The sequence below is a fragment of the Lethenteron reissneri genome, chromosome 45, assembly GCF_015708825.2.
Source record: "Lethenteron reissneri isolate LAM-NWPU_2019-01 chromosome 45, ASM1570882v1, whole genome shotgun sequence".
NCBI classification, from domain to species: domain Eukaryota; kingdom Metazoa; phylum Chordata; class Hyperoartia; order Petromyzontiformes; family Petromyzontidae; genus Lethenteron; species Lethenteron reissneri.
Genome location: NC_083823.1, coordinates 9304168 through 9365115, shown reverse-complemented (window position 1 = coordinate 9365115; position 60948 = coordinate 9304168). Strand labels below are relative to the sequence as shown.

General features: G+C 46.1%; 3 protein-coding genes and 1 pseudogene across 7 annotated transcripts; all 4 read left to right on the top strand.

Annotated features, from left to right (window-relative positions):
* The first annotated feature begins 5812 nt into the window (after window positions 1-5812).
* Window positions 5813-6466, top strand: LOC133353989 (protein S100-A1-like). Its single transcript, XM_061570549.1, has 2 exons — window positions 5813-5974; window positions 6272-6466. Exons 1-2 carry the CDS (start codon window positions 5816-5818, stop codon window positions 6464-6466), a joined length of 354 nt encoding a protein of 117 aa, XP_061426533.1. The 5' UTR covers window positions 5813-5815.
* Window positions 6467-24963: 18497 nt separating this feature from the next.
* On the top strand, window positions 24964-25617 carry LOC133353990 (protein S100-A1-like). The gene is made up of 2 exons (XM_061570550.1): window positions 24964-25125; window positions 25423-25617. Exons 1-2 carry the CDS (start codon window positions 24967-24969, stop codon window positions 25615-25617), a joined length of 354 nt encoding a protein of 117 aa, XP_061426534.1. The 5' UTR covers window positions 24964-24966.
* A 15136-nt stretch (window positions 25618-40753) lies between these two features.
* Window positions 40754-44476, top strand: LOC133353903 (protein S100-A1-like). 5 transcript variants are annotated; one of them, XM_061570403.1, is made up of 4 exons: window positions 40754-40978; window positions 42130-42267; window positions 43771-44110; window positions 44236-44476. In XM_061570403.1, exons 3-4 carry the CDS (start codon window positions 43781-43783, stop codon window positions 44428-44430), a joined length of 525 nt encoding a protein of 174 aa, XP_061426387.1. In that variant the 5' UTR covers window positions 40754-40978; window positions 42130-42267; window positions 43771-43780; the 3' UTR covers window positions 44431-44476. The 5 variants fall into 5 exon arrangements, with proteins under 5 accessions (XP_061426387.1, XP_061426386.1, XP_061426385.1 ...); XM_061570402.1 differs by lacking the exon at window positions 42130-42267 and adding an exon at window positions 41689-41823; XM_061570401.1 differs by lacking the exon at window positions 42130-42267 and adding an exon at window positions 41637-41823.
* Window positions 44477-53241: 8765 nt separating this feature from the next.
* Window positions 53242-60948, top strand: part of LOC133353821 (protein S100-A1-like) — a 9430-nt pseudogene continuing 1723 nt past the window's right edge.

The window sequence follows — 60948 nt, the reverse complement described above, 5'->3', positions numbered from 1 at the left end:
TATGGCCACCATAACATGTTTACTCTCGATGCAGCACTGAGCAGAGGAATTTGTACACTGCCTTTTTGCAGAAACTGTTCACGTTATCTCGCCTGCAGGGTGCGTGTGACCTGGATGAAGTGCGCAAGATCATGGGGGATCTGCATGAGAACCAAGGCACCAGCCTGGACTTCCAAGCATTCATGGCCACGTGGATGCGGATTCTCGTGGCTGGCCATGCCCGTTCCAGGAGTGTGTGTTCCTCACCAAGGGGCCATGTGGCCCGCCCATTTCTTCAGATGAACCGAAATAAATCCCTTTAAATGGAACTATTTGAAGAATAAAATCGCTGGGAAACTGGTCCTGGTCTTCGTGAATCATGCGTTTGACCTCGCAGGTGTTACGATGAACGGGCTTGAAATTGTTTCAAAACAGCTCCGTGATAGGCGACACGACGCCCAATGATCAGTGCCCTCTCCCGTTTTTTCATTAACGATGTATAGGCATATCTCGGAAAGAATCGGAAGTTGAAAGCGGCCAAGCTCACACCTGAGCTTTCGGATTTGGAAAGTGTTCTACCAGCGTAACCGTTCACACTATGCAAAGTTTCTCGAGCGATGCATAACTATAAACTGATCTTGTCCAAAGCTCTGTGCTACGAGAAGGCCGTTGAATGTCTAAATGGAGGAGCTTCAACTTCGGTGGGAATGGGGTGATACCAAGGATATGCAGATGAAGACTCGCTATTCGAGGGGGTATCTCACTTTAACAAACATTATTCACCGGGCATTAGCGTTTGTTTTCCAACGATGTTATTGGTGGAAACAAATGCACAGGCAATGGAGAGGGTATTGCCTCTGATTTTCTGATGAAACTCCAACGTGGGATATTAATTAATGTGAAACTGCAAGAGATAATCAACAAGCCCAAAAGTTGGGCTCTTAAATGAGCCGAACAAAGGTCGCGAGCAACATGCTGGGAAACATCGCAGACTGATTTAAAGGCACGAGCGAGGTTTAAGTTGTAACCAATTGTGAAAGGGGTGCTCCGGTGGCGAGACGTTAACGACCTTGCCTAATATACAGGAGATCATGGGTTCGATCCAACCCTGACGCCTGCTTTATATGTGGAGTTTGCGTTTCTGTCTTCGCCAAGGTTGCGTCGATTTTTCCGGGTTTTCGGTTTTCCCCTTGCACATTTTGATACATGCGCTTGAGTATTTGGCGGCTATAATTTTCCGCTTGATAGGCCAATTCATTCAGCTACCATTTGTGGCCAGATCACTTCCGAAAAAGAACACTATAGCTCAGTGGGCCTTTCCTGTTCAAATAAACTGTTTAATAGTTAAATTGAGGCAGTGAGGTCAACGTGCGGATCTGGCACGTGAATTGCCGTGGGGTTCCCCGGTGTTTGACCTCGGGGATTCCCTCAGAAGTTTTGCTGCTGAAGGTTGAATGGGGAGAGTCTCCACTCGGGTTGTGATGTTCCCCGCAGCTCCGGTTACTCCAATACTCGGTGCCACTCCGTTTCCAATCAACGTGCAGCTGCAGACAACGATAAACCCCGTGTGGTGTCCATGAGAGGGGCCAGAAAGTGCGAGATCTGTGCTGGTATTGAAGGGGTATGACGCGACAACGGAAAAGGTCCTGCCTCCCCCCTCGCACATCCCATTCACCACCGACTTACCACATTGGTGAAGTATGGTCAATCAACACGGCACATCCAGAGATTCGTTGAAAAAGCATTCGAGTCGAGTGCAATTTGTGTAACCAGGTGACAACTCAAGAGACCACGGAGGGCCTGATCAGAAAACATAACCCAGGTAACGAGAATTTCAGCCACAAACAATCAACATCTATTAAGCAAAGGGAACTCAGAGCAATAACAACTGCGTCACGAAACATCTAAAATATTTCACAATAATAATTATGTTTTATTATAAATTCCCTGTAGCAGAAGTCGGCTCGGGTAGATCATTTTTAGACCGATCACATTAAACATATAAAAGATGGCTATCACATTAATCTGAAAACAGGTGAGGATATTCGAGCCAAGTGCAATTGCAAGTGAAGTTACCGTAGAGAATCGACAACTCAGCATCGAATTACGATGTCGATGGGAGGGGAATCAAGGACATTTGCAAAGCGATGGAATTTTAGGCGTTTGAGGCATTCGCAGATAACAGTGTAACAAATGTTTTTGTTTCTGGGTAGTGTTATTTCCTAATTGCTTATGCCTCAAAAGTAGAGAAAATGGTTATTCCCCACAAACTTTGCTTTTGTGACCAGGACAGTTATATTTTGAAATGTACCTTTTTTCCAGAACATTCCAGATAGATTCAGTGCTGAGTAAACTTGGAGTAACTTCTAGAACATTCTAGAACTTTACAGTAATATAAATAGTAGTATATATACGGGGGCCTTAAGCCGACCAGTTCAGTTTAGTTCCAGCTGGGTAAGTGGATACCTTTCTGCATTTTTCTGAGATGGCATCAAGAGGCTGCAAGCATCTGGCAGACGCATTTTGCTATGTCTGCGGCCAATTTATCAAGACAAGAGCAAAAAGTACTCTGTGAAAGCATCTGCGAAGATGTGTGAGGCCGACAAGCCATATTTTGGCATGCCTGTCGGGGATCAAGACAAACCCTGGGCACCTGATTTCACCTGCGAGCAATGCAAAAAAACTCTGGAAAGTAAGATGGACAATTGTTGCTCGGAATTTTACGTTCTAAAATTTGTTTTAAATGAAATGTTTTACAATTTTTCATGTCATTGAATTTTTTTTTATTAATGGAGATCAACGTAGAGTGGCTTTTGGAAAACCGAACTTCGTGATATAAAGTAACGCGGCAGTGTCAATGGAAACGCAAAATCGTGCCAGCAGCGTCTAATGCACGTCCTTCATATCGCGCTGTTATTATGATGATGACGTTGGTGATGACACGATGACGCAGTTGAGTTATGGGATTTTAAGAGTGATCTAAGCAACATAAATAATATACTTTACTGCAATGAAGCAAAAAAGTATTTGAAGGAAAAACAACTACGTCCCATGAAAAGTTGCAACTATTGCATTTTTTATAATTCATGGTTCATAAATTCCCTGTAGCCTGAGTCGATTCGATTATTTTCGACTTATCGTGGTATAATTACAAGTAACATGAACATAAACAGATATAAGGTGGCTATTGCACTCAACTGTAAACACGCGAGGATATTCGAGTCACGAGCAATTGCAGGTGAAGTTATCGTCAAGAATCGACAGCTCGGCATCGAATTGCGATAGAGATGAGAGGGGAACCACGGACATTTGTGAAGTATTCGAATTCCAGGCGTTTGGGGCATTCGCAGATGAGTGGGAACCACGTGTGCCATGTGAAACTGGCCAAACATCTCGGCGCAGGATACTGGGAGAGATTCGTGATACTCGGTGACACTGCAGGAGGAGTGGCGCTGTGGTGATCGGAGTCGTTAACGCGAGAACTGCGTCTGTGCGCGGCAGTGAGAGACGCGAGCTGCTGGCAAATCACGTGGCGAGGTGAGAGTTCAGGCGAATCGACGCTGAATATCAAAACTCGCATTGGATTTGTGATCAAGTTTCCTGGCAACAGAACAGCGAGTGACGCCTTCACGACAATAGTGAACATCACAGAGACAGACAAACTCAGCCACCCTCCTTCTCGTCATCATCATCAATTATCGTCACCGTTTCCATTACCCCGCACGGGCAGGGAATTCGTCTGAATGAGTTGACGCACGGAATTGGTCAGATTCACACGCGGAGACTCGATGGGTCACGTGACGTCAATAAAACATGTCGATGAAATGATTGTTAACGGCACAGGTGCAAACAATTATAAGTGACGTCACCAGCACACGTGAAGGCGTAATTGGTGACGTCACCAGCATAGGTGAGGATTTAAACCCTGCGGGAGGCGGATTCAGTAGTTGCTGCTCGGCGTTCGTATTCTTCTACATCCCGGTGAGTTCCGTCTTCTCTCGACGTCTCGAGTTCGGTGGAGACATCCGTGGCTTGAGGACGTGTCTAAATCTTACTGCTTGGGATAAAAAGGCATCTGGGTGTAGTGTTGGCATTAATAGGTGCTTGTTAACAATGATGTTTTAATTTAACGACTGGAAAATATTATGGGGGCATGTGGTGGTTCTGCTCTTGTCTGCAAAACCCCAAGCCGTGTTTCACCTGGGTGGCTTTAGGTCCTGTCAGATTTGGTGCGGTCTGGGGTACTTCCAAGGATCGGTGCTTGATTCTGTTTCGCATTTAACATGACACTTTGGAGCACTTATTTATAGGGCTGCGCTACCATTGCTACACAGATGACGTCCACGTTTGCCTCCAGCTAACACCATATTCTACATCGGAAATATTTTCAACTGTAAAATTATGGTTGCAGGAAAAATGTTTCGGAGCTAAATTTAAATAAGATTTAATTAGCTTAGTCGGCTCTCCCCAACAACTAAACTGGGACTTTTAAGCCTAGTTATTGATGGCCAGAACGTCTGCCCGAAGCATGATTGGTTATTTTGGTGATATTTGATCCGTCCCTTTCATTCAATGCTCTTGCTAAGGTTGCGAAAACCTTTTACCTGCCAACAGTGCTCGACTGCGCAACATACTTATGCTTGCTCATTGTGAGGCTCGTCCATGCACTTGTTCTCTCGCGACTCGATTTTTGAAGAGCCTTGCTGGAAGATGCTGGTAGATTACATTGTTCAGAATGTAGCAGTTGGGTTGCTTGCCCTCGCCCCATTGTGACCATATTTCCCTGGTTCTCATTACACTGGTTTCTTGTCTAGAAGCGACTGTTTAAGAGCCTTGTACTAGTGAAGGCCTTGCAATTGCTGGTACCACATTCATGAGGTTGCTTCATCCCTACACCCCTTGCCAAGGTTGTTAAGATCTGCAACCCCCCCCCCCCACCCTTCTGCGAGTACTGCGATCCCAGCTGCCTTCCTGGTGTGAGCGGCCATTTGCTGTGGCTGTGGCACGGCTTGAATGCCCTACCTTTGTACATTCGTTTATTCTATAATTTGGATACTTTTAAATCTTGTAATTTAAAATGGTATTTCTGACGTCCGCGTCTCTTTAGCTTTGCCTTTCCTTAGCCTTTATTTCCTAGAAGGCGCCTTGAGACCGGTGGAAGGCGCCTTAGAGATGTAAATTATGTATTACAGGCGCCCCCCCCCCCCCCCCCCGCAACTACGACCTAATTTGTTTCCGGACTACGTCGAAAGGTCGAGCTGTTGCAAGTCGAACACTTAATTTCCCATTGGCAAAATGTTAGACATTGGGGTTCTGGGAAAACCCATTACATTGGTTTTTAAGTGAATTTGGTGAAAACCCTTGCAAACATTTCTTTTAACCTAACCTTTACCAAAATGTGTGAAACCAAACTGACATTTGAAAAATCCTTTAATTTTCTGCATGTGCGTCACGTTTCCTATTATCAGACGTAGCAGAAGGTAAATTTACTAAGTTGAAGAGCATTGAGAGAGCATTGAGTGCCGTAGTGTTCTCACCGCAGCTACGCAGTTGGACTAAATTGTAGATGCGTCAGAAGAGCATGGCGCTGTCATCTGACGACGTCTGCGTAACATGAACGCGTCGCCTAATGGCGCTGCGTCTGCACACGACTTGCTCGGACTCGTCGGTAGTTTGGTTGTTACCGAGGATCTTGATTATTATAAGAAAAGTCTTATGCGGGGGGGGGGGGTGTTGCAAGTCAAGCTGTCCTATACGTCTGGGCACCCAAAAAGGCTATGGGCGTGCTTAATCTTGGTATGTAATGTACACGTGTGTTGGCTGAAGGAATCTCGTGATGCCTTCGTCTGCTGCTGCCATGGAGGATCTGAGCGCTGTGATGGACATCTTTGTGCGCGAGTTCTGCGCTAGCTGTGAAGGAGGTGCGGGGAGCGTCTCCATGAGGAAGCACGCGCTGCAGAATCTGCTCGTGAAGCACATGCGGCCCTACCTGGCGGTGGGTTCCTGTGGCCTCTGCGCGGCAACACTGCAAGCTAACGTTTCTCGAGCCATGTAGTGCTATGACGTCTCCGTGTGCACTGGGAGCCGCTGCTGCTTGAGGCAGTGCCATGTGCCGTGGCACTGGGTTTTTGCAAGAACGACTGAGCGTGCTTCGTCACTGTTAGAGGTTGATTGAGTCTGGGCTCGTAATGGCCACCATAACATGTTGATTCCTATTTCTGTTGCTGTAACACTGAGCAGAGTGAGTGGTGCATTGGCTATAGCTGAAAGTGTTCCTTTATCACGAATGCAGGGTGCGTGTGACCCGCATGAAGTGCGCAAGATCATGGGGGATCTTCACGAGAACCAAGGCGCCAGCGTGGACTTCCAAGCTTTCATGGCCACGTGGACGCGGATCCTCGTGGCCGGCCATGCCCCGTTCCAGGAGCGCGTGTTCCTCACAAAGGGGCCCTGTGGCCAGCCCATTTCTGCTGATAAGCCAAAATAAATCTTTCAATGTATATAAAATGAGATGACTAATAAAATTACTGGCACACTGGTCCTGGGCTTGGTGAATCGTGTGTTCAAGTTGAACTGGCAAGCAATGTCTGATGCATTTCCCTTCTCATGATGCAGATTTGGTTTTGGGCAATGGTGGTGGTCTTGATGGAAGAGCCCCTCCTTATTTGGCTTTGCCAAAAAAAGCAACGGTGGTGGTCTTGATGGAAGAGCCCCTCCTTATTTGGCTTTGCCAAAAAAAGCAACGAGTGCCCCACTGTCAGGAGGATTGGGCTTTGTACTGTTTAAAAACAGATCTGATGGTAGCACTTGACACCCAGTTAATAGCCCCCTAAAGAATGGGTAACATCCCAAAATATATTTGTGTAGAAACAGGGGTGATGCTTCCTTCACCCTCAAATAATATTGGCAGATCTTTGAAAGAAAATCGTTGTTCCTGTGGCCATCCTCCCACCTCATCGGTGGGATTGAATATTTCTTGCAGCGTGGCAGTTGAGACTAGAAATTGAGTTGCTGGCGTAATGCATAACTCCAAGCTAACCTTGTCCCAAGCCCTTGCGAATTATGAGAAGGCATTTGACTCTGGAAACTTGAGCTTGAACTAAATCGATAATATGCAGTTGAATAATCCATTGATACAGGTAGGAACAACAGTTCCACACTTCCCACTGGGGATTATTTGTCGTGCATGGCCCCACCCCATGTGAGCGGTGGGTTGGTGGAGGTGGTGGGGGGGGGGGGCTGTTGTATATGTTGGTTATCAAAATTTGTTATGTTGTATGCGTGCGTGGGTGAAATTATTATGTTGTATATGTGGGTTATGAATATTCAGTGAAATAATAATAATTAAATGAAATTTGGCCAATGTGTAATTATCCGGAAATATGTTAATTTATGTAATTATGCACATTTTAATTATACCAATTCGAGAGGTAATCGTATTAATTATGCGAGTGGGTGTAATTATGATAATGCAAGTCGTTATGATAACCAGACCCCGCCTCGGTGACGAGGGTGGGTTATCGATCGGAATAAGGCAATTAATCGTATGCAGTTTATGCAGGTATGGTGTAAGTATGCAAGATTAACTTAGATTAACTCGGCATCGTTGTCTAGGTTCGTCTCATTCTCGCTTTAACATTCCCAGAGTGTGTATTCGTGGTTATATTTTAGGTCCCCGATTCACCCCGTTATCGCTTTAACATTTACTGAGTATATTAGTGTGTTTAAGGTCACCAAGTTCAGATCTCAACGCAGAAGCAGATCTTATGCATAGATTTCAGGAAAGAATCACACAACCACTTCTGTATTGATCAATTTATTACTAATTCAACCTTAACTATGATATAGTATGCGAACTCTCAATCCCGGAACGTCAACACGGCATCAATACAGTATCATCAACGATTGTCTGATTTCACTTTGACAACGGCACATGGATCCCGCATAACGCGATGGTTGTTAGTGAGAGAGAGAGTCGTTAAATATGCAAATACTATGCTAAGAAAACCTTAACGTTAATGAATGATTATACTCAATATTGTTCATGCAGTACCGCACTCCTTATTGATCATACGCAACCCTTATCACGTTGTTAGCACCTTGGGTCACGGGACAGTTGAATATTCTGTAGAGGATGCGAGTACGTGCGGCGATTATGACTGAAAGATACTTGAAAGATTATACGGCGATAAAAAAACACAATCAAAAAACAGTTATTATTCTTAAAGGCACCAATCTCAACAGATACATCGGCAGGTTATCTGACAACAGAACGGCTCGGAGTAAGGGCCTGCGACGGTGCTCCTTTTCCGAAGATCGTTATCTTATACCAAGTTTACTAATTGGGGACCAGATCACCTGATAAGGATCCGGTGGGCCACCACTCCCCACGTGAGCGTGGCTCGGCGGAAGGAGGTGCCAAGAATCAGTTCGTATTGATGGATCTGTTGGGAATTTATGCGATTAAGAGTACAGCCCACTAAATATTAAAGATAAAAATTACGAATACTTTTATAAACGACGGATGGCCATCACTCGGTCTTGTTGTGATGCCTTCCCAGCCACAGATGGCTTATGGGTTCGAGTGTGTTTGAGTGGTAAGAGTTGTCTTGAATCGTCCGTGTTCGGAGTCGATTCTTTATGTCAAACAGACGCCTGGTGGTCGTGTGGTGATGGGGGTGGTGCGCGTCATACGTATCAGTCGCTCCCCTGTCACCGTGGTGAACTGGTTCGGATGCCCGTTGATACGCTGTCGCAGTTCGGAACCCGGTCGGTAGGTGGCGTCGTCGTGTGCACGGAGCCTCGTCGCCAAACCGCGACCCTCACCACTCCGGCGGCAGCAGAGACCTCCGACTCGGCAGAGGTTGACCCACGCAGGCAGAGTTGAGCTGTCAAGCGGGTCTTGCCCGCCTGCAGAGGAGATGGGGAGCCGCTTGAGTCGAGCTCCGAGAGCTGGCTTTGGTAAGCCGATCGAAACTCGGCTGAGTCCCAGACGAGCTGAAGATGAGTCGAGCCGACCCGCTGGTCGCACTCGCTCCTGAGCCGACCCTCCCGGTCGAGCTCGCTCCTGAGCCGACCCGCTGGTCGCACCCCCCACGTGAGCCGACCCGCTGGTCGCACTAATTTCCAATGCTCAGGATCCTTTCCTTTATGCCGAAAAAATCCCCCTGGATCCCGCCCACAAGGCGGGCTTCTTTCGATTTTTGCTGTGTCAGGATCTGTCCGTAGGCAGGTGTGTCCATGTGTGTGTCCGTACGGTATATTCCGTTGTCACACTCCCTCCATAAAACCCACGAGCAAACAATCAGATGTTACAAATTGCCTCGAAGTCGTCTCTCTGTCTGGGTGCAATATTATCTCTTGTCTGGCCTTCTTCATGAACCCAAAACACAGACGTTACAAATCGTCTCATAGGCGTCTTTGTTCGTGTTGCACAAACCTGGAGGGAGGGGCAACACTCTCTCCGACCCGGCGCACAAAGAAATGGTTAAGAAGTTTTAAGTTAACATTTGTCCCTTACTATTTCACAGTTATGATTCTGTATGTAACCTAAGGTCTGTCGTTTCCCATCGTGGTGCTTGACTCAAGTGGAGGTGTTTCCCCGAGCGTATACACACTCCTATCCCGCGCTGCGGGGATACAAAGACGGCCGGGATCTCCCTTTCTCTCCGACCCTGGGTTTAACATCGTTTTTTTTTTATTATGTATTTATATTCGACCTGGTGGTGATTCATCCGTTATCCTGGCTTTTCCATAAGTTTTACTTTTGTCTTTTCATGCATATGCTTATTATTATTAATTTATTTCCGATATCTTAGGTTAAGGGTAAGTTCTTGATCCTAGGAATTCGTATTCCTTGGTGTCTGCATGGTTATATAAGCGGAATATAGTTTACGGTGAATAGCGTTAACATTGATGTTATGTACGATATTATGTATTGTGATGTCTTTAACTTAACTTGTTTGTCAGGGCTTTACTGACACGAAGTTGCATTCCATAGCCCCGCAGTCTTTGCCCCACCCTATCTCTGCTCGCCGTTGTTATTGCCGTCCAGCTGACGCCGTTAACTCAAGGCCTCATTAATTTCCGTCACTCCTTGTAGGTGAGGGCGGTTGAACCTTGGAGTCAGTTCTGGTTTTGTCTGCCTGCTTCTTCTTGTGTCCCCTGACCCCGGGAGTTATTATTTCTACTTTTATGGCCTGTCGAAGCCCGACTCGCTGTTGCTGGGCTGGTGTCGTTCCCGGCTTTTTGCTTACGTTTGCAGTTCGCCGTGCTCTTAATTTCCTTCCCTCTTCAACCTTATATCGACTATTCGCTCCTGTCTGGGTGCGATTCAATTTTGACTTAGGAAGGTTCTGATTGTCATATGCTTCGGGTCGAGTTGTATAGAAAGTATTAAGTATGGAAATAACATTTCATATTGACTTAATGATGGTGATGGTTCAGTAGGCGTAACTTGTGGCCTGGTTTAATTGGAGTGGGTGTGAATATCAATAACTTTAGCCTACCCTGTTGTTAAATTCCGACTTTAACGTTACTTTAATAGCAATACAGAATAATTGAGCTTTTTGTCTTAACTAGGCGAACGCGAACTTCTGGTGACCCCCGCAGCCTTGTTGTTCAGCTGGGTCTGCCTCCTTGAGAGATATACAACACTCTTATTCTCCTCACTGTGGCCATCCAACCTTCTGCTCTGGGAGTGTTATTCTTAATTTCAGGTCAAAGGCCCCCTCACGTTCAGACGTGCAGGGTTGTTTAAATCAGCTCCCTCCCCTGTGCACACAGCCTTGAGCTGACCCACTTATTTTCGTTCCCTCAGCTGCAGGAGGACAAGGCGTACTTCTACCTCCCCCCTGTGTGCACGTGTTCTAACTAGCTCGGAATCCCTAAACACACAATCAGTGATGATTCCTGGCTTTCTGTGGTTGTGATTTAGACAAAGGCGCCTCTGCTTTCTTCCATTGCCTTTGAGTCGACACTGCCCTATTATTTGCCCATGTGCTGAGGTCATAGAATTCGTTTTGACTTCAGTAATATTAACATTCAGTATTGGATTAGCAAATGGCAATGGTTCATTGATGTAGCTCGCAGCCTGGTCTCCAATTTGAGCGAGCACGAGGATCGATACTTTAGCCTACTCTGTTGTTGAATTTCGAATTTTGACGTTACTTTAAAACCATGCAGGATGGTTGGGCTTTTTGCCTTAACTATGTCTGGCTGACACTCCCACTGTCTCTGCCGCCTGCACGGGTGACATGTGCCCGTTCATCAGGCCTTATCTTTCCTTGAAGCAAGGTTGCAAATTCTGCCATCCTAGCCCTCCTCCAGTTCATTACTTAACAACACCTGGTGTTTTGCAGTTTGCTGCGCTTTGGTGTGTTAAAAAAAAAACAAGTAAAAAGATAATATATAAAAATCATCAAATATTATTAATCTCAATTTTGGAAGAAGGGTTAGTATACAACAGGGCACTGCCGCGACTCGGGCCAATGAGGAGATGGGCGTTGTTTCATTTGCAGAATGGAACTTGGAGGATGGCTCCTTCAGAAAATGGAAGCCTTAAAAAGAAAAGTGGCTCTTTGCCTCGTGTTCCTTTCAACATTCTCAGCCTTGAGGTCATTCACTTGGGGGTGGGAGGGGTGGGGAGTGTGGGAGGGGTGGGGCTGGGTGGGGAGTGTGGGAGGGGTGGAGAGCGTGTGTGGGGTGGTGCTAGTCCCCCCATGTTGCCCTTATAAAGCTGAACGTGTAACCTATACGCTACACTTATACAGGTAGGAACAACAGCTTCCACACTGCCCACCAGGGATTATTTGTCTCGTGCACTAATGCGCTGTTCAACCAAGTTCCTACCTGTCCACTCCGAAGGAATGTGTTATTTGGGGAGGGGAGGGGAATTGGACTTAAATCGGCGTTTCTCAAAGTTTTATTGGTGGAAGTGTAAAAATGTGGACAAACTTGGAGCCTTGTCTTTATTACATAGCAACGCTAGGCCCCACTTGCTTGACTCTTCCGCCAAAATGTTTTTGCTCTCCTCTTAGCTCTTTGGAGCTCCTTCTCTCACGTCGATGGTCTCAGTGGTGTGCAACCGTTGCCTCAAAGCTCAACCTTTGCTTGCTGCCTTTTAACTTTGAATCTCTTCAAACCTTGCCTCCTGATCAATCGCCATTGGAGGCCTCTGCACCAATTGGAGGCCTTGCAGTACTTCCTGGTTGTCTTTGGCTGCGCGTTTGCTTGGATGTCTAAAATTAAGGTCATTACCGCAAAGGCGTGGGCGGATAGTGATGACCATCTAATTTTCTGGTGACCTAGTCCAACGTCCGATGCGAATGTGAAAATTCAAGAAATGTATTGGTATTGAGAAACATGCCCCTTTGAGTATTTGGCCAATGTAAATTTCTGCATGCCACTGCGTTTGCATGTGGCCAGGTCCCTTCTGAAACACATTCCTGCGGAGGGAGCTGGTAGGAACGTTGGGTTACTCGGTCAATGGCCAGGGTCAACAGCGTTGTGGAGTATTCCGGCGTGAGTCGGTTAAACGTTGAGTTTCATAAGGGCTCATATTCTTGTGTTTTTTTCGGTAAAGTCACGTAGGTAAAAAAATTAAAACTAAAATTAAGAAAATAAAAATCACGACATTTCGGAGGCAACACAAGCTTCCGTCTTCAGGTGGAACCGTCACAGCACGATAGCTTTATCAAGTAAGAGAAATTCCAAGAAAACAGTCCGTGTATATATATATTGAGGGTGGGAGGAGCCAAGGTAGGCCCTGAATATTATTTTTGTGAGGTTCGGTGTGGCTGAAACACGCTGTTAGGAATGAGCCTTTGTTGTGTAAACTAGGTGCGGCTGATGTAAAGGTGCGTGTAAATGGGACTGAGCCTTTTGTTATGTAGAGGTGGTGTGGCTGAAATCGCTGCCAGGAATGAGTATTTGTTGTTCAGAATGGTTGAACTGGGAGGTTCTAAGAGTTGTTAGGGTGCGGTTGCTGTGAATGGGACTGAGCCTTTGTTATGTCGATGAAACAGCACTTTGTTACGTTGCTGGGATTAATTCTAGATTTGCCAAATATGTGTGGTAAAACTTAAAGTAGGAAAACCAGTGTGTGAAAAAAGAAAGAAGAAACTATACGGTAACTGAATAATAGTGCCTGTCAAATAAGATGGTCCAACTGTGTAGTTAAATATTTTTTGCATGGTTAATAACATATGTCCAATGATTACTAAGTTTACCCATCATCACGGTTGAAATTATGTCTGTGTTTGTATATTTGGATGGCTTCGTGTACAAACCTTTGATGATAGCCAGGAGGTTTGCGGAGCACCTTGGTCTCGGAAAAGGCAATTTCATGAGAGCCCACAGTGTTGTAGCAATGATCGGCAACGGCGGAAGAATCAGTTTTGCCGTGTTTCAGATCTGACTTGTGCTCGCGGACACAATCAGAGATATGACGTTTCGTTTCTCCAATGTAGAAACCACTACAACTCAGTTTATAGACTCCAGGGTATTGTAAGTCAGGAATGACATCTTTCACAGATGGAATTAGATCACGGATTTTATGTACTGTACTGAATCGGACTTGGATCTTATGTTTGTTTAGAATTTTGGAGGTATTTTGGTCACGCCTGCTATGTATGGCAACGTGATAGTTTTGATCAGAGTTTCATGTGGCTGTTTCTGTATGATGGGAGAAACAGCTTGGCGAATGGTGCGGTCAGAGTATCCGTTCATCCTGATGGCCCGATGTACATGTCTTAATTCACTGGCCAGGTGGTGTTGGTCAGAAATGCCATGAGCTTTGTGGTGTAGGGATTATTACGGGAGAAACGGCGGACAACAAACACAGGGGTGTCGGCACTCACATACACGGGTGGTCACACCGACGTCCGCATCCGTTATTGCCCACGCCCCCAGCCCTCGGAGGTGATCCCTATAAAAGGTGGAGACCCAAAGAGCTCGAGGCAGTTCGACACGAAGCTGACCAGTGAAGATCCAAGACTCGGAGATTAGGCCCTGGGACTCCCCGGTCTCGCCGTCCTTATAAGGGCCGAGCCGGGTAAGCCAGCGGCGCGGCCCAAAAGCTTCCAGACCGCTGCCCTTATCAGGGCAAGGCTGGTTAGCTGGTGCCGAGATCTGTGCTTGCCAGGGCCAGATCAGTCAGCCTCCCGTAGCCCAGTAGAGGAGGACTGGGGAACAGGACAGAGGGCTTAGTACTAGGGTGGGTTTCCCATAGTACGGGTGAAAGGGGCCGATACCCCTTCAACTATTGTGCCTGTCCCTGGGTTAATAAACAGAGTGTGCCTCAACTTCGACATCGTCTCCTCGAACTTACTACAGTGGTATAGCGTTTGGATGAGATAATTCTTTTGAGATGGGTGGTGGTGGGAATCAGGTTTCAAGTAGGAATCTGTGTGGGTGGCTTTCCTGTAGACAGAATGTCCCAAGGATCCGTCAGGTCTCCTCTCAAACAGAATATCTAAGAATGGTAGTTTACCATCTTTCTCCACTTCCATGGTGAATCTGATGGATGGGTGTCTGGAATTGATGTGGTCCAAGAAGTGGTTCAATGCTGGGAGGCCATGTGGCCAAATGACGAAAGTGTCATCCACATACCTCTTCCACAGGGAACGGCGCAGGGTGGATGTCTGGATGGCGTCTGATTCAAACTTTTCCATGAACATGTTGGCTATCACTGGTGACAAGGGGGAGCCCATAGGGGTACCCTTATTTTGTTTGTAGAAGGTGCCATTCCAGGTAAAATAAGTGTTGGCGAGGCAATGCCTAACCAGCGCAGGTACATCCGAATTCAATCCATGTTGGACCAAGTCCTCAATTATTGTTAGGGTGTCAGGTAGTGGGACTTTGGTAAACAGAGATACTACATCAAATCTGACGAGGATATCATCGGGAGATAATACCATGTCCTTAACCATAGAGACTAATTGGGTTGAGTTGAGTATTGACCAGCCCCTCCCCACCTAGCCCCATCCCTCCCAGCCCCCCCCACCCAGCCCTTCCCACCCCCACCCAGCCCCACCCCAACCCCTCCCCATCCTCCCCTCCCCACCCAGCCCCTCCCCACCCTCCCCTCTCCACCCAGCCCCACCCCTCCCATTTTTGGATGCACGACGGACGGACACAATAATCTCCTGTGGGCTGGTGGAACCAGGAAGTTCCTACCAGTAAAATATCCGTATAGTTCTGGATTTTACCTGGTAAAAGAAACAATAGTTTAGAGGCGGTGAGCTCGACGTGGTGTGACTTTTGGAAAACCAAGCTTGGTAACAAAGCATTGTGGCAGTGTAAATTAGTCCCCCAGGAAAATTGTGCCAAGTGTCTAATGTACACAGGCTTCTCATTGCACGAATGTTGGTGATGTGGGTTAGTCAATGCACATCTGGTGTGTGAATTGGCATGGGGTTCCCAGTCTGACCTCGAAGGTTTCAAAAATGTTCCTGAATGTGGAACATGGAGAGGTGGTGATGTTCCCCACAGCTCTGCCAGCTCCCCTGCTCAAAGTGCAGCAACAACGTCAATCCCAGTGTGATGTCTGAGGGGCGAGAGAGTGCGAGGTCTGTATTCCTATTGCAGGAACATGACGCGACAACTGAAACGGTCTTGCTTCTTTTTTTTTTCCTCATCCCATACACCACCACTGACTTACCAGTAGTGAAGTATGGTCAATCAACACTGCACAAATAAACCATTCAAAAAGTAAAGTTTATTTTGTTTAACCAGGTGAGACGAAAACTCAAGAGGCCAGGATGGTCTAATGTGCAAGTGACTTGGGTCACCAAAATGACACTTTGAGCTGTCTAAACTAAAAAGAGAGATGACATAGTCATCCTCTCAGCCAACAAGGCCAATGCTACTGTCATCATGGACAAAACCAAATACAACAACAACAAAATTCAGGACTTACTAAATGATGGAAGCTATACCAAAATCAATAGAGATCCCACCAACCACCTGGTTACGAAAACCAACAATATCATCACTGATTCGACATCTTTAATCGAACCAACCAAGCGGCTATCCTTAAAACCGTCTGCTGCTAGAGGACCCAGATTTTATGGTTTACCAAAAATCCATAAAGAAGGGACACCCCTTCGGCCTATTGTCTCCACCATTGACTCACCCACCTACAAATTGGCCCGATTTCTGAGTCCTTACAACCATTCACTGGATTGAACGCCTCAGCTGTACTTAACTCGGCTCACTTGGTATCGTTAATTAAGGACATCTCACTATCTCCAGGTGATTTGCTTGTCAGTTTCAATGTAAAAATTTGACTTAACTTTCGTGACGTCGATGGAAAAAAGTTATAGCAATAAAATAATAAAAATAAAAATAAAGTCAATAAAAATAATAAAAATATCACAACGTTTCGATAATTACACAAGCAATCGTCATCAGGAGAAAAAAGAGTGGGGAAGCTGCTAAAGCAGACTGTTTATGAAAGTTTAGAGATGGGCGGGGCAGCTAATGTTAATGTAGGAGAGGTCTCTGACACTGGCAATAGGTCTACACCAATCAAAGAGCTGTTTATAAAGGTTTAGAGATGGGCAGGGCAGCTAGTGTTAATGTACGAGAGGTCTCCTACACCGGCAGTAGGTCTATACCAATCAATGCATTGCACCTCGTTCCACACACCCACACTGCTGACGGTTGAGGTGGAGAAGAAAACAAATCAAGTCATGACCCAAAGTGGTTGATGACATCTTTCCAATGATTGCTGAGTTTAAAACCCTCGCCTCGGTTGAAATTGTGTCTTTGTCTGTAGAAATGTATGGCTTCGTGAACGAATCTTTGTTGATAGCCAGTCGGCTTGCAGAGTACCATCGTCTAAGAGAAATCAATTTCACGTGATGCCAGCCGCATTAAAGTATTGATCAGCCACGGCAGAAGTATTGATCCTGGCATGTTTTAGATCTGCCTTATGTTCACGAACACGGTCCGAGACATGTCGTTTGGTTTCCCCAATGTAACTGCTGCCGCAGATACAGCTTAATTTGTAGATGTCAGGAATCTTGTCCTTCTCAGATGGGATCAGGTCACTAATTTTATGCACTGCATTAAGTCGGACCTGGATCTTGTGTTTGTTCAAGATTTTGGAAATCTTTTGGTTATCCCTGCTATGTAAGATAAGGTGATGGTTTTGATTGAATCTTCAGATGGCTCCTTCCTCGTGGTTCGGTGATGGCTTTGCGGATTGTGTAGTCAGAATATGAATTCGCCTTGAGAGCCTGGTGTACGTGTTAGAGTTCACTTTGTCAGGTATTCATGGTCAGCGATACATTGAGCTCTATCGTGTAGCGTTTTGATGAGGGATTTTTTCTGGGATGGATGGTGGTGAAAATCAGGTTTTTAGGTAGGCATCCATATTGGTGCATCCATATAGGTAGGCATCCATATTGGAGCGTCCCGTTGAGCCATCTGGTTTCTTTTCAATTAAAACATCTAAGAATGGTAACTTGCCATCCTTTTCCACCTCCATGGTGAATTTGATGGTTGGGTGTATGGAATTGATGTGGTTAAAGAATTTGTCCAGAGCTGGTAGGCCATGTGGCCAGATAACGAACGTGTCATCTACGTACCTCTTCCAAAAGGAAGGACGGCGGGTGTATCTTTCTAAAAAGTTTATATGAAAACATTGACTACAACTGGAGATAAGGGAGAACCCATTGGAGTACCTTAAACTTGTTTGTAGAATGTTACATTCAAGGTGAAGTAAGTGTTGGTGAGGCAGTGTCTAACCAGGGCCGGTACATCAGCATTCAGTCCTTGTTGGACCAAATCTTCAATGATTGCAATGGTATCAGGGACAGGAACTTTGATAAACAAAGATACTACATCGAAACTCATATTCTATGGTTCTTTCGGTAAAGTCACGTCGATAGAAACAATGATAACAATACAATAATGAATATGTAAATAAAGTGAATTAAAAAAATACAAAAATATCACGACTGAGCAATCATTGGAAGGACGTTATTAACCAGGTTAAGTTATAACTGGCTGTGATGTTTAGTAGTTATTTTCGACTCTCCAGTGTTACATTAACATGTTAAATGTCTAAACATTAACAGGTTAAATATCCCACTAACACAGCCATTATAATAATAGGGGTTTTCTCCTTTTTTCTGGAAACAAAACTGAAACCTTTTTACAAGGATTCATGTCTGCATTAAAAACAAAATATATGCATTGTCCTTGAAACTGATTGGTCCACACCAGAGACAGCTTTCTTCTGAGCCTCGTCTCAATTGGCACTCGACTAGATGACGCCAAAAGGCGGACCTAATAAAAGACTCCACCTTTGAGGCATCTGCTCTCATGGCTGGCTCCTGGTTTGTTAAGCCAGGTCATCTCGCGGTTCTCGAGTCCTCTCTCATGAACGCAATACGTGTTTTTGCGTAGGGTTACTGCGCCAAGTTAACCCGTGTAGATTGTACACGCTTGTGGTGTGGATCTGAGCGGTTTGTGCGCTGCGATTTTGAACTATGCAACCCGAGTTTGATTCCCAATTGAGGCCAACACCAGATAAGGCTTTTTCTTAACGAGTCCTGGACCTTCTCTAGGTCGACATGACCGCAAATGAGCACTTGGTGTGTGCACCCCTCAACGTGGGAAGCAAAGGTCGCGGGGCGTGGTGCTGGCGATCTACCCCCTCGTGTGCTATACTGGTTGCTAACGGTCGAAAGGTTATATCGGAGATCGAGCTTCATCTTGTGTAAAATTAATGTACACTGTGTTCACTGATAATCTCGTGATGCCTTCATCTGCCGCCGCCATGGAGGATCTGAGCGCTGTGATGGACATCTTCTTGCACGAGTTCTGCGCCAACTGTGAAGAAGGCGCGTGGAGCGTCTCCATGAGGAACCACACGCGACAGAATCTGCTCATAAAGCACATGCGGCCCTACCTGGATGTGGGTTTCCTGTGCCCTCCACGGCGACAGCACCGCAAGCATTTTTCGAGCCGTGCGTGGCGCTGTGACCGCACCTCCTCGCGCAGCCTCTCCACTCGGCTCGAAGAATGCACATTGTGGGATCCTCATGGCCTGGAGCTGCAACGCCTCGAGGTAACGCCAGGATCCGTGGCGCTGGATTTTGCAGGAACAACTGAGCGGGAGTAGCCGTTGCTAAGGGGTTGATTACGACTGGTCTTATGGCCACCATAACATGTTTACTCTCGATGCAGCACTGAGCAGAGGAATTTGTACACTGCCTTTTTGCAGAAACTGTTCACGTTATCTCGCCTGCAGGGTGCGTGTGACCTGGATGAAGTGCGCAAGATCATGGGGGATCTGCATGAGAACCAAGGCACCAGCCTGGACTTCCAAGCATTCATGGCCACGTGGATGCGGATTCTCGTGGCTGGCCATGCCCCGTTCCAGGAGTGTGTGTTCCTCACCAAGGGGCCATGTGGCCCGCCCATTTCTTCAGATGAACCGAAATAAATCCCTTTAAATGGAACTATTTGAAGAATAAAATCGCTGGGAAACTGGTCCTGGTCTTCGTGAATCATGCGTTTGACCTCGCAGGTGTTACGATGAACGGGCTTGAAATTGTTTCAAAACAGCTCCGTGATAGGCGACACGACGCCCAATGATCAGTGCCCTCTCCCGTTTTTTCATTAACGATGTATAGGCATATCTCGGAAAGAATCGGAAGTTGAAAGCGGCCAAGCTCACACCTGAGCTTTCGGATTTGGAAAGTGTTCTACCAGCGTAACCGTTCACACTATGCAAAGTTTCTCGAGCGATGCATAACTATAAACTGATCTTGTCCAAAGCTCTGTGCTACGAGAAGGCCGTTGAATGTCTAAATGGAGGAGCTTCAACTTCGGTGGGAATGGGGTGATACCAAGGATATGCAGATGAAGACTCGCTATTCGAGGGGGTATCTCACTTTAACAAACATTATTCACCGGGCATTAGCGTTTGTTTTCCAACGATGTTATTGGTGGAAACAAATGCACAGGCAAATGGAGAGGGTATTGCCTCTGATTTTCTGATGAAACTCCAACGTGGGATATTAATTAATGTGAAACTGCAAGAGATAATCAACAAGCCCAAAAGTTGGGCTCTTAAATGAGCCGAACAAAGGTCGCGAGCAACATGCTGGGAAACATCGCAGACTGATTTAAAGGCACGAGCGAGGTTTAAGTTGTAACCAATTGTGAAAGGGGTGCTCCGGTGGCGAGACGTTAACGACCTTGCCTAATATACAGGAGATCATGGGTTCGATCCCAACCCTGACGCCTGCTTTATATGTGGAGTTTGCGTTTCTGTCTTCGCCAAGGTTGCGTCGATTTTTTCCGGGTTTTCGGTTTTCCCCTTGCACATTTTGATACATGCGCTTGAGTATTTGGCGGCTATAATTTTCCGCTTGATAGGCCAATTCATTCAGCTACCATTTGTGGCCAGATCACTTCCGAAAAAGAACACTATAGCTCAGTGGGCCTTTCCTGTTCAAATAAACTGTTTAATAGTTTAAATTGAGGCAGTGAGGTCAACGTGCGGATCTGGCACGTGAATTGCCGTGGGGTTCCCCGGTGTTTGACCTCGGGGATTCCCTCAGAAGTTTTGCTGCTGAAGGTTGAATGGGGAGAGTCTCCACTCGGGTTGTGATGTTCCCCGCAGCTCCGGTTACTCCAATACTCGGTGCCACTCCGTTTCCAATCAACGTGCAGCTGCAGACAACGATAAACCCCGTGTGGTGTCCATGAGAGGGGCCAGAAAGTGCGAGATCTGTGCTGGTATTGAAGGGGTATGACGCGACAACGGAAAAGGTCCTGCCTCCCCCCTCGCACATCCCATTCACCACCGACTTACCACATTGGTGAAGTATGGTCAATCAACACGGCACATCCAGAGATTCGTTGAAAAAGCATTCGAGTCGAGTGCAATTTGTGTAACCAGGTGACAACTCAAGAGACCACGGAGGGCCTGATCAGAAAACATAACCCAGGTAACGAGAATTTCAGCCACAAACAATCAACATCTATTAAGCAAAGGGAACTCAGAGCAATAACAACTGCGTCACGAAACATCTAAAATATTTCACAATAATAATTATGTTTTATTATAAATTCCCTGTAGCAGAAGTCGGCTCGGGTAGATCATTTTTAGACCGATCACATTAAACATATAAAAGATGGCTATCACATTAATCTGAAAACAGGTGAGGATATTCGAGCCAAGTGCAATTGCAAGTGAAGTTACCGTAGAGAATCGACAACTCAGCATCGAATTACGATGTCGATGGGAGGGGAATCAAGGACATTTGCAAAGCGATGGAATTTTAGGCGTTTGAGGCATTCGCAGATAACAGTGTAACAAATGTTTTTGTTTCTGGGTAGTGTTATTTCCTAATTGCTTATGCCTCAAAAGTAGAGAAAATGGTTATTCCCCACAAACTTTGCTTTTGTGACCAGGACAGTTATATTTTGAAATGTACCTTTTTTCCAGAACATTCCAGATAGATTCAGTGCTGAGTAAACTTGGAGTAACTTCTAGAACATTCTAGAACTTTACAGTAATATAAATAGTAGTATATATACGGGGGCCTTAAGCCGACCAGTTCAGTTTAGTTCCAGCTGGGTAAGTGGATACCTTTCTGCATTTTTCTGAGATGGCATCAAGAGGCTGCAAGCATCTGGCAGACGCATTTTGCTATGTCTGCGGCCAATTTATCAAGACAAGAGCAAAAAAGTACTCTGTGAAAGCATCTGCGAAGATGTGTGAGGCCGACAAGCCATATTTTGGCATGCCTGTCGGGGATCAAGACAAACCCTGGGCACCTGATTTCACCTGCGAGCAATGCAAAAAAACTCTGGAAAGTAAGATGGACAATTGTTGCTCGGAATTTTACGTTCTAAAATTTGTTTTAAATGAAATGTTTTACAATTTTTCATGTCATTGAATTTTTTTTTATTAATGGAGATCAACGTAGAGTGGCTTTTGGAAAACCGAACTTCGTGATATAAAGTAACGCGGCAGTGTCAATGGAAACGCAAAATCGTGCCAGCAGCGTCTAATGCACGTCCTTCATATCGCGCTGTTATTATGATGATGACGTTGGTGATGACACGATGACGCAGTTGAGTTATGGGATTTTAAGAGTGATCTAAGCAACATAAATAATATACTTTACTGCAATGAAGCAAAAAAGTATTTGAAGGAAAAACAACTACGTCCCATGAAAAGTTGCAACTATTGCATTTTTTATAATTCATGGTTCATAAATTCCCTGTAGCCTGAGTCGATTCGATTATTTTCGACTTATCGTGGTATAATTACAAGTAACATGAACATTAAACAGATATAAGGTGGCTATTGCACTCAACTGTAAACACGCGAGGATATTCGAGTCACGAGCAATTGCAGGTGAAGTTATCGTCAAGAATCGACAGCTCGGCATCGAATTGCGATAGAGATGAGAGGGGAACCACGGACATTTGTGAAGTATTCGAATTCCAGGCGTTTGGGGCATTCGCAGATGAGTGGGAACCACGTGTGCCATGTGAAACTGGCCAAACATCTCGGCGCAGGATACTGGGAGAGATTCGTGATACTCGGTGACACTGCAGGAGGAGTGGCGCTGTGGTGATCGGAGTCGTTAACGCGAGAACTGCGTCTGTGCGCGGCAGTGAGAGACGCGAGCTGCTGGCAAATCACGTGGCGAGGTGAGAGTTCAGGCGAATCGACGCTGAATATCAAAACTCGCATTGGATTTGTGATCAAGTTTCCTGGCAACAGAACAGCGAGTGACGCCTTCACGACAATAGTGAACATCACAGAGACAGACAAACTCAGCCACCCTCCTTCTCGTCATCATCATCAATTATCGTCACCGTTTCCATTACCCCGCACGGGCAGGGAATTCGTCTGAATGAGTTGACGCACGGAATTGGTCAGATTCACACGCGGAGACTCGATGGGTCACGTGACGTCAATAAAACATGTCGATGAAATGATTGTTAACGGCACAGGTGCAAACAATTATAAGTGACGTCACCAGCACACGTGAAGGCGTAATTGGTGACGTCACCAGCATAGGTGAGGATTTAAACCCTGCGGGAGGCGGATTCAGTAGTTGCTGCTCGGCGTTCGTATTCTTCTACATCCCGGTGAGTTCCGTCTTCTCTCGACGTCTCGAGTTCGGTGGAGACATCCGTGGCTTGAGGACGTGTCTAAATCTTACTGCTTGGGATAAAAAGGCATCTGGGTGTAGTGTTGGCATTAATAGGTGCTTGTTAACAATGATGTTTTAATTTAACGACTGGAAAATATTATGGGGGCATGTGGTGGTTCTGCTCTTGTCTGCAAAACCCCAAGCCGTGTTTCACCTGGGTGGCTTTAGGTCCTGTCAGATTTGGTGCGGTCTGGGGTACTTCCAAGGATCGGTGCTTGATTCTGTTTCGCATTTAACATGACACTTTGGAGCACTTATTTATAGGGCTGCGCTACCATTGCTACACAGATGACGTCCACGTTTGCCTCCAGCTAACACCATATTCTACATCGGAAATATTTTCAACTGTAAAATTATGGTTGCAGGAAAAATGTTTTCGGAGCTAAATTTAAATAAGATTTAATTAGCTTAGTCGGCTCTCCCCAACAACTAAACTGGGACTTTTAAGCCTAGTTATTGATGGCCAGAACGTCTGCCCGAAGCATGATTGGTTATTTTGGTGATATTTGATCCGTCCCTTTCCATTCAATGCTCTTGCTAAGGTTGCGAAAACCTTTTACCTGCCAACAGTGCTCGACTGCGCAACATACTTATGCTTGCTCATTGTGAGGCTCGTCCATGCACTTGTTCTCTCGCGACTCGATTTTTGAAGAGCCTTGCTGGAAGATGCTGGTAGATTACATTGTTCAGAATGTAGCAGTTGGGTTGCTTGCCCTCGCCCCATTGTGACCATATTTCCCTGGTTCTCATTACACTGGTTTCTTGTCTAGAAGCGACTGTTTAAGAGCCTTGTACTAGTGAAGGCCTTGCAATTGCTGGTACCACATTCATGAGGTTGCTTCATCCCTACACCCCTTGCCAAGGTTGTTAAGATCTGCAACCCCCCCCCCCACCCTTCTGCGAGTACTGCGATCCCAGCTGCCTTCCTGGTGTGAGCGGCCATTTGCTGTGGCTGTGGCACGGCTTGAATGCCCTACCTTTGTACATTCGTTTATTCTATAATTTGGATACTTTTAAATCTTGTAATTTAAAATGGTATTTCTGACGTCCGCGTCTCTTTAGCTTTGCCTTTCCTTAGCCTTTATTTCCTAGAAGGCGCCTTGAGACCGGTGGAAGGCGCCTTAGAGATGTAAATTATGTATTACAGGCGCCCCCCCCCCCCCCCCCGCAACTACGACCTAATTTGTTTCCGGACTACGTCGAAAGGTCGAGCTGTTGCAAGTCGAACACTTAATTTCCCATTGGCAAAATGTTAGACATTGGGGTTCTGGGAAAACCCATTACATTGGTTTTTAAGTGAATTTGGTGAAAACCCTTGCAAACATTTCTTTTAACCTAACCTTTACCAAAATGTGTGAAACCAAACTGACATTTGAAAAATCCTTTAATTTTCTGCATGTGCGTCACGTTTCCTATTATCAGACGTAGCAGAAGGTAAATTTACTAAGTTGAAGAGCATTGAGAGAGCATTGAGTGCCGTAGTGTTCTCACCGCAGCTACGCAGTTGGACTAAATTGTAGATGCGTCAGAAGAGCATGGCGCTGTCATCTGACGACGTCTGCGTAACATGAACGCGTCGCCTAATGGCGCTGCGTCTGCACACGACTTGCTCGGACTCGTCGGTAGTTTGGTTGTTACCGAGGATCTTGATTATTATAAGAAAAGTCTTATGCGGGGGGGGGGGTGTTGCAAGTCAAGCTGTCCTATACGTCTGGGCACCCAAAAAGGCTATGGGCGTGCTTAATCTTGGTATGTAATGTACACGTGTGTTGGCTGAAGGAATCTCGTGATGCCTTCGTCTGCTGCTGCCATGGAGGATCTGAGCGCTGTGATGGACATCTTTGTGCGCGAGTTCTGCGCTAGCTGTGAAGGAGGTGCGGGGAGCGTCTCCATGAGGAAGCACGCGCTGCAGAATCTGCTCGTGAAGCACATGCGGCCCTACCTGGCGGTGGGTTTCCTGTGGCCTCTGCGCGGCAACACTGCAAGCTAACGTTTCTCGAGCCATGTAGTGCTATGACGTCTCCGTGTGCACTGGGAGCCGCTGCTGCTTGAGGCAGTGCCATGTGCCGTGGCACTGGGTTTTGCAAGAACGACTGAGCGTGCTTCGTCACTGTTAGAGGTTGATTGAGTCTGGGCTCGTAATGGCCACCATAACATGTTGATTCCTATTTCTGTTGCTGTAACACTGAGCAGAGTGAGTGGTGCATTGGCTATAGCTGAAAGTGTTCCTTTATCACGAATGCAGGGTGCGTGTGACCCGCATGAAGTGCGCAAGATCATGGGGGATCTTCACGAGAACCAAGGCGCCAGCGTGGACTTCCAAGCTTTCATGGCCACGTGGACGCGGATCCTCGTGGCCGGCCATGCCCCGTTCCAGGAGCGCGTGTTCCTCACAAAGGGGCCCTGTGGCCAGCCCATTTCTGCTGATAAGCCAAAATAAATCTTTCAATGTATATAAAATGAGATGACTAATAAAATTACTGGCACACTGGTCCTGGGCTTGGTGAATCGTGTGTTCAAGTTGAACTGGCAAGCAATGTCTGATGCATTTCCCTTCTCATGATGCAGATTTGGTTTTGGGCAATGGTGGTGGTCTTGATGGAAGAGCCCCTCCTTATTTGGCTTTGCCAAAAAAAGCAACGGTGGTGGTCTTGATGGAAGAGCCCCTCCTTATTTGGCTTTGCCAAAAAAAAGCAACGAGTGCCCCACTGTCAGGAGGATTGGGCTTTGTACTGTTTAAAAACAGATCTGATGGTAGCACTTGACACCCAGTTAATAGCCCCCTAAAGAATGGGTAACATCCCAAAATATATTTGTGTAGAAACAGGGGTGATGCTTCCTTCACCCTCAAATAATATTGGCAGATCTTTGAAAGAAAATCGTTGTTCCTGTGGCCATCCTCCCACCTCATCGGTGGGATTGAATATTTCTTGCAGCGTGGCAGTTGAGACTAGAAATTGAGTTGCTGGCGTAATGCATAACTCCAAGCTAACCTTGTCCCAAGCCCTTGCGAATTATGAGAAGGCATTTGACTCTGGAAACTTGAGCTTGAACTAAATCGATAATATGCAGTTGAATAATCCATTGATACAGGTAGGAACAACAGTTCCACACTTCCCACTGGGGATTATTTGTCGTGCATGGCCCCACCCCATGTGAGCGGTGGGTTGGTGGAGGTGGTGGGGGGGGGGGGCTGTTGTATATGTTGGTTATCAAAATTTGTTATGTTGTATGCGTGCGTGGGTGAAATTATTATGTTGTATATGTGGGTTATGAATATTCAGTGAAAATAATAATAATTAAATGAAATTTGGCCAAATGTGTAATTATCCGGAAATATGTTAATTTATGTAATTATGCACATTTTAATTATACCAATTCGAGAGGTAATCGTATTAATTATGCGAGTGGGTGTAATTATGATAATGCAAGTCGTTATGATAACCAGACCCCGCCTCGGTGACGAGGGTGGGTTATCGATCGGAATAAGGCAATTAATCGTATGCAGTTATGCAGGTATGGTGTAAGTATGCAAGATTAACTTAGATTAACTCGGCATCGTTGTCTAGGTTCGTCTCATTCTCGCTTTAACATTCCCAGAGTGTGTATTCGTGGTTATATTTTAGGTCCCCGATTCACCCCGTTATCGCTTTAACATTTACTGAGTATATTAGTGTGTTTAAGGTCACCAAGTTCAGATCTCAACGCAGAAGCAGATCTTATGCATAGATTTCAGGAAAGAATCACACAACCACTTCTGTATTGATCAATTTATTACTAATTCAACCTTAACTATGATATAGTATGCGAACTCTCAATCCCGGAACGTCAACACGGCATCAATACAGTATCATCAACGATTGTCTGATTTCACTTTGACAACGGCACATGGATCCCGCATAACGCGATGGTTGTTAGTGAGAGAGAGAGTCGTTAAAATATGCAAATACTATGCTAAGAAAACCTTAACGTTAATGAATGATTATACTCAATATTGTTCATGCAGTACCGCACTCCTTATTGATCATACGCAACCCTTATCACGTTGTTAGCACCTTGGGTCACGGGACAGTTGAATATTCTGTAGAGGATGCGAGTACGTGCGGCGATTATGACTGAAAGATACTTGAAAGATTATACGGCGATAAAAAAACACAATCAAAAACAGTTATTATTCTTAAAGGCACCAATCTCAACAGATACATCGGCAGGTTATCTGACAACAGAACGGCTCGGAGTAAGGGCCTGCGACGGTGCTCCTTTTCCGAAGATCGTTATCTTATACCAAGTTTACTAATTGGGGACCAGATCACCTGATAAGGATCCGGTGGGCCACCACTCCCCACGTGAGCGTGGCTCGGCGGAAGGAGGTGCCAAGAATCAGTTCGTATTGATGGATCTGTTGGGAATTTATGCGATTAAGAGTACAGCCCACTAAATATTAAAGATAAAAATTACGAATACTTTTATAAACGACGGATGGCCATCACTCGGTCTTGTTGTGATGCCTTCCCAGCCACAGATGGCTTATGGGTTCGAGTGTGTTTGAGTGGTAAGAGTTGTCTTGAATAGTCAGTGTTCGGAGTCGATTCTTTATGTCAAACAGACGCCTGGTGGTCGTGTGGTGAGGGGGTGGTGCGCGTCATACGTATCAGTCGCTCCCCTGTCACCGTGGTGAACTGGTTCGGATGCCCGTTGATACGCTGTCGCAGTTCGGAACCCGGTCGGTAGGTGGCGTCGTCGTGTGCACGGAGCCTCGTCGCCAAACCGCGACCCTCACCACTCCGGCGGCAGCAGAGACCTCCGACTCGGCAGAGGTTGACCCACGCAGGCCGAGTTGAGCTGTCAAGCGGGTCTTGCCCGCCTGCAGAGGAGATGGGGAGCCGCTTGAGTCGAGCTCCGAGAGCTGGCTTTGGTAAGCCGATCGAACTCGGCTGAGTCCCAGACGAGCTGAAGATGAGTCGAGCCGACCCGCTGGTCGCACTCGCTCCTGAGCCGACCCTCCCGGTCGAGCTCGCTCCTGAGCCGACCCGCTGGTCGCACCCCCCACGTGAGCCGACCCGCTGGTCGCACTAATTTCCAATGCTCAGGATCCTTTCCTTTATGCCGAAAAATCCCCCTGGATCCCGCCCACAAGGCGGGCTTCTTTCGATTTTTGCTGTGTCAGGATCTGTCCGTAGGCAGGTGTGTCCATGTGTGTGTCCGTACGGTATATTCCGTTGTCACACTCCCTCCATAAAACCCACGAGCAAACAATCAGATGTTACAAATTGCCTCGAAGTCGTCTCTCTGTCTGGGTGCAATATTATCTCTTGTCTGGCCTTCTTCATGAACCCAAAACACAGACGTTACAAATCGTCTCATAGGCGTCTTTGTTCGTGTTGCACAACCTGGAGGGAGGGGCAACACTCTCTCCGACCCGGCGCACAAAGAAATGGTTAAGAAGTTTTAAGTTAACATTTGTCCCTTACTATTTCACAGTTATGATTCTGTATGTAACCTAAGGTCTGTCGTTTCCCATCGTGGTGCTTGACTCAAGTGGAGGTGTTTCCCCGAGCGTATACACACTCCTATCCCGCGCTGCGGGGATACAAAGACGGCCGGGATCTCCCTTTCTCTCCGACCCTGGGTTTAACATCGTTTTTTTTTTTATTATGTATTTATATTCGACCTGGTGGTGATTCATCCCGTTATCCTGGCTTTTCCATAAGTTTTACTTTTGTCTTTTCATGCATATGCTTATTATTATTAATTTATTTCCGATATCTTAGGTTAAGGGTAAGTTCTTGATCCTAGGAATTCGTATTCCTTGGTGTCTGCATGGTTATATAAGCGGAATATAGTTTACGGTGAATAGCGTTAACATTGATGTTATGTACGATATTATGTATTGTGATGTCTTTAACTTAACTTGTTTGTCAGGGCTTTACTGACACGAAGTTGCATTCCATAGCCCCGCAGTCTTTGCCCCACCCTATCTCTGCTCGCCGTTGTTATTGCCGTCCAGCTGACGCCGTTAACTCAAGGCCTCATTAATTTCCGTCACTCCTTGTAGGTGAGGGCGGTTGAACCTTGGAGTCAGTTCTGGTTTTTGTCTGCCTGCTTCTTCTTGTGTCCCCTGACCCCGGGAGTTATTATTTCTACTTTTATGGCCTGTCGAAGCCCGACTCGCTGTTGCTGGGCTGGTGTCGTTCCCGGCTTTTTGCTTACGTTTGCAGTTCGCCGTGCTCTTAATTTCCTTCCCTCTTCAACCTTATATCGACTATTCGCTCCTGTCTGGGTGCGATTCAATTTTGACTTAGGAAGGTTCTGATTGTCATATGCTTCGGGTCGAGTTGTATAGAAAGTATTAAAGTATGGAAATAACATTTCATATTGACTTAATGATGGTGATGGTTCAGTAGGCGTAACTTGTGGCCTGGTTTAATTGGAGTGGGTGTGAATATCAATAACTTTAGCCTACCCTGTTGTTAAATTCCGACTTTAACGTTACTTTAATAGCAATACAGAATAATTGAGCTTTTTGTCTTAACTAGGCGAACGCGAACTTCTGGTGACCCCCGCAGCCTTGTTGTTCAGCTGGGTCTGCCTCCTTGAGAGATATACAACACTCTTATTCTCCTCACTGTGGCCATCCAACCTTCTGCTCTGGGAGTGTTATTCTTAATTTCAGGTCAAAGGCCCCCTCACGTTCAGACGTGCAGGGTTGTTTAAATCAGCTCCCTCCCCTGTGCACACAGCCTTGAGCTGACCCACTTATTTTCGTTCCCTCAGCTGCAGGAGGACAAGGCGTACTTCTACCTCCCCCCTGTGTGCACGTGTTCTAACTAGCTCGGAATCCCTAAACACACAATCAGTGATGATTCCTGGCTTTCTGTGGTTGTGATTTAGACAAAGGCGCCTCTGCTTTCTTCCATTGCCTTTGAGTCGACACTGCCCTATTATTTGCCCATGTGCTGAGGTCATAGAATTCGTTTTGACTTCAGTAATATTAACATTCAGTATTGGATTAGCAAATGGCAATGGTTCATTGATGTAGCTCGCAGCCTGGTCTCCAATTTGAGCGAGCACGAGGATCGATACTTTAGCCTACTCTGTTGTTGAATTTCGAATTTTGACGTTACTTTAAAACCATGCAGGATGGTTGGGCTTTTTGCCTTAACTATGTCTGGCTGACACTCCCACTGTCTCTGCCGCCTGCACGGGTGACATGTGCCCGTTCATCAGGCCTTATCTTTCCTTGAAGCAAGGTTGCAAATTCTGCCATCCTAGCCCTCCTCCAGTTCATTACTTAACAACACCTGGTGTTTTGCAGTTTGCTGCGCTTTGGTGTGTTTAAAAAAAAAACAAGTAAAAAGATAATATATAAAAATCATCAAATATTATTAATCTCAATTTTGGAAGAAGGGTTAGTATACAACAGGGCACTGCCGCGACTCGGGCCAATGAGGAGATGGGCGTTGTTTCATTTGCAGAATGGAACTTGGAGGATGGCTCCTTCAGAAAATGGAAGCCTTAAAAAGAAAAGTGGCTCTTTGCCTCGTGTTCCTTTCAACATTCTCAGCCTTGAGGTCATTCACTTGGGGGTGGGAGGGGTGGGGAGTGTGGGAGGGGTGGGGCTGGGTGGGGAGTGTGGGAGGGGTGGAGAGCGTGTGTGGGGTGGTGCTAGTCCCCCCATGTTGCCCTTATAAAGCTGAACGTGTAACCTATACGCTACACTTATACAGGTAGGAACAACAGCTTCCACACTGCCCACCAGGGATTATTTGTCTCGTGCACTAATGCGCTGTTCAACCAAGTTCCTACCTGTCCACTCCGAAGGAATGTGTTATTTGGGGAGGGGAGGGGAATTGGACTTAAATCGGCGTTTCTCAAAGTTTTTATTGGTGGAAGTGTAAAAATGTGGACAAACTTGGAGCCTTGTCTTTATTACATAGCAACGCTAGGCCCCACTTGCTTGACTCTTCCGCCAAAATGTTTTTGCTCTCCTCTTAGCTCTTTGGAGCTCCTTCTCTCACGTCGATGGTCTCAGTGGTGTGCAACCGTTGCCTCAAAGCTCAACCTTTGCTTGCTGCCTTTTAACTTTGAATCTCTTCAAACCTTGCCTCCTGATCAATCGCCATTGGAGGCCTCTGCACCAATTGGAGGCCTTGCAGTACTTCCTGGTTGTCTTTGGCTGCGCGTTTGCTTGGATGTCTAAAATTAAGGTCATTACCGCAAAGGCGTGGGCGGATAGTGATGACCATCTAATTTTCTGGTGACCTAGTCCAACGTCCGATGCGAATGTGAAAATTCAAGAAATGTATTGGTATTGAGAAACATGCCCCTTTGAGTATTTGGCCAATGTAAATTTCTGCATGCCACTGCGTTTGCATGTGGCCAGGTCCCTTCTGAAACACATTCCTGCGGAGGGAGCTGGTAGGAACGTTGGGTTACTCGGTCAATGGCCAGGGTCAACAGCGTTGTGGAGTATTCCGGCGTGAGTCGGTTAAACGTTGAGTTTCATAAGGGCTCATATTCTTGTGTTTTTTTCGGTAAAGTCACGTAGGTAAAAAAATTAAAACTAAAATTAAGAAAATAAAAATCACGACATTTCGGAGGCAACACAAGCTTCCGTCTTCAGGTGGAACCGTCACAGCACGATAGCTTTATCAAGTAAGAGAAATTCCAAGAAAACAGTCCGTGTATATATATATTGAGGGTGGGAGGAGCCAAGGTAGGCCCTGAATATTATTTTTGTGAGGTTCGGTGTGGCTGAAACACGCTGTTAGGAATGAGCCTTTGTTGTGTAAACTAGGTGCGGCTGATGTAAAGGTGCGTGTAAATGGGACTGAGCCTTTTGTTATGTAGAGGTGGTGTGGCTGAAATCGCTGCCAGGAATGAGTATTTGTTGTTCAGAATGGTTGAACTGGGAGGTTCTAAGAGTTGTTAGGGTGCGGTTGCTGTGAATGGGACTGAGCCTTTGTTATGTCGATGAAACAGCACTTTGTTACGTTGCTGGGATTAATTCTAGATTTGCCAAATATGTGTGGTAAAACTTAAAGTAGGAAAACCAGTGTGTGAAAAAAGAAAGAAGAAACTATACGGTAACTGAATAATAGTGCCTGTCAAATAAGATGGTCCAACTGTGTAGTTAAATATTTTTTGCATGGTTAATAACATATGTCCAATGATTACTAAGTTTACCCATCATCACGGTTGAAATTATGTCTGTGTTTGTATATTTGGATGGCTTCGTGTACAAACCTTTGATGATAGCCAGGAGGTTTGCGGAGCACCTTGGTCTCGGAAAAGGCAATTTCATGAGAGCCCACAGTGTTGTAGCAATGATCGGCAACGGCGGAAGAATCAGTTTTGCCGTGTTTCAGATCTGACTTGTGCTCGCGGACACAATCAGAGATATGACGTTTCGTTTCTCCAATGTAGAAACCACTACAACTCAGTTTATAGACTCCAGGGTATTGTAAGTCAGGAATGACATCTTTCACAGATGGAATTAGATCACGGATTTTATGTACTGTACTGAATCGGACTTGGATCTTATGTTTGTTTAGAATTTTGGAGGTATTTTTGGTCACGCCTGCTATGTATGGCAACGTGATAGTTTTGATCAGAGTTTCATGTGGCTGTTTCTGTATGATGGGAGAAACAGCTTGGCGAATGGTGCGGTCAGAGTATCCGTTCATCCTGATGGCCCGATGTACATGTCTTAATTCACTGGCCAGGTGGTGTTGGTCAGAAATGCCATGAGCTTTGTGGTGTAGGGATTATTACGGGAGAAACGGCGGACAACAAACACAGGGGTGTCGGCACTCACATACACGGGTGGTCACACCGACGTCCGCATCCGTTATTGCCCACGCCCCCAGCCCTCGGAGGTGATCCCTATAAAAGGTGGAGACCCAAAGAGCTCGAGGCAGTTCGACACGAAGCTGACCAGTGAAGATCCAAGACTCGGAGATTAGGCCCTGGGACTCCCCGGTCTCGCCGTCCTTATAAGGGCCGAGCCGGGTAAGCCAGCGGCGCGGCCCAAAAGCTTCCAGACCGCTGCCCTTATCAGGGCAAGGCTGGTTAGCTGGTGCCGAGATCTGTGCTTGCCAGGGCCAGATCAGTCAGCCTCCCGTAGCCCAGTAGAGGAGGACTGGGGAACAGGACAGAGGGCTTAGTACTAGGGTGGGTTTCCCATAGTACGGGTGAAAGGGGCCGATACCCCTTCAACTATTGTGCCTGTCCCTGGGTTAATAAACAGAGTGTGCCTCAACTTCGACATCGTCTCCTCGAACTTACTACAGTGGTATAGCGTTTGGATGAGATAATTCTTTTGAGATGGGTGGTGGTGGGAATCAGGTTTCAAGTAGGAATCTGTGTGGGTGGCTTTCCTGTAGACAGAATGTCCCAAGGATCCGTCAGGTCTCCTCTCAAACAGAATATCTAAGAATGGTAGTTTACCATCTTTCTCCACTTCCATGGTGAATCTGATGGATGGGTGTCTGGAATTGATGTGGTCCAAGAAGTGGTTCAATGCTGGGAGGCCATGTGGCCAAATGACGAAAGTGTCATCCACATACCTCTTCCACAGGGAACGGCGCAGGGTGGATGTCTGGATGGCGTCTGATTCAAACTTTTCCATGAACATGTTGGCTATCACTGGTGACAAGGGGGAGCCCATAGGGGTACCCTTATTTTGTTTGTAGAAGGTGCCATTCCAGGTAAAATAAGTGTTGGCGAGGCAATGCCTAACCAGCGCAGGTACATCCGAATTCAATCCATGTTGGACCAAGTCCTCAATTATTGTTAGGGTGTCAGGTAGTGGGACTTTGGTAAACAGAGATACTACATCAAATCTGACGAGGATATCATCGGGAGATAATACCATGTCCTTAACCATAGAGACTAATTGGGTTGAGTTGAGTATTGACCAGCCCCTCCCCACCTAGCCCCATCCCTCCCAGCCCCCCCCACCCAGCCCTTCCCACCCCCACCCAGCCCCACCCCAACCCCTCCCCATCCTCCCCTCCCCACCCAGCCCCTCCCCACCCTCCCCTCTCCACCCAGCCCCACCCCTCCCATTTTTGGATGCACGACGGACGGACACAATAATCTCCTGTGGGCTGGTGGAACCAGGAAGTTCCTACCAGTAAAATATCCGTATAGTTCTGGATTTTACCTGGTAAAAGAAACAATAGTTTAGAGGCGGTGAGCTCGACGTGGTGTGACTTTTGGAAAACCAAGCTTGGTAACAAAGCATTGTGGCAGTGTAAATTAGTCCCCCAGGAAAATTGTGCCAAGTGTCTAATGTACACAGGCTTCTCATTGCACGAATGTTGGTGATGTGGGTTAGTCAATGCACATCTGGTGTGTGAATTGGCATGGGGTTCCCAGTCTGACCTCGAAGGTTTCAAAAATGTTCCTGAATGTGGAACATGGAGAGGTGGTGATGTTCCCCACAGCTCTGCCAGCTCCCCTGCTCAAAGTGCAGCAACAACGTCAATCCCAGTGTGATGTCTGAGGGGCGAGAGAGTGCGAGGTCTGTATTCCTATTGCAGGAACATGACGCGACAACTGAAACGGTCTTGCTTCTTTTTTTTTTCCTCATCCCATACACCACCACTGACTTACCAGTAGTGAAGTATGGTCAATCAACACTGCACAAATAAACCATTCAAAAAGTAAAGTTTATTTTGTTTAACCAGGTGAGACGAAAACTCAAGAGGCCAGGATGGTCTAATGTGCAAGTGACTTGGGTCACCAAAATGACACTTTGAGCTGTCTAAACTAAAAAGAGAGATGACATAGTCATCCTCTCAGCCAACAAGGCCAATGCTACTGTCATCATGGACAAAACCAAATACAACAACAACAAAATTCAGGACTTACTAAATGATGGAAGCTATACCAAAATCAATAGAGATCCCACCAACCACCTGGTTACGAAAACCAACAATATCATCACTGATTCGACATCTTTAATCGAACCAACCAAGCGGCTATCCTTAAAACCGTCTGCTGCTAGAGGACCCAGATTTTATGGTTTACCAAAAATCCATAAAGAAGGGACACCCCTTCGGCCTATTGTCTCCACCATTGACTCACCCACCTACAAATTGGCCCGATTTCTGAGTCCTTACAACCATTCACTGGATTGAACGCCTCAGCTGTACTTAACTCGGCTCACTTGGTATCGTTAATTAAGGACATCTCACTATCTCCAGGTGATTTGCTTGTCAGTTTCAATGTAAAAATTTGACTTAACTTTCGTGACGTCGATGGAAAAAAGTTATAGCAATAAAATAATAAAAATAAAAATAAAGTCAATAAAAATAATAAAAATATCACAACGTTTCGATAATTACACAAGCAATCGTCATCAGGAGAAAAAAGAGTGGGGAAGCTGCTAAAGCAGACTGTTTATGAAAGTTTAGAGATGGGCGGGGCAGCTAATGTTAATGTAGGAGAGGTCTCTGACACTGGCAATAGGTCTACACCAATCAAAGAGCTGTTTATAAAGGTTTAGAGATGGGCAGGGCAGCTAGTGTTAATGTACGAGAGGTCTCCTACACCGGCAGTAGGTCTATACCAATCAATGCATTGCACCTCGTTCCACACACCCACACTGCTGACGGTTGAGGTGGAGAAGAAAACAAATCAAGTCATGACCCAAAGTGGTTGATGACATCTTTCCAATGATTGCTGAGTTTAAAACCCTCGCCTCGGTTGAAATTGTGTCTTTGTCTGTAGAAATGTATGGCTTCGTGAACGAATCTTTGTTGATAGCCAGTCGGCTTGCAGAGTACCATCGTCTAAGAGAAATCAATTTCACGTGATGCCAGCCGCATTAAAGTATTGATCAGCCACGGCAGAAGTATTGATCCTGGCATGTTTTAGATCTGCCTTATGTTCACGAACACGGTCCGAGACATGTCGTTTGGTTTCCCCAATGTAACTGCTGCCGCAGATACAGCTTAATTTGTAGATGTCAGGAATCTTGTCCTTCTCAGATGGGATCAGGTCACTAATTTTATGCACTGCATTAAGTCGGACCTGGATCTTGTGTTTGTTCAAGATTTTGGAAATCTTTTGGTTATCCCTGCTATGTAAGATAAGGTGATGGTTTTGATTGAATCTTCAGATGGCTCCTTCCTCGTGGTTCGGTGATGGCTTTGCGGATTGTGTAGTCAGAATATGAATTCGCCTTGAGAGCCTGGTGTACGTGTTAGAGTTCACTTTGTCAGGTATTCATGGTCAGCGATACATTGAGCTCTATCGTGTAGCGTTTTGATGAGGGATTTTTTCTGGGATGGATGGTGGTGAAAATCAGGTTTTTAGGTAGGCATCCATATTGGTGCATCCATATAGGTAGGCATCCATATTGGAGCGTCCCGTTGAGCCATCTGGTTTCTTTTCAATTAAAACATCTAAGAATGGTAACTTGCCATCCTTTTCCACCTCCATGGTGAATTTGATGGTTGGGTGTATGGAATTGATGTGGTTAAAGAATTTGTCCAGAGCTGGTAGGCCATGTGGCCAGATAACGAACGTGTCATCTACGTACCTCTTCCAAAAGGAAGGACGGCGGGTGTATCTTTCTAAAAAGTTTATATGAAAACATTGACTACAACTGGAGATAAGGGAGAACCCATTGGAGTACCTTAAACTTGTTTGTAGAATGTTACATTCAAGGTGAAGTAAGTGTTGGTGAGGCAGTGTCTAACCAGGGCCGGTACATCAGCATTCAGTCCTTGTTGGACCAAATCTTCAATGATTGCAATGGTATCAGGGACAGGAACTTTGATAAACAAAGATACTACATCGAAACTCATATTCTATGGTTCTTTCGGTAAAGTCACGTCGATAGAAACAATGATAACAATACAATAATGAATATGTAAATAAAGTGAATTAAAAAAATACAAAAATATCACGACTGAGCAATCATTGGAAGGACGTTATTAACCAGGTTAAGTTATAACTGGCTGTGATGTTTAGTAGTTATTTTCGACTCTCCAGTGTTACATTAACATGTTAAATGTCTAAACATTAACAGGTTAAATATCCCACTAACACAGCCATTATAATAATAGGGGTTTTCTCCTTTTTTCTGGAAACAAAACTGAAACCTTTTTACAAGGATTCATGTCTGCATTAAAAACAAAATATATGCATTGTCCTTGAAACTGATTGGTCCACACCAGAGACAGCTTTCTTCTGAGCCTCGTCTCAATTGGCACTCGACTAGATGACGCCAAAAGGCGGACCTAATAAAAGACTCCACCTTTGAGGCATCTGCTCTCATGGCTGGCTCCTGGTTTGTTAAGCCAGGTCATCTCACGGTTCTCGAGTCCTCTCTCATGAACGCAATACGTGTTTTTGCGTAGGGTTACTGCGCCAAGTTAACCCGTGTAGATTGTACACGCTTGTGGTGTGGATCTGAGCGGTTTGTGCGCTGCGATTTTGAACTATGCAACCCGAGTTTGATTCCCAATTGAGGCCAACACCAGATAAGGCTTTTTCTTAACGAGTCCTGGACCTTCTCTAGGTCGACATGACCGCAAATGAGCACTTGGTGTGTGCACCCCTCAACGTGGGAAGCAAAGGTCGCGGGGCGTGGTGCTGGCGATCTACCCCCTCGTGTGCTATACTGGTTGCTAACGGTCGAAAGGTTATATCGGAGATCGAGCTTCATCTTGTGTAAAATTAATGTACACTGTGTTCACTGATAATCTCGTGATGCCTTCATCTGCCGCCGCCATGGAGGATCTGAGCGCTGTGATGGACATCTTCTTGCACGAGTTCTGCGCCAACTGTGAAGAAGGCGCGTGGAGCGTCTCCATGAGGAACCACACGCGACAGAATCTGCTCATAAAGCACATGCGGCCCTACCTGGATGTGGGTTTCCTGTGCCCTCCACGGCGACAGCACCGCAAGCATTTTTCGAGCCGTGCGTGGCGCTGTGACCGCACCTCCTCGCGCAGCCTCTCCACTCGGCTCGAAGAATGCACATTGTGGGATCCTCATGGCCTGGAGCTGCAACGCCTCGAGGTAACGCCAGGATCCGTGGCGCTGGATTTTGCAGGAACAACTGAGCGGGAGTAGCCGTTGCTAAGGGGTTGATTACGACTGGTCTTATGGCCACCATAACATGTTTACTCTCGATGCAGCACTGAGCAGAGGAATTTGTACACTGCCTTTTTGCAGAAACTGTTCACGTTATCTCGCCTGCAGGGTGCGTGTGACCTGGATGAAGTGCGCAAGATCATGGGGGATCTGCATGAGAACCAAGGCACCAGCCTGGACTTCCAAGCATTCATGGCCACGTGGATGCGGATTCTCGTGGCTGGCCATGCCCCGTTCCAGGAGTGTGTGTTCCTCACCAAGGGGCCATGTGGCCCGCCCATTTCTTCAGATGAACCGAAATAAATCCCTTTAAATGGAACTATTTGAAGAATAAAATCGCTGGGAAACTGGTCCTGGTCTTCGTGAATCATGCGTTTGACCTCGCAGGTGTTACGATGAACGGGCTTGAAATTGTTTCAAAACAGCTCCGTGATAGGCGACACGACGCCCAATGATCAGTGCCCTCTCCCGTTTTTTCATTAACGATGTATAGGCATATCTCGGAAAGAATCGGAAGTTGAAAGCGGCCAAGCTCACACCTGAGCTTTCGGATTTGGAAAGTGTTCTACCAGCGTAACCGTTCACACTATGCAAAGTTTCTCGAGCGATGCATAACTATAAACTGATCTTGTCCAAAGCTCTGTGCTACGAGAAGGCCGTTGAATGTCTAAATGGAGGAGCTTCAACTTCGGTGGGAATGGGGTGATACCAAGGATATGCAGATGAAGACTCGCTATTCGAGGGGGTATCTCACTTTAACAAACATTATTCACCGGGCATTAGCGTTTGTTTTCCAACGATGTTATTGGTGGAAACAAATGCACAGGCAAATGGAGAGGGTATTGCCTCTGATTTTCTGATGAAACTCCAACGTGGGATATTAATTAATGTGAAACTGCAAGAGATAATCAACAAGCCCAAAAGTTGGGCTCTTAAATGAGCCGAACAAAGGTCGCGAGCAACATGCTGGGAAACATCGCAGACTGATTTAAAGGCACGAGCGAGGTTTAAGTTGTAACCAATTGTGAAAGGGGTGCTCCGGTGGCGAGACGTTAACGACCTTGCCTAATATACAGGAGATCATGGGTTCGATCCCAACCCTGACGCCTGCTTTATATGTGGAGTTTGCGTTTCTGTCTTCGCCAAGGTTGCGTCGATTTTTTCCGGGTTTTCGGTTTTCCCCTTGCACATTTTGATACATGCGCTTGAGTATTTGGCGGCTATAATTTTCCGCTTGATAGGCCAATTCATTCAGCTACCATTTGTGGCCAGATCACTTCCGAAAAAGAACACTATAGCTCAGTGGGCCTTTCCTGTTCAAATAAACTGTTTAATAGTTTAAATTGAGGCAGTGAGGTCAACGTGCGGATCTGGCACGTGAATTGCCGTGGGGTTCCCCGGTGTTTGACCTCGGGGATTCCCTCAGAAGTTTTGCTGCTGAAGGTTGAATGGGGAGAGTCTCCACTCGGGTTGTGATGTTCCCCGCAGCTCCGGTTACTCCAATACTCGGTGCCACTCCGTTTCCAATCAACGTGCAGCTGCAGACAACGATAAACCCCGTGTGGTGTCCATGAGAGGGGCCAGAAAGTGCGAGATCTGTGCTGGTATTGAAGGGGTATGACGCGACAACGGAAAAGGTCCTGCCTCCCCCCTCGCACATCCCATTCACCACCGACTTACCACATTGGTGAAGTATGGTCAATCAACACGGCACATCCAGAGATTCGTTGAAAAAGCATTCGAGTCGAGTGCAATTTGTGTAACCAGGTGACAACTCAAGAGACCACGGAGGGCCTGATCAGAAAACATAACCCAGGTAACGAGAATTTCAGCCACAAACAATCAACATCTATTAAGCAAAGGGAACTCAGAGCAATAACAACTGCGTCACGAAACATCTAAAATATTTCACAATAATAATTATGTTTTATTATAAATTCCCTGTAGCAGAAGTCGGCTCGGGTAGATCATTTTTAGACCGATCACATTAAACATATAAAAGATGGCTATCACATTAATCTGAAAACAGGTGAGGATATTCGAGCCAAGTGCAATTGCAAGTGAAGTTACCGTAGAGAATCGACAACTCAGCATCGAATTACGATGTCGATGGGAGGGGAATCAAGGACATTTGCAAAGCGATGGAATTTTAGGCGTTTGAGGCATTCGCAGATAACAGTGTAACAAATGTTTTTGTTTCTGGGTAGTGTTATTTCCTAATTGCTTATGCCTCAAAAGTAGAGAAAATGGTTATTCCCCACAAACTTTGCTTTTGTGACCAGGACAGTTATATTTTGAAATGTACCTTTTTTCCAGAACATTCCAGATAGATTCAGTGCTGAGTAAACTTGGAGTAACTTCTAGAACATTCTAGAACTTTACAGTAATATAAATAGTAGTATATATACGGGGGCCTTAAGCCGACCAGTTCAGTTTAGTTCCAGCTGGGTAAGTGGATACCTTTCTGCATTTTTCTGAGATGGCATCAAGAGGCTGCAAGCATCTGGCAGACGCATTTTGCTATGTCTGCGGCCAATTTATCAAGACAAGAGCAAAAAAGTACTCTGTGAAAGCATCTGCGAAGATGTGTGAGGCCGACAAGCCATATTTTGGCATGCCTGTCGGGGATCAAGACAAACCCTGGGCACCTGATTTCACCTGCGAGCAATGCAAAAAAACTCTGGAAAGTAAGATGGACAATTGTTGCTCGGAATTTTACGTTCTAAAATTTGTTTTAAATGAAATGTTTTACAATTTTTCATGTCATTGAATTTTTTTTTATTAATGGAGATCAACGTAGAGTGGCTTTTGGAAAACCGAACTTCGTGATATAAAGTAACGCGGCAGTGTCAATGGAAACGCAAAATCGTGCCAGCAGCGTCTAATGCACGTCCTTCATATCGCGCTGTTATTATGATGATGACGTTGGTGATGACACGATGACGCAGTTGAGTTATGGGATTTTAAGAGTGATCTAAGCAACATAAATAATATACTTTACTGCAATGAAGCAAAAAAGTATTTGAAGGAAAAACAACTACGTCCCATGAAAAGTTGCAACTATTGCATTTTTATAATTCATGGTTCATAAATTCCCTGTAGCCTGAGTCGATTCGATTATTTTCGACTTATCGTGGTATAATTACAAGTAACATGAACATTAAACAGATATAAGGTGGCTATTGCACTCAACTGTAAACACGCGAGGATATTCGAGTCACGAGCAATTGCAGGTGAAGTTATCGTCAAGAATCGACAGCTCGGCATCGAATTGCGATAGAGATGAGAGGGGAACCACGGACATTTGTGAAGTATTCGAATTCCAGGCGTTTGGGGCATTCGCAGATGAGTGGGAACCACGTGTGCCATGTGAAACTGGCCAAACATCTCGGCGCAGGATACTGGGAGAGATTCGTGATACTCGGTGACACTGCAGGAGGAGTGGCGCTGTGGTGATCGGAGTCGTTAACGCGAGAACTGCGTCTGTGCGCGGCAGTGAGAGACGCGAGCTGCTGGCAAATCACGTGGCGAGGTGAGAGTTCAGGCGAATCGACGCTGAATATCAAAACTCGCATTGGATTTGTGATCAAGTTTCCTGGCAACAGAACAGCGAGTGACGCCTTCACGACAATAGTGAACATCACAGAGACAGACAAACTCAGCCACCCTCCTTCTCGTCATCATCATCAATTATCGTCACCGTTTCCATTACCCCGCACGGGCAGGGAATTCGTCTGAATGAGTTGACGCACGGAATTGGTCAGATTCACACGCGGAGACTCGATGGGTCACGTGACGTCAATAAAACATGTCGATGAAATGATTGTTAACGGCACAGGTGCAAACAATTATAAGTGACGTCACCAGCACACGTGAAGGCGTAATTGGTGACGTCACCAGCATAGGTGAGGATTTAAACCCTGCGGGAGGCGGATTCAGTAGTTGCTGCTCGGCGTTCGTATTCTTCTACATCCCGGTGAGTTCCGTCTTCTCTCGACGTCTCGAGTTCGGTGGAGACATCCGTGGCTTGAGGACGTGTCTAAATCTTACTGCTTGGGATAAAAAGGCATCTGGGTGTAGTGTTGGCATTAATAGGTGCTTGTTAACAATGATGTTTTAATTTAACGACTGGAAAATATTATGGGGGCATGTGGTGGTTCTGCTCTTGTCTGCAAAACCCCAAGCCGTGTTTCACCTGGGTGGCTTTAGGTCCTGTCAGATTTGGTGCGGTCTGGGGTACTTCCAAGGATCGGTGCTTGATTCTGTTTCGCATTTAACATGACACTTTGGAGCACTTATTTATAGGGCTGCGCTACCATTGCTACACAGATGACGCCCACGTTTGCCTCCAGCTAACACCATATTCTACATCGAATTTTTTTTTTAATTTCAACTGCAATCACGGTTGCAGGAAAAATATTTCCAGAGCTAAATAAAAATTTCAATATCTTGGTCGGCTCTCGCCAACTAAACTGGCACTTAAGCCTAATTGTTGATGGCCAGAACGTCTGCCCAAAGCATGATTGGTCATCTTGGTGATATTTGATCCGTCCCTTTCCATGCAATGTTCATGTTATGGTTGTGAAAACCTTTTGCCTCCCAACAGTGCTCGACTGCACAAAATACTTGTACTTGCTGATTGTGAGGCTCGTCCATGCATCTGTTCTCTAGCGAATCGATTATTGCAATGCCTTGCTGGTAGAGGTTTCAAATAAGGTTCTTGGTAGATTACATTGTTCAGAATGTGGCAATTTGGCTACTCGCCCTAACCCCATTGTGACCTTATTTCTCTGGTTCTCATTACACTGGTTTCCTGTCCTGAAGCGGCGTTTTTTGAAAAACCTTGTACTAGTTGGTTTTTAAGGTCTTGCAATGGCTGGTATCACATTCGTGAGGTTGCTTCATCCCTACACCCCTTGCCAAGGTTGTTAAGATCTGCAATCCCCCACCCTTCTGCGAGTACTGCGATCCCAGCTGCCTTCCTGGGGTGAGCGGGCATTTGCTGTGCCTGTGCTGCACGGCTGGAATGCTCTACCTCTATACATTCGTTTATCCTATAATTTGGGTACTTTTAAGTCTCGTCTTTTTAAATCATTTAATTGTCTGCATGTGCATCACTTCCTCAGACGTAGCAAACGGCAAATTTACAAAGGTGAATAGCGTTGAGAAAGTGCCGCATTGTTCTCTCTGCGCAGCTGCACAGTTGGGCTAAATTGTACATGCGTCAGAGCATAGCGCTGTCATCTGGCGACGTCTGCGTAACATGAACGCGTCGCCTAATGGCGCTGCGTCTGCACACGATTTGCTCGGACTCGTAGGTAGTTTGGTTGTTAGCGAGGGTCTTAATTATTATAAGAAAAGTCTTATGCCGGGGGGGGGGGGGGTGTTGCAAGTCGAGCTGTCCTATACGTCTGGGCACCCAAAAAGGCCATGGGCGTGCTTTATCTTGGTATGTAATGTACACGTGTGTTGGGTGAAGGAATCTCGTAATGCCTTCTGCTGCTGCCATTGAGGATCTGAGCGCTGTGATGGACATCTTTGTGCGCGAGTTCTGCGCCAACTGTGAAGGAGGCACGGGGAGCGTCTCCATGAGGAACCACACGCTCCAGAATCTGCTCGTGAAGCACATGCGGCTCTACCTGGCGGTGGGTTTCCTGTGCCCTCCACGGCGACAGCACTGCAAGCTAACTTTTCTCGAGCAATGTGGTGCAATGACGCGTCTCCACGTGCACTGGGAGCCGCTGCGGCTCGAGGCGGTGCCAAGTGCTGTGGCATTGGGTTTTGCAAGAACGACTGAGCGTGCTTCGTCACTGTTAAAGGTTGAATGAGAATGGCTCAATAATGACCACATAGCATGTTGATTCCTATTCTTGTTGCTGCAACACTGAGCAGAGTGCTTGGTGCATTGGCTGTAGCAGAAAGTGTTCCTGTTTCACGAATGCAGGGTGCGTGTGACCCGCATGAAGTGCGCAAGATCATGGGGGATCTTCACGAGAACCAAGGCGCCAGTGTGGACTTCCAAGCGTTCATGGCCACGTGGACGCGAATCCTCGTGGCCGGCCATGCCCCATTCCAGGAGCGCGTGTTCCTCACCAAGGGGCCCTGTGGCCGGCCCATTTCTGCTGATAAGCCCAAATAAATCTCTTTAAAATATATAAAAGGAGATTGCTAATAAAATTGCTGGCAAACTGGTCCTGGGTTTGGTGAATCGTGTGTTTTTCAAGTTGACCCGGCAAGCAATGTCTGATGCATTTCCCTTCTCGTGATGCAGAATTGTTTTTTGGCAATGGCGGTGGTCTTAATGGAAGAGCCTCTCCTTGTGTTGTCTTTGCCCAAAAGGAGCCACGAGCGCCCCAATGACCTTGCACATGTAAGGAGGGATCGGGCTTTACTGTTTAAAAACAGGTCTGATGGGTGACACTTCACCCAGTTATTAGCCCCCGAAATTGGTAACATCCCTGGAATGTAATTCGTTAGACACGGGTGACAATCCCTTCACCCTCGGTGTATAGGCAGTTCTTGGAAAGAAAATCGTTGTTCCAGCGGCCACCCTCGCCCCTGATCCGTGGTATTGACTTTCTACCAACGTAGCCGTTGAGACTAGAAATTGAGTTCCTGGAGTGACGCATTACTACAAACTAACCTTGCCCCCAAGCCTTCGCGAACAATGATAAGACATTTGACTCTGGAAAATTTAGCTTAAACTTCTGAGATGCTGAGGGACTACGCCGAGAATATGCAGATGAAGACCATTGATATTTTGGTGGTGGGGGGGGGGGGTTGCACTTAAATCAACGTTTCTCAAAGCTCTTATTGGTGGAAGTGTAAAGCTATGGACAAACTTGGAGCCTTGTTTTTATTACACGAACACTTGGCCCCACTTGCTTGACTTGAAGTGCCTCTTCCCCTGACATGTTTTTGTGCTCTCCTCTTAGCTCTTTGGAGCCCCCTTCTCTCACGTCGATCGCCTCAAGGGTGCGCAAGTCACCTTAGAGCTTAACCTTTGCTTCCTGCCTTTATCAGTTTGAATCACTTCAAACCTTGCCTCCTGTTCAATCACCTATGGAGGCCTCCGCGCCAATAGGAGGCCTTGGTACTACCTGGTTGTCTCTGGTTGCACGTTTGCTTCGGATGTCTAATTAAGGTCATTGCTGGTGGTCTACTCCAACGTGCGATGCAAATTGATGTAAAATGCCAAAATATCAACATTTAAACATGCCCCTTCGAGTATTTGGCCGTTGCAAATTTCCACAAGCCAGTCGGCTATCATTTGTGGCCAGGACTCTTATGAAAAATCTCCGTATAGCTCTGGTTTTTACCTGATAAAAGAAACAACAGTTTAGAGGCGGTGAGCTCAACGTGGAGTGACTTGGAAAACAATACTTTGTAACAAAGCCATGTGGCAGTGTAAATGAGTCTTGCAGGAAAATTGTGGCAAGTGTCTAATGTACACAGGCTTCTCATTGCACCAATGTTGGTGGGGAGGTCTAAGATGTAGGTTGGTCAATGCACATCTGGTGCGTGAATTAGCATGGGTTTCCAGTCTGACCTAAAAAATATTGCTGAAGGAGGAACGTGGCTAGGCGGGGTGGTGATGTTCCACACAGCTCTACCAGCTCAACTGCTCAAAGTGCAGCTACATAGCGCCAATCCCAGTGTGGTGTCTGAGGGGCGAGAGTGCAAGGTCTCTATTCATATTGCAGGAACATGACGTGACAACTGCAACTGTCTTGCTCTTTTCTGTGCCTCATCCCATTCACCATCACTGACTTCCTAACACCGCACAAATAAACCATTCAAAAAGTAAAGTTTGTTTTATTTAACCAGATGGGATGAAAACACAAGAGGCCAGGATGGTCTAATTTGCAAGTGACTTGGGTCACCAAAATGACGAACAGAATGAAGCTAATAGCAATCTGACCCAAAAGCAACTTGCACAATCCAAAATATCGTACGGAAAGAAATGTAATGAGTTATGTTGAGTTAAGTTACATAGATGCAAAAATCTGTGAAACAAGTGAGGCTATTTTAGTCAATTGGGGATGAAGTGATTGTAGAAAATTTACAGCTAAGCATCAAATTACGATATAGATGGGAGAGGAACCGTGGACACTTGTGAAGCGATGGAATTCCAATCGTTTGGGGCATTCATAGATGAGTGCGAACCTCGCAAGCCATGCGAAACTGGCCAAACATCCTGCAACAGGACCCTCCTGGGAGAGTCGTGAAACTGGGTGACACTGCAGGATGATTGGCACTGGTGATCGGAGTCGTTAACGTGAGAGCTGCATCTGTGCGTGGTAGTGAGAGGCAAGAGTTAATGCGAATCTAAGTTGAGTAAAGAAGCTGGCATTGGATTTGTGATCCAGTTCACCCTGCAAAATTGCGGAGAGTGATACCTTAACGACAATAGTCCACATTGAAGAATAAGCATAACCCGTAAAAACAAAGTTTTTCACTCTAAATCCTTTATATGCGTGGCGGCTAGAGTCATCTCGTCCTCTGGCTTGAGATGGCTGCCACCTATGGGTCAGATGATTGTCTGCCAGTATTAAGCAATTGGTAATTAAATATTTTATTTGTTTTCCCTAAACAGTGTCAAATTTTGGAAAAAAATTTTCACGAATATTAATTGTCTCGCACAACCAGTCTGTGCAAAATGTCAGCTCGATTGGATCACGGGAAGTGGGTTAAAAAACGACCGAAAGATTTGCACGGTCGCAAGCAAGCACGCAAGCATGCAAGCAAGCAAGCAAGCGAACTTAATATAAAGGATTTAAAAAAAACTCAGCTACCCTTGTCATAGTTGTAGCAGTTTTGGATCTGGGTCTCTCAGCACTTCTCTACAAAACCACTCGAAACAGTCGAGCCCACCCGAGCTCTCAGCTCACAGTTACTCGGCATAGTCAGCCAAAAACGAAGAACCACCGACTCTTACAAGACTTTTTTCCAAAAGTATTTTATTAACAAAAGATTCAGGTACAAGCAAAAAACCTGGAAACCTGTCTAAACTGCACGTATCAATAAACTTTCAATAAAATCTGCAACCGTGGTGTCTTCATAAGCTCTGATACCCTTGTAGGAGAAAAAAAGGGAGGGGGTGGGGAGGAGTGGCTAAATGCCCTCATGAATGTTCCTACGAATCATTGCCCACTGGAGGGGAGGTAGTGAAGGGGTTCCATGTTTTGTGGTAAGCTTCCTCCATGCCCCTTAGTTGTGCACTTGGATGCTCGAAGGCGGCATTTTTTGATAATGTATTGGCCCATTCCTGCAGTGTTGGGGGGAGCATGCTCTCTCCTGTTGGCTATAATGGTGCGTTTTGCCATAACACTGAACATTTGGAATAATATATTTGCCTCTATGGAAAGGCCTAGGGGTTTCAACCCCAATAAGGACATTTCCAGTGAGGGTGAGATGCTTGTTTTGTGAACGTGGTAAAAGTAGCAAGTGATCCTTTGAAAAACATTGTTAATGTCTGGACATTCACAAAAGGCATGCCTATGTTTGAGGAGTGTTCAGGGGGCATCAAGGGAGTTGGGGGGAGTTGTTTTGTCAACTTAAAATTTTCTTTGGTTAGTTAATAGCTATGGAAAAAAAATTGGGGTTCTCTGATGGGGGCTGAGTGAAGATTTTGGAAGTGGCCGAGTTGAGTATTTGCAGAAAGAGAAGATGGATACAAATTGAGCAATCATTGGAAGGATGTTATGAACGAGGTAAAACCTTAACTGCTTTATAGTTTGCCTTCGTATCCGCAACTCCAGTTTCTTCAGCCTCCTACCCTCCAGCCCTGCTCACTTTCCAGACCCGACATTGTGTTGTACTCGGGCTCGGGTTGGAGCTTGCACTTCGCCACTCCCCGTACCCCACGCCCCCACCCTCTCTATCTCTCCTCCCTGGCTCCTCACCCCCCCCCCCCTCTTACATATATATAGCCTCGTGTCACAAGCAGTTTCCTTTTGCCCACTTCAGCGATTGTTTATTGCTGTGGTTGTTTCCACCTGATGACAGGCACTTGTGTTGCGCCCGAAACGTTGTGATTTAATTCATTTTGTTACTACGTTACTTTACCGAAAGAACCAAAGAGTATGCAGAAAGGGTGTTGGGATAGTGACAGGGAGCGCTCAAATTAGGAATATAAATTTGGACAAAGTCATTATATTAATTATTTGTATTCTGATTGAGAGAAGCAGCATGCATTCCAAACATTCAAGTGAGTGCAAGTCGACTGTGGCAACGGAGGGAAATTAGCAGCGAAAAAAGAAGGTAGGTTATGGTATTTTCACCCCGAAATGCTTTATATTGTTTCGTGACCAGATAAACTGGCATAATCTCTGATTTTCAGATTTTTTAATATTTAACATTTATCCTGCTGCTGTGCTGTAAACATCGATAGTGTAATGACATGATGACACCTGCTGGTTGGAAAAGGGAAGCAAGGGTATGGGCACCACTAAAACATCATCCAATCCCAAACGGAGAGGTATCTGGGCCAAAGGTAAGGGGCCGGGGCTGGCCGATATACTTCGGGAACCTGCGGGAAGTTTCCACAAGAGGGTGTGGCAGGAGGCGGAGCCTAGCCGCGCCTGCAGCAATATAAGTGGGAGCGGAGGAGGACTCATGGTCGGTATGGGGAATCTTGGGTCCGGACTGCGTCGCTGCTCGCCGTCATCTCCCTCCATCGTCCCGCCACGTGGCAGATCTCCTGCCGAGTTCCACCACCCTTGCCGGCACACCGTCAGCCAGCGGCGAGGCCGAGAGTGGACGGGTAGAACCACGCCGGATGAGCGACCATGTGTGTAGCCTGTAGGGACGCTAACATCTAAGTGTTGCACTCAGAAAAGGAAGAAGATAGAGTTGGCCTGTGTTGTGCCCGTATGTGAAGTAAAGAAGAGTATCCTCTACACCAGGGGTCCCCAACCCCCGGGCCACAGACTGGTACTGGTCCGTGGCCTGTTAGGAACCGGGCCGCACAGCAGGAGGTGAGCAGTGAGTCTGCGTGGGGCCCACCCATTATTTGATTTACCACTTCTGTCCGTGCATATTTCCAGCACTGCGCACTTGTGTCAGTCACAGTTTTGGTAAGCCCACAAGCTAACCCTAGCCAAAATGAGTAAAAAAACTAACGTCGCTGGAGAGCTTCTTTGAAAAGAGGGAAAGACCCAATGATGACCCCCCCCCCCTCTCCCCGGTCCGTGAAAAAATTGTCTTCCATGAAACTGGTCCCTGGTGCCAAAAAGGTTGGAGAGCGCTGCTCTACACGAAGTGTCGCGGAAGTCACTGATTACAATAGTATCAAGCATGTTTGGAATAGATTCAGAGGGGTTGGTTATTGTTAAAAGAATGTTGTCAGCATATAAAAGTATTTTCATACTTTCTCTCCAGGGCCTTATACCCCCTTTATTTTTTTGATATCCTAAGGGCTATTGCCAGTGGTTCTATGGCTATTGCAAAAAGGAGTGGAGATAGAAGGTATCCCTATTCTTGTGCCTCTACTTAGAAGGAATCCCCTTGAGATCCACCCATTCTTTCTGATAGAGGACGTAAGGAGAGTGTATGGCAGTCTGCAGAATGCTAGGAATTTTTCCAGGAAGTTCATATGTTGAATTGTTAGGAAGAGGTCATCTCACTTGACTCTGTCAAATGCTTTTTCTCCATCCAACGTAATTGCGTAGGCGTGTTTTTTTTTGTAACCATGCAATTACATCTATTAATTATTGTTCCGGTATTCTGGGTAATGTCCCTCCCTTTACGAAGCCAGTCTGCTCGGGGTGAATTATTTCTGGAAGAACAGCTACCAGACGAGTGGCCAACGGTTTCGTATATAATACAGTTTTTTTTTGGGTTAGATCGCATACATATGTAGAGATGTAATTAAGGTCTCTATGGCGTCTACGCCATCTAAATTCACGAGCAGGTAACTGCATACGTCTCGTACCTCTCTCTGGCACCGGCGGAGGTATGGCAGGGAAGCGGGCTCTAGAGGGCATGGTTCCGTTGAAGGGGCCGTATCATAAATGTGGTGCCTCCAGATTGAAGTGTGTGTCTCCATGGAACCCACTACACATATGTATTGACACAGTGCCGACTGATGTACACCAGCACCAATTGCGGTGGACACTTCGCGCACGCGCCGTTGAGCATACACCGGCAGTGCGGAGGAACTGGGGCAAGGGTCACGGTAGCCCTTATAGGGAGGCCCTTGCAACCCTCTGGTTGGTTCTAGAAGGGAGGCGTGGCTAGGGTGGAACCAAGCCGTGCCTAGGGGAATATAAGCAGCGGAGAGTGAAAACTCCAGGCTGCTGGTTCTGGGAGTTGACTTGTCTTGTCGTCGCTGTCCTCATTGCCGACTTCGTCTCTGCCGCCTTCGCCCGATCATTGCACAGCCGGACAGTAGTTGGTCCTCTCGGTCAACGCCATTGCTGCAACGCGGGCTGGGCCGGGCCGTACGGCAGCGTGGTCGTGAGAGAGGAGGCCGGAGATGATGGTGTGATCTTAATAAAAGAGAGATAGTGCCTCCCGCGACGACCTCATCTCTGACAGAGAGTGTGCACCACACGGCACCCGCACACACACACCTCGAGAAGGGAGAAGAAGAAGAGACCTAAAACACTACAAATATATAAATATGTCGGTAAACCCACCACCACCCGACATAGTAAATTAATCAGGTTTGTCACGTACATGTCAATTCATTACTAGTGTAGTAGGTATAAATGGAGAACAAGAGACTTCTCTGGAGGCAACACATTTATTATACAACTAGCGGTAAGTACCCGGCGTTTCTCGGGCGAAAAAGGCAGACACACACATGGACTTACACACAGACATCGACCCACACACTTAGAAACACATCAACTTAGACGCACACACACACATATATGGGTAAACCCAGGATGGATAGTTATCAGGCCAGCCTAAATGTTTCTAACCGGCGAAGATGTTCCATTAGGGGGGTGCACGTTTCGCAAGTGTAGAGAAGGGAGAGAATTACCATGGCCGAGAAGACCTGGAGCTTCATGCGGAGCGAGACACCAGGTAGCTTCTAAACAGTGTAACGCAGCCAATGAAAGAGAATGGCGCACGACTGATTTGGAGTGAGACCTCTGCTGTTAAACCGGAGCCGGTCATGAGCACACTGGCCAGGTATGGGAATCTCTCTGATCTCTCCACAACTGGCACATCACCAATCGTGAGTTGTGGGGGTGGATTGTCCGATGGTACAAAATACCCAGGCAGGTGCTTAGTTTTGGTGGGTTGATGGTAAGGCCCCACCTCTTAGTGGCAAGCTCCAGGTTCAGCAGCAGTGAGCAGCAATCAGCAGAGCATCGGCATACATAACATGGTTGAGCAGTAGGGAGGCATCCCTTGACCGCACCCGGGCATCGATCAGCCTCCCATTGTATCTGTACCATATGGTAATTCCTCGGGTACAGCCATTGAAGGCTTCACGAACTATGTGGTCAAAATATGTTAAATAATGTGGAGCCAGAGGACATCCCTGTCACACCCCAAGGTGTAGAGGGAATCACTCGGACTGACGGCCACGTAGTTTGACGCGGGGCCGCTCACCATCATGAAGGTCCTTAAGGATTGTGAGCAAAGTTTGAGGGACTCCGAAAGCATGAAGAACAACCAAGAGGCCAGGCCTACTGATGGTATGATGGGCCTTGAGTGGGTCAATAAAGCACATACATTCACTCACACGCACACATGGACCTACAGACACGCAAAGAAATGAACGTCCACTGACTGACATGGAGCCATGCACACAAAGCGACTAACACAGACGCCCATGGACTGACACACACAGACATATCGACTCACACACACAAACACATGGACTTACACACACACACATATGGACTCACACACAGATAGACATGCACTTTAGATACACACACACGGAGTTACACACACATATCGACGTACACACATACAGCGACTCACACACACATCGACTCACACACAGACATACATGGACTCACACACACATTGACGTAAACACACATATGTACTTACACACATATCGACGAAGACACACACACATGGACTTACACACACATACATGGACTGACACACACATTGTTCTACACACACATACACATATGGACTGTGACACACAGACATCTACTTTAGATACACACATGGATTAACACACACATATCGACTCACATACACGCACTGAGTTACACACACACATGGAGTGACACGCACACACACACATGTATGGACTTTACACACACGTGGACTAACAAACATCACACATATGGACTGACACAGACATACACATAGATGTACATGGCCACATCACAGACTGGCAGACCGTCGTAGCATCATAAAAGCGCTGCAAAAAAAGGGAAAATTTAGCAACCTTAAAATAAAGAGTTGTGTGCACGCAAACATTATTATTATAATATGTGGCAACTTTTTTGCTTAATAATAGTAAGCAATGAAGGTGAGTTTTTATCTGCACACAAACATCATTATAGTAATGTTTGTGAACTAATGTGTTTAACAACAGTAAAAAATGGACTAGAGTTGTTAGCGTAAGAAGCAAGGAACTTTGTACTTACCATAGGCGTGTTGAGGCCTTGTGCCATGCGTAGCACCCATCCTGGCCTACATTGGCGAGGTGGCGGAGTTGGCACATTGCCAGGATAGGGCCTGGGCCGCTACCACCCCCCAGCATCCCCCTCCCGTGGAAGAATAATGGTATGTAAGCACTAAAATATTATTATCTACTGAGTCTGTACTATAAACTGTACGCATCGTGTTAGGGCGGGCAAAGAGGACATAACACTGTGAAGAAATATCCGCAGCGTTATGTGTGTATGTGTTGGCTGTAAAACGCATAAAATAAAATGTCCCCTGTGAGCTTGAGCGAATGCGCATCACTTGGCAGGGTCCGCCCCCCCCCCACCCACGCAATTGGCGTCACTTGGAACGGTCGATGGCGCGCAATAGGTAAATAATTAATAATAGAAACAGCACAAATGTGTTAATCAAACTACTTTAAAGTTTACGGATGGGAAAACGGAATAGCCTATTCCCACCGCGGGGCTTAGGGCATGCCGCCTGTCAATTTTTTTTCTCAGTGAAGCCCACCGTCCGAGAGCCAAATCCCCCGCAAGTGCGAGCTCGCGGAGACTTTTAATGATAAGAATAACAGTAACAGCCCTAACACGAAGGGGTTACGGCCCCTTCCACCCGATACCCTAAGGAGGTATGTCCTCCACACTGGCGTGCCCTACACACTGGGAGAGTAGCTCACTAAGGGTTCTCCGGCTAGCGAGACCAAGGGAGAATATTCTGACCCGACCCAGCCAAGGTCCTCAGGTCCTACCCACGGGGCTGCTTGGTCCCGACCCAACCAAGGTCCTCGGGTCCTGCCCCGGCTCCAGGTCTTCAAGATGGCTTCTTCGAGTCTTCGAGTGGACGACAACTGCTGGACCCGTTCAGGGGTCCGGCTTTTATACAGGTCCCAGCTCACTAAGCCCCTAGCCATGCCTTCGTTCTGGAACCTTCCAGAGGTACCTGGAGTGTAACGTCATCCGCCAGCCCCCTCTTGGGTTCTGGGGTCTGCACCTCCGGTCACGATGCTCCCTGGGGGTGACCTCGGCCCAACCGCCTGACTTCATCTAAACCAGGGGTCCTCAAACTACGGCCCGCGGGCCACATGCGGCCCGCCGAGGACATTTATCCGGCCCGCCGGGTGTTTTTGCCGCCGCTGCCTGTCTGTTACTTTTTTTCTGCATGAGAAGGACGGTCATTGGTGGAAGAGGGAGAGGGGGCGGAGTTTCCCCCAATCAGACTGCATTGATGGGCAGTGCAGTCTGTATGTCTCTGTGTGGGCAAAGTTATTACTGGTATATTGTTTTTGTAGCGCTGTATATATTGGTATTTTACTAATAGTAATTTTGACTCCCTAGGAAACAATGATGTCAAGAAAGAGAAAAATTGACTCGGAGTGTAGGATATTCAAAGAACAGTGGACTTATGATTACTTTTTCATGCAGTACAAGGAAAGAGCTGTGTGTCTGATATGCCAGAATATAGTGTCTGTGTTCAAAGAATACAATTCACGTCAACACTATAAAACTCAACATAAAGATAAATATGCTTGCTTGGTCGGAGAAGTGAGAAAAGATAAAATATTAAAACTGAAAAATACATTAACAACTCAGCGAAATAGTTTTGTGAAGCAGAAGCAGCTAAATATTTCATCACTGCGAGCAAGTTTTCAAGTTGCCAAGCTAATAGCATGCACTGGCAGACCATTCGTGGAGGGAGAATTTGTTAAAGAATGCCTTCTTTCTGTTGCCAAAGAGATGTGTCCAGAGAAGGCCGATTTATTTAGTACAGTGAGTCTTTTAGGACCTACAATTACACGGAGGATTGAAGAAATGGGAGACAATTTGCATCAGCATTTGCAAAACTCCACAAAAAAACTTTCCTATTTTTCCTTGGCACTCGACGAAAACAATGATGTTCGTGATTCTGCACAACTTCAAATTTTTACTCGTGCGACGAATGACTATTTCGAAGTCACAAAAGAGCTTGCTGCACTGCAAAGCATCAAAGGAACAACTACAGGAGAAGATATCTTTCGATTTAAAGCTTTCGTGACTGCAGGGATTCATCTTCTTGGTTCTTACGGTAAAGTCACATAGAAGGGAAGTAATAAAATAATTCTCACGACGTTTCGGCCACAACGCAAGCAGCCGTCCTCAGGTGAAAACCAGGTCTGTTGGGGAGACAGCGTCTGAATGAAACAGCACACGAGCTTGGAGCATATATAAGCTGGGTTGGAAGCGGGGGAAAGAGCGCCTTGACAAAATAATTTCAATATCAAGAGGAATTTAGCATATTTATGGGAAATGCAGGAATGTGATTAGTACTACATATGCCCGTGCTGCATATGTAGTACTAATAACATTCCTGCATGTCCCATAAATATGCTAAATTCCTCTTGATATTTGTCAAGGCGCTCTTTCCCCCGTTTCCAACCCAGCTTATAAATGCTCCAAGCTCGTGTGCTGTTTCATTCAGACGCTGTCTCCCCGACAGACCTGGCTTTCACCTGAGGACGGCTGCTTGCGTTGTGGCCGAAACGTCGTGAGAATTATTTTATTATGTTTTATTTTTATTATTGTATTACTTCCCTTCTACGTGACTTTACCGAAAGAACCAAGAAGAGAGGATATCTATGAAAAGGTTTGCCAAACTGTGAATGGTTTGGAGCTGAACTGGGCTAAACTAGCCAGTGTGACAACTGATGGTGCTCCTAGCATGGTGGGGTCTAAGAAAGGAGTAATTGCTCGCATTAACCAAGAGATGGACAAATATAACCATTCTCATCCAATAGCCATACACTGCCTCATCCACCAACAAGCGCTGTGTAGTAAATCACTGAAGTGGGACTCGGTTATGAAATTTGTGGTATCTTGTGTTAACTTCATTAGAGCTCATGCACTAAACCACAGACAATTTCAGGCATTTCTGTCTGAGCTAAATGTTGACTATGAAGATGTTCTGTATCACACAGAAGTCCGTTGGCTGAGTCGATGGAGAGTTTTGAAACGTTTCTATGACTTCCACAGATTACAGCTTTTCTGCTTTAAAAAACAAAGAAGTACCAGAGCTCAATGATGCAGAATGGAAATGGCACCTTGCCTTTCTGACAGACGTAACAGAGCTACTCAACAGTTTCAATGTGCAACTTCAAGGAAAGGGGAAGCTCATCTGTGATATGCAATCACATGTCAAAGCATTTGAAGTAATATTAGGCCTCCTCATCAAACAAGTGAAGGAGGAAAACTTCTGCCATCTCTCCACAACTCAAAATCTGTTAGCGGAAAAACCATTGGTTGCATTCCCAAACAAAACGTGTGGATTCACTGGAAAAATTGCAAAAGGAGTTCCAATTTGGATTTAAAGAGCTTCATCTCCATGAACAGGACATACAGCTTTTCCGTAACCCATTTTCTATTGACATTGAAAATGTGGATACAATTTACCAAATGGAACTGGCTGAACTGCAGAATTGTGACTCTCTGAAAGACGCATTCAAGTCAAGCAGCCTTCATAATTTCTATGCATCTCTCCCCTCTGAGACATATCCTCATCTCAGGAACCATGCACTCAAAATGGCAACCATCTTTGGCAGCACTTATGTCTGTGAACAGACTTTTTCCAGAATGAAACATTTGAAATCTCCAACCAGATCTAGACTAATGGATGCACACTTGCATCACTTGTTACGACTAGCAGTGACAAATATGGAACCGGACATTGACCATCTCATTAGCCAAAAGCAGGCCCATAGTTCCCATTGAAATACTGGCAAGTTTGTTGATTTAACTTTACTTGTTCTTCATTTTAAATATTGTATTTGTTCCCGTTTTGTTTCTTCACTTCAAAATAAGATATATGCAGTGTGCATAGGAATTTGTTCATAGTTTTTTTTTAACTATAGTCCGGCCCTCCAACGGTCTGAGGGACAGTGAACTGGCCCCCTGTTTAAAAAGTTTGAGGACCCCTGATCTAAACTATCCGGCTCAGCCTCTCTTCCGCCCCCTGTTGACACAGGGCCTGTACTACTGGCTAAGAGTAGTGGTGAACTACATAACCCCCCCCCCCACCCCCTCGTAGCACCCAGCCGTCCCGGCTGCCAACTCACCCCACAAGAACATTGCATTAAACATAATGAAAGTGATGTCTCATTCATATTCATGGATCGGGCATTGCTTTGTCATATTTTGCACAGTCCTATTTTGGATGACCACCTTCGCACACTGGAGAGTTTTTAATTTTTCATATTTTGTGCATCAAGTGTCCACATCTGCCATGGTTTGTGCTGTGGATGCGATTTAGGGTGGACCATGAGCTTCGTGGAAGATCAAACCCAGGGATCTTCTGGGTTTGGTCCTTTACAACGAGGTGTTCGTGAGTTTGAACTCCATTGAACTCTCCAGACTCCATCGGGGTTGAATTCGCATTGTTTAAGGTTAAGCGCATGGATCCAAAAGGGCTTGCGTGACTTTAAGCAATGATTATGGATGTTATTTACGGCCTGTGTGTATTAGTAAAGGCTTGGGGAGGCCTTCATCCAGTTGTGGATAGACTTGCTGATGGTGAATTAGAGGGGGTGGGGGATGCTTGAGAATGAGGAATTCATCCAGAAGCGGAGAGAACCTGGCTCATGATAGTGATGGCGAATTAGAAGAGGGGGGGGGGGGGGGGAGACTAGATGAGGCCTTTATCTGGGAGTAGATTGACAAAAAGCCTGTGTTAAAAAAATGCATTTGAATAACTACAGACAGTCCCCGATTTACGATGGTCCGACTTACGATATTTAGATCTTACGATGGCGCAAACACAGCAGCATACGAATCTTGGTGAGTACAGTACAATATGATACGTTACGATACGTTCAATGCATGTATGATCCGTAGCTTTAGCAATTTCATTTTAGGGTTACCACGATACTATACGTTCAATTCATGTTAAAAGTTTTTAAAGCAGATAGGATTGTTTCCTGAAAAAACTTTCTATTAAATTGCAGTTCATATAGGTAGGCTAAGAATTTACCTTGTTTTTTTTACTTTACATTTTACTGTGCAATACAGTATTGTAATTAATAAATACATACAGTATATAGTTTATATAGAACGGTACTGTAAATTGCTCTGTTTTGCTAAATTATCACCATTCTTTAAGACTCTTGGGTAGGCTAGGCCATCTTCGACTTACGATATTTTTGACTTACGATGCGGTCGTCGTAACGCATCTCCATCGTAAGTAGAGGACTGCCTGTATTATACATTCTGGAGATCGATCGAGTAAATCCTTTACTCACGTTGGCTGTAAATCACCACGGTCCCTTACGTTGTGGCAAGCCTGGGGGCCACTTCGTGGAGTCGAGGAGTTCTGCCATTACTCGTACGGTACATTTTATTAAAGCGTGTTTTTAAAAAGTATTTTCAAATATTATTTATATCGTACCACAACCCCATCCTCCTCGATGCGCCCGTACCTCTACGTCCCCGCTCTCCTCCCGGCTCCTCCTCGCCCCTGTCACTCTCCATCCGGGCTCCTCCCCTCCTGTCCATCTTCCCGTTCTGCCCACGAAACAGCTCCTCCAACATTCAACGCCGAACCGGGGGAGGGGCAGAATGAGTAGGGGGGGGGGGGCTCGCAAGGGTCACGAGAATCATCATCCATCAATCATCATCGTCACTGCTCCCGTCATCACCATTTCCCCGCACAAGCAAAGGATTCGTCTGAATTAGCTGACGCACGGAATTGGTCAGATTCACACGCGGAGACTCGATGGGTCATGTGACGTCAATAAAACATGTCGATGTAATGATTGTCAACAGCACAGGTGCAAACAATTATGCGTGACGTCACCAGCACACGTGAAGGCGTAATTGGTGACGTCACCAGCATAGTTGAGGATTTAAACCCTGCGGGAGGCGGAGTCAGTGGTTGCTGCTCGTCGCTTTTTTCCCTTCTACATCCCGGTGAGTTCCGTCTCCTCTCGGCGGATCGAGTGCGGTGGAGATACCCGTGGCTTCCTCTCTGTGAATCCTCTCTGCGCTGCCTGTTCTCGAGCATTGGGGCGGCATTGAGGAATCTACTTTAAATTGTCTCCTGGTTTGTCTTCCTCTGAACGCAATACTAGTGGTGTGTAGGGTCTGCCGTTAAGCGTGTACAATCCACGCGGCCTATGTTTGAGATCTGAAGGCTATTGTAGCGGCTTGCGTGCTGCGATTTGTGAGCCTGGCGACCAGAGTTGGATTCCCAATCGGTCAGCACCTGCTGAGGATAGTCTTAGCCAGTCCTGCTGGGCCTTCCCTCCATCGACTTCGAAAACGAGGACGTGGTGTATAAACATCACTGCTTCGGATAAAAAGGCATCTATCTGGGCGTAGTGTTGGCCTTAATAGGTGCTTGCTAACAATGATTTTAATTTTCGATTTAAAGCTTTCGTGACTGCAGGGATTCGTCTTCTTGGTTCTTTCAGTAAATAAAGCATAATAAAATAATTCTCACGACCTTTCGGCCACAACGCAAGCAGCCGTCCTCAGGTGAAGAACAGGTCTGTCGAGAAGATAGACTGAATGACAACCCCAGGCTTGGAGCGTCTTTTTAAGCTGGGTTGGAGGGGGGGGAAGAGCGCCTCAACTGTAAAAGACGTGGTTCCAGACCTACAGTACCCTGGCGTCTACAAACTAAGTTGCCTCTGTGGTAGCAGTTACATTGGAGAAATCAAACGACATGTCTCGGACCGCATCCGTGAACATAAAGCAGCCCTGAAACACGGTAGGACAAACACCTCAGCCGTGGCAGATCACTGTTACAATTCAGTGGGCTCCCATGACATTGACTTCTCCAAGACAGGTTCTCTGCAAGCCATCTGGCTATCATGAGAGATTCGTTCATGAGGCGATCCACATATACAAACACAGACAATTTCAACCGAGAAGATGGATTCTGGCTCAGCAATCATTGGAAGGACGTAATAAACCATTTTGGATCTTAACTGATTGTTGTTCGCGTTTACGGTGACTTTCAGACCGCAGTCCACTCGCTGGCATTGACTGTGTATCTTGTGTTCTCTACAGGGAATGCATTATTTGCTCCGCTGCGGGTCTCCTGCTTCTACATACTAACATTCCCTCCCTTTGTTAATGCTACCCCCTACCCCCTCCCTTTGATGCTGCGAATCCTGCATAATGCATGGGCATAATATGACTTTGAAACCCCCCCCCCCCCCAGCCCACCTCCTACGCATTTCCCATAAATATGCTAAATTCCTCCTGATATGCAAATTCTTTTGTCAAGGCGCTCTTCCCCCCCCCCCCTCCAACCCAGATTAAAAAGACGCTCCAAGCCTGGGGTTGTCATTTAGTCTATCTTCTCGACAGACCTGTTCTTCACCTGAGGATGGCTGCTTGCGTTGTGGCCGAAACGTCGTGAGAATTATTTTATTATATTTTATTTTTATTATTTTATTACTTCCCTTCTCCGTGACATTACTGCAAGAACCAAGAAGATGAATGGTTTTAATTTAACGGCTGGAAAATATTATGGGGGCGTGTGTGGTGGTTCTGCTCTTGTCTGCAAAACCCCAAACTGTATTTCACTAGGTGGCTTTTAGTCCCCTCAGTTTTGGTGCAGTCTGAGGTATTTCCAAGCATCGGTGCTTGGTCCTTCTGTTTAGCATTTAACATGACACTGGAGCACTTTCTAGGGCTGCGCTACCATTGCTACACAGATGACGCTCACGTTTACCTCGCGCTAACGCCATATTCTACATCGGAAATCTTTAAACTGTAAAATCGTGGTTGCAGGAAAAATGTTTTCGGACCTAAATAGACATAAAATTTAATTATTTTATTCGGCTCTCCCAACAACAAAACGGACTTTTGAGCCTAGTTGATGGCCAGAACGTCTGCCCGAAGCATGATTAGTCATCTTGGTGTTATTTGATCCCTTTCCATTCACTGCTCCTGTTAAGGTTGTGAAATACTTTCCTCTCCCAACAGTGCTCAACTGCACAACATGTACTTGCTGATTGTGAGGCTCGTCCATGCGCTTGTTCTCTAGCGACTTGATTATTACAATGCCTTGCTGGTAGATGTTTCTTGGT

Coding starts and splice junctions, on each gene's coding strand:
- LOC133353989 (XM_061570549.1), top strand. CDS start 5,816: ATGCCTTCGTCTGCTGCTGCCATGGAGGATCTGAGCGCTGTGATGGAC. Junction 5,975..6,271: donor ACATGCGGCCCTACCTGGCG/GTGGGTTCCTGT, acceptor TCACGAATGCAG/GGTGCGTGTGACCCGCATGA.
- LOC133353990 (XM_061570550.1), top strand. CDS start 24,967: ATGCCTTCGTCTGCTGCTGCCATGGAGGATCTGAGCGCTGTGATGGAC. Junction 25,126..25,422: donor ACATGCGGCCCTACCTGGCG/GTGGGTTTCCTG, acceptor TCACGAATGCAG/GGTGCGTGTGACCCGCATGA.
- LOC133353903 (XM_061570403.1), top strand. CDS start 43,781: ATGCCTTCTGCTGCTGCCATTGAGGATCTGAGCGCTGTGATGGACATC. Junction 44,111..44,235: donor GTGCTTCGTCACTGTTAAAG/GTTGAATGAGAA, acceptor TCACGAATGCAG/GGTGCGTGTGACCCGCATGA.